The sequence below is a fragment of the Pseudopipra pipra genome, chromosome 9 (assembly GCF_036250125.1).
Source record: "Pseudopipra pipra isolate bDixPip1 chromosome 9, bDixPip1.hap1, whole genome shotgun sequence".
Taxonomy (NCBI): Eukaryota; Metazoa; Chordata; class Aves; order Passeriformes; family Pipridae; genus Pseudopipra; species Pseudopipra pipra.
Genome location: NC_087557.1, coordinates 30,201,409 through 30,273,497, shown reverse-complemented (window position 1 = coordinate 30,273,497; position 72,089 = coordinate 30,201,409).

Below are 72,089 nucleotides of genomic sequence, written 5' to 3'. Positions count from 1 at the left end.
AACCGACTTTGAACTGAAAATGTAATTTGTTATGGCTGTAAAACGAACTGAAATGAGGAAATAGAAACGAGAAACGGAAATCAATGCAGTTACACAACATGTGTGCAGAGAACATAGATGAAAAAATAAGCTAGTGTTTTATACATCCTTTAGTAATGATGTGACTGCTTTCTGATACATGTAGATAAGCATGTTGAAATATAGCTTTTAAAAAAAAAATGCATCAAAACTGCTTGGTCCTGAATGAAGCAGAGGTTGTAGTCCCTCAAGAGAGTTGTTATAAGCACTGGTTACTTGTTCAGGTGACCTCTATCTGTGGTACTTAACTTCAATACCATGAAAAGGAACTCGTGTGTATAGGCATAGGGAATCAATGATCTTTTTGTATGGTGAAACTTTTGCTTCCATTCTAAGTAATAACATTGTCATATCTGGAAATATCACCTGTATGTGGTTTTTTTTCTTTCCCCAAGAGAACTCTCCTGTCATTTCTCAGATAATCTGCACCCATTGAAATGACTGTTCATTGAAAAGAAATCTTTGCATAACCTGAATTGTCAGACAGCTGTGTAAAATTTCATTAATGAGGCAAATACAGTGAGAAGGATCATAGATGGGACAGCTACTAGAGAGGAGAAAAAAATGTGGAGGAAGTGCTGGTACAGTGAGGTCTCTGAAGTAAACTTTCCCTTATACAGGTATAACCTGCAGTGCTACTGAATCACTGCTAATATCTAACAGAAAGGTTCTAAATGTGACAATAGAGCCATAAACAATGCAGAGATTGGCTGGCAGTGCTTGCCTTGTTGGTTTGAAACAGCACTTGAAGTGGGTGCTGGGGAGGTGACTGAGGCTGGGTGCCTGTGCCACCACCCTGCTGTCTCTTGGAAATTGTCATTCACATCACAAACAATCTTTTCTTTAAGCCACTCGCTGCATCCTCTGGGGTGCTTGTTGCTAATGGAGACAGAAATACTGTTCTACTCTGGATTTAATACATTTCACGCACAGATTCATCATGTACCACTTTTTTTTTTTTTGTCTGAATCGGAATTTCAGCATTTTTGTGACTTTTGACACATCATCACTCATAATGGGGCCTTACTTACAGGGAATAATGAACATATTCTTGTGCCAAATTTGAGGATGTCTTGTTCACAAACACTGTTTGTGGTTTTCATACCACAAAATCAAATGACTTCATGCAAAGGGATGATTATGAATAGTCCTGTCATTTCTCTAGCTTCTAAGAGTGCTTCTAATAACCTTCAAACTGCTTCATTATTCCTGTTCTCTCTGTGCCCACTGAAGTCACACAGCATCTAAATATTTTAGAGTAAGATATGTTGAGCATGACAGCATTAAAGAAAAATATATTGGTGACAAAATTTCAGACTTGGGTCTTTATGTGGACCTTAATAAATGGCCTGACTGCAAGAAGTAATAAGCACTACCTCAGGCTTAATTTGCCTTTGTGGTTTCAACAGTAGGTGCTCTGGGTTCCTTATTCTGACCTCAAGTCTGTGTTTATATATGGGCATGAATGTGTCTGTGTGAATACACATGCATACCTACTAGAGGAAATATCTCTATATGCCCACTGAGAAATCTATATTAACCTAGCAGTGGTTTTAAATCAATTCAGGGCCAAACTGCCATCCCAAGTCTCAAATTTCTCATGGCAAGCTCATTTTGCACAACAAAAATTGGGCACCAAAGTGTAGTTTTCTTGGAATAAAGCAGGACATGGGCAAAATTCCCTACAGGCAGAAAAGGGAACACACATGGAAAGCTGAATATAAAACTGACAACACAGATGAGCCCAAGGAATTTATCCTCTCCTTGATGAACAAGGACAGATCCTTAGTGGGTGTAAGTGGGAACAGTTGGATTTGGGAATGGCTGAACTGGGGTTTTATTAGAGCCAAGCAGATTTAGAGCAAGAGCTCACTGTGGGAAGTGCAGCTCCCTGACACAGGCTGAGTGTCTGCTCTGGGGGTTTATAAGGCTGGAGGAGCCTTGTAGGACACGAGGGTCTGCAGCTCTCCACACTGGGGAGCACTTCTGAGCAGCCCTGGGGTGGCAGCAGGGCACTGTTTATGTAGGGTCTCACCAGTGGGAGTGAGATTTGCACTTCCAGCCCCAGGAATTTTCGGAAATATGTTTTGTTTTCCAACAGGCTTCTGAACATCTGGAAATGCTGGCATTGTAGTGCCTCAGCATAAATCATAAATGACTGGAGGTGACTTTTTTACTCCTAAAACTGGTCCTTTTAAGCATTATTGCACCACAACAAAATGAAATGAACTCCTTTCCCTTTGCTGTAGGAGGAGAAGGAGCACTTGGTCTCTGGGGAAATCCCTTCCATTTCTTTTTCCTAACTTCTACCCATCAAATAAAGAGATAAAGAGAATTTCTTGGGCTGGTACAAATAAAGGCCAATTTCTGAATCTGTTCTGGTCAGGTAAAATTGCTTCTGCTGCTGCTGTTACCACTTCCATTCTTAATAACCATTCTGTGACCTTCACTCCCCATCAATCCATCCCTGAATAGTTATTCTATTTGCAGCTTTTCCTCCAGCTCCCTTGTCCCTTGAAAGACAGCTGTGAGGTTTTTCAAGCACTGACACAGTTTCCACTGCTTGGCTGATCTTCCCAGAGGTGTCAGGGGCTGACTCACCCTCCCAGGGAAGCTCAGTGGGCCGTGTTCTCACATCCAAGGAGCTGTGATGTGCTGGGATGTTCCTGGCAGTGCCACCAAAGGCTGCGACTGCACTGGGGCAAAATTCTCTTTTGGTAAAAACCTCTTTGCGTTGTTTATTTTAACAGGCTGTGATAATCTCATATTACCCTGAGAAAAGAGAGATGTGACAGAGTACCTGAGGAGGCAGTCACAGGTTGGAAATGAATAGTGAGTGTTTCCAATGGTATTTTACACTGGTTTAGGAAGACTCAGTCTCTCTGTCGCCCTTTCGGGCACTTGCTGTTCTGTTCTACAAAGAGAATCTAATTGAATAATAAAATCACCTTCAACCACAGAAGGATCCAAACCAGATCTGTGGATCAGAAACCTCCTGAGACTTGGAGCAGTTCCAGCTCTGGATCCTGCACAGAGTGTTGCCATCAGTCTTATCTCTCGTTCACCTCTGTCAAACATTTGCAGAATCGCTTCTCTAAATGTCTTAATCCTTTCACTTCTGCTGATCTGTGAATGGTGCCAAACCTGCTTTTTGATAACAGGCACCTCGTAGTTCCCATATTTGCACATCTTAGCAAATGTGGAAAGTTGGCTTCCTGCTTCTCGCAGGGGACCTTTGCTTACTTCCACAGAAAAACCTAACTCAAAGACAATGGAGAACAATCCCACCCATATACTAAGATGGCTAATTAGTATTTGGTTTATAGTTACATGCTGACAATGATTAAACTAATTACAAGGCGTACTGTGCTAAATTGCTGGCTCTTTGTGTACTTCTAGTGTAGCTGAGAATCAGAGGCCCTGGTTCAAGCTCTGTGTTACAGAGATCCTTGTTGAGGTCGCTTGCAGAGCTGTCAGTGTTCATGCACACACACCTCATGCATGTGTGTGAGAGAGATCTGTGCTCAGAGACAAATAGAGTTCATTCTTTCAGTTAGAGAGAAGGGATGGTGCTGTGCTCTGTTAAAAGGCTGCTGTGCTCCTGTCGAGGCCGTGTGGGTGCAAAGCAAAGGGATTGGTTTGCCCAGAGCACATCCTCTGCAGTCTCAAACTAAGGACTGTACAGACCCAAACAGACTCACTCAGAAAAGTAGGAAACCTTTCTGCCCACCAAGACATAACATCACCCATGCTGTCCAGATAGGAAGAAATATAATAATTTTCATCACAACACTGTAGCTTGTTTAGCACACATTTTATTGTTTGGGTCACCTCCCATGGCTGGACAGGAGAGAAGATGTTGCTCTGGTAATGGAGAGAAGATATTGCTCTGATAATGTCCCTTTAGTGCAGTTTGATGCTAAAGGCCACTAGTCAGGGGCAGTTTTTGTGTACTGGAAATACCAGCAAGGGCCTTTTTTCATCTCCCACCTCTTCTGAGCCCAGCAGAAGTGATGGATGAAAGTACATAGAGTGGAGTTACACAGAAAAATACCAGTCAGGTAGTGTAAGCAAGATCTAGAGGTAAAACTTAAACTAAAATGAGTCTCTCTTAATTTTACTTCTTAACTTAGTTTTTGCAATACAGGTTATTAAAATTGTGGGTTTGTGTTTGTTGAATATCTTAATTGTCTTCTGCTGTGGGCTGCAATAAAAGTTACCTGTTAAGTGTGATATTCTGATATTTAGTCCTTTCTGGTGGTACAATAGTTACATCTATTATATTTAATAATTATTGGGATATATCTAATAGATTCTTGTTATCTCAAATACATTAATATGCAACCATGAAAGCCAGCTAAAACTGAGGAGCCATTGTGGCTCAAGTAATGCTGATAAAAACCACAGAGAACCTTTTTAAAAACTGTCAAACAGGATAAGTTGCATTCATCCACAACTGTTTATGGAAGTAAAGAGGATGTCTTCCAGCTTTCAGGTTTATTCCATATTAAAGACAGGAATTATGTCCCAGGGAAGGGGATTACTGTCAAACTGAAGACAATCAACTGGCATAGGGGGATGACTTAAAGGATGTGCTGTGCAGAGATGAGAAAGACCAAACACCTGCAGTGGGCTCAGTGCTCAGGACAGAGGGACTCGTAAGACTACAGGTGTGGGAAGATGAACTGATGTCCCTGAGGATGAATGCCATTCCCTGCTTGGACACAGGACTATTCAATGCAAAATTTCAGACATCCACCACAGTTTGGACTCAGTAAAAGCAATTTCTTACAACATTTTAATTCTTATTCTAGTCCCACCAGGGTTCAGGAAATCAGGGAGTGGCCATGACAACTGGCAACACTTGAAAATTCACATCTGGCTTACCTCATGAAATATGGTGGCTTTGGTTTAATTTAAACCTTTCTGCCTTTCCCTTGTTCAGTCCACTTCCACTAGAGCAGAATGAAACTTAGATAAAGCTTAAATTAGTTGTCTCTTACCCCCTATATTCAGCATAAGGCCTGGCAATGCTCTGGTAAGGGAGGCCAAGTTCTCCTCTCCATCATGTTGGTTCTGATAACTGAGCCTACGAGCACGTGCCAGCCTTCATCCCCGTGGTGAGCCCTGCTCTTCCCCTCACCAAGGGCAGTGCATTCAGCCTGATTTCTGCTTGTGAGACAAGTGTAAGGTATGGATATGAAAATTACCCATTTTCAGTTGAACTCCAGATTGTACCTTCCCACAGAGTGCTTAGCAGCGTGGGAGGCCAGAATCAACAAATGGTCAGATATTTACAAGCTGATTCAAATCTTCAGACTTAAAACCCCCCACACGAGGACTTTAAAAATGTAATAAAAATATAATTTAATTCGAAGATTAATTATTTTTTCTATTAGTAAGGAGATAACATATCATGTCTTATGGCAAATCTAGAAACTTGAACAAAAGCAACGTCAGTGTGCAGAAATATAGTGCAGAACAGAGTATTTAAATGAGAAACTGAGCTTGTCCTTGAGAAACTACAAAGCAAAAAGGCTTGTAAGAATGATTATGAGGATCAGGATTCTGAGATCATGAATGGATCTAATTCCTCCAGTGAGTTGTGCTTGTTGTTCTGTGTGTTTTGTATCTGGGAAAAGTCCACTGCACATCCCATGCCAGCACCATGCAGAGGATTGAGAAACAACAGCTCCTCACTTGCTGGTGCTGCAGGGGCAGTTTGGCTGCAAGTTGTACCTTCTGGTCCAGTCATTTCAGCTCATCTGAGGTGCTGTAGCCAAACAGAAGGAAGGAAGGGGTCCAAGTAAGTAGGACCAAGTAAGTAAGTAGGATGAATTTTATGAGCAGTCCTGACCACCTGAGTTGGTCCCATTAGGGAACAGGTCATGATTACTGGGCAATGTGCCAGCTTCTCCCAGTGCTGAGTGGCCACTGGCAGCTCTTGCAGGCACTCAAAATTGGCTCAGAGAGGAGTGCAGACTCCAAAATCCGTCCTGAAAGGTGATATGAACAAAATAGTAATTTCTGTCATTGACAAAGAAAGGGCAAAAATAATTGTTGTGCATGAAATGTGTCATCTTCTTTCCTGACTAATAGCATATCCTACAGCTGAAGAGGTGCACCCAGCTTCCCTTCTCCTGAGGGCTCCTAAAGCACTATCCTGATGGAAACAGAGCAGATAGCAGCTTGTGGCAGAGCAATCTAGTGATAGATGCACCAGAAAACTCAGCCCAGAACACTGAGATGGGTAAGACACAAGTGACCAAACTGCACTATCTGACAGCATCACATCTGCAAGGAGGGGGAATCCAAACTGTGAGAACCTCTGGGTCATTGTTTTTCACCAGTGCCTCGCTAATTGTGTTTTAATGATGTTTCCCCAGCAAAATCACCACGAGTAGATCAGTTTTAGAATGGCAGATCCTGAACATCTGTGTTTTGCTGATGGAATCTGACCGTTGAGGGAGCTGCAGTTTCTTTGTAGTTGCTGAGAAAATAATGACAACTCAAGCCAAGAATCAATTAAACTGAAGAGATTGTTCCATATTCTTCTTTTATGGGATGAGAACAGGTGTTTAATAATTTACATAAATTATAAAAATTCTAAAGCATTTACAATAACCAAACACTTCACAAGGGAGATGAATGAAGAGGTAAGTCAGCTGAGGATGTTTTGTACTCTGATCTGTGCCTCTTTGGCACTTCTGTAGTTATAGGTCTGTGAGGGTCTTTTTGTTATATATCCTATTTTCATGGATTCATAAAGCAATCCTGAAAAAATGTCTGATTTGCATTTGGCAGGCAAAGATTTTAAAACAAGACTGGATTTTTTTTATTTAATAAGTTTATGGGAAAAACGTCAGTTTAATTGTCTCTAAGTTATGCAAGTATAAAAATGGAATGTATTGGTTTCAGAAACTATTTTATGCTGCTACAACTCAAAACCACGTTGTTTTTTTTAAGGGAAAGCTTTACAAGCAGTTAGTCTGAATTCTGGACATTTGGGGAAACTTGGAAAAAGAAATGCAGACATGTTTGATTTCTTACCTCTTTATAATGATGTCAGATCTTTGGGTACACTCCCAATTTTTTTCAGCCAGATTTTTTTCAGGATGCAGTGCCTCGCTCTGCCATCACTTGTGTAAGGCAGCTCTCAGTTTCATACATTTTACATGTTTCAGGTGAATGGTTTGAATCTGTTATACAAGTTTCATGAAATTCATCATCTATCTGTCCACAAACCTTCCACATTCTTAAAGATGTCGGCAGGAATGCCAAGGGAATGGTTAAATTTATCAAGAAAAAACCCCACAGATTGCACAATATACATTCTGTATTAAAGCTCAGATTCACCCTAAAAGGAAAGTGGTTGGTAGGTGACCAGAAAATGTGCACTCCTTTATTCCATATCTTTCCTAAGAGCTGTTGAAGACACAGCCTTTGGAGGCACAGTTCTTAACCCCATGATAAGCTCGTAGTATTCATGGAAAATCTGAACTGTGCCGTGGAATCCTCCTAAATTTTACCTCCATTCTTTACTGGACATGGGTGGGAATATAGTTATGAAAGATGAGGAAAAGGCTGAGGTATTTAACACCTTCTTTGTCTCAGTTTTTTCCAGAGAAGAGCAACAAGGCTGGGGAAGGGACTGGAGCACAAGTGCTGTGAGGAGAGGCTGAGGGAGCTGGGGGGGGCTCAGCCTGGAGAGGAGGAGGCTCAGGGGAGACCTCCTCACTCTCTGCAACTCCCTGACAGGAGGGGGGAGCCAGGGGGGGGTTGGTCTCTTTTCCCAGGCAACCATCAGCAAGACAAGAGGGCTGGGTCTAAAGCTGTGCCAGGGGAGGTTTAGGTTGGAGATTAGAAAGAATTTCTTTCCAGAGAGGGTGCTCAGCCATTGGAATGGGCTGCCCAGGGAAGTGGTGGATTCTCCATCCCTGGAGGTGTTTAAGGACAGACTGGATGTGGCATCAGTGCCATGGGCTGGGAACCACAGCGGGGTTGGATCAAGGGTTGGACTTGATGATCTCGGAGGTCCCTTCCAACCCAGCTGATTCTGGGATTCTGTGAAACAAAGTGTGGAGGTTCCAGGTCAGTCTGCACTCTCTCCAGTTTCAGTGGGATCACGTGGGAGCTTTCCCTGGTGCAGGTGCCACATCCATGGAATTCATGTGCCCAGGCAGTTGGCACACATGTCCCCGTGCACAGACCCCTCGCTGCCTGTTCGTGCTGCCAACGACGCCAAGAGAGTAAAAAAGCTGCATAACACATTTTGCAAATTTACAAGTTAATGAAAAACTCCTTTTATACTTTATGTCAGCAATTTTGATCATCCCTGTTGGTTCCTAGACCTTAATGTGAAATAAAACCAAGCACAGATTACAATTACCAAGAGTACCACCATAAAAACTCTCAAGCAATGCTCCAGCTCTGTTCCTTTTCTCCTGCTCTATTGCTCCCTTTATGTCTTCTGTACAAGTGTTCACACAAAAATGATGTGGGGATTAAAACAACCAGCTGCTTATGAACAAACATTTCTGTTTGAAGGTCAGAGGGCAAACCAGGCAAATGGGCATTAAGCTTGATTTGACTGTTTGGTGGCAATTTTTGAAAAATTGTTGTTATCAAACATTTTTTTCAGCAGTTCTGTGTGAACTGTGCTCAACCCACTCTTGCCAAAGACATGCCAATATGGAAGGCAGGATAGTTAGGATGATTGAAGGGCATTTATGCTGATCTAAACAAACCTATTAGAACTTCCAATAATATTAATTAAGGAGAAATGTTTCTGCAAAAATATGGAAATTTTCTGGAGTATAATAGAGTGTATGTAGAGCAAGGGGGCTAAGAAAGGCACAGCTTTTCTGCAGGTCCTAATGGCATTCTAATGGAGATTTCCTTGATTCCCTGACAGGATATAGCTGACTTAGCAAATCCCTAATTGCAGGCCCTGAAGGCAAACTGTACTTTTCAGCTCTCTGTACTGGATATATATGTGCATATATAATTCAGTGATTCCCTCAGGATTTTAAAAAAGGGTAAGAGCAAATGTCACCTGAATACCAAAGGCAATAAAGGAACAGCTACTTGGGTCCAGTGGTGTTCAGTTCTCCCCATGATCCCCACCCTCCATTTTATATTTTTAAGCTGAGCTGAACAGTCATTCCTGCTGCCTTCTGGAATGTATTGCTGTGAAAATGTTGTGCTGTTGCTCAGGACTCTGAAGGCTACTGGAAAATTATTTTATTGTTCCTCTCTAAAACTCTGGAGGCAAGGAACACCACCATTGTCCATCCTTTATCCACTTTTCTGGAGTTTACGCCTCAGCATTAATTTTCCAGGTTCTGCCCTTCCCTGAGTTCTCTTGAGTTTTCCTCTTTTCATGTTTTCTTCTCTGTCCATCACACCCATCTTGTGCCACACACAGTCCCTGACAGTCTGTCTTTGGTGTCAGCAAATCTCTGGTGTCAACAGTAAAATCTTCATGGACCCCAGGAAAATATTTCCCCTCCATCTTTAGGAAAACAGGGACAATGATTTTTAAATGTTCTTTTGTGCCTGAAGGGATTTCAGGGGGAAATAAAGTGTAAGTGTAGATGTGTTATGTCCCAAAGTACATCTAGATTTTAAAAGTTTTAAGTAAATATTTACCAAATATTGCAAATGAGGATTATTGAAGGATCCAGGGAGTGTTGTTCCTGTGGTGAGGAAGTCACACACATTAGTGGAGCCTGTCCCAAACATATATTTGTAAAACCCTCTTACAGCCTTTTACATGCATTGTATATTCCAGGTACAGCACTGGCAATATAGAAAAAAAAAATAAATTCAAATTAACTGTTTAGATTTTTACTTTTGCAGAGGCTTATTTTCATTTCCCCTCGTTTGGGAGACTGGGTGCCTTGGTCACCAGGGCAGAGCTCAGAGGGAGATGCAAAAAAAAAAAAAAAGCCTGTCATTTTTGGACATTCCAGAGCTGAAAGTAAGGGCTGGAAATTAACTTTTTTTTTTTTTTTAGTGGTATAAGGTGTCATTTGAAAATCAGTGGCTTGTGAAACTACAGGCTTTGAGGCCACGTAGGAAAATCCCTGTCTGACTGGGATACTCATGGTTAAAATCCACAGGTGCAGCCAGGGTGGAGGAGAAAATATTAATATTATACTTGGATAGCAAAGAAAGATATGGCTTCCTAAAACCAGGATTTTTTGAAAAGCAGCAGCTGTCCAAAAGTATTCCTGAGACTGGGAAATTAGAACTTGTGAAGAAATGAGCTCTTCTGAAGATGAGCAGGTGACTGTGGGACACATTCCTAATGCTGATGGCTGGAAAATGGAAAAGAGAGTGAGGAGTGGTTCAGTAGCTGGAACTCATCAGTCCTGCCTTGGACAAAGACCTCCAAGATCATCCAGGAGCAAACACTTCATCTTTTAATTTCTCTGAGTCCTCGTTCTTTGTGTCTTCACTGTTGAAATAATTTCCCAGAGACTGTTTTGTTTCTTCACATATAAAAATACAGAGGCACTACAGGAAGGGTTCAGGGACCTGCATGTGCAAGATCCTGTCTGTTCTACCTTTGGACTTTTCACTAAGCCTGTAAAGAAATAGGAATGACTTTTCTGGGCAGTAGGACACCATACTTGCCTATTCAGTAGAAAATTTGGTGAAAAAGCAAGTTTGGAGCCTATTTAATGTATCAGATAATCTGAGGAATAAAAAAGAAAAGAGAGTACTTTAAAATTACTTCTGTGTGTGGATATACACCTAAAGTTCTTGATAAGACTGAAAATACTCTTTGACACAGATCAAACAATGACAATATTTGACAGGCAGACTTTAGCCTACAAACATTCATGTGACTGCCCATATTATGTGCCAGGGGTGTTAAGGAGTGTAATGGTTTTATTTGGGCTTACAAGTTACCTGTATCTTAGGTGTCAGTGGATTTTCCATATATTCCTTATGAGGGTGCCAACCTTAAACACCCCGTGATACCTCTTGCCCAGTTTCATGTGCTCATATACTCTGTACCTATCAGTGGATAACAAGCAATGACACAATATAAATTATATAAAAAATTATAAAAAATTTGCTTTATATAAAAAAATTATATTAAAAAATTAGTAAGAAATATCCTATTGCTCTGAACTCCTACAAAGCCACTTCAGCCAGTCTTCTATATGGTTAATTTTGACTGGGGGAGTGTGTGGATGTTCACAGCATTTCCCTAGGTTTAGATAATTTTAAAGCCTTTTTCATGACAAAGGAAAGAATAAGGAATAAAAAGCAAATGTGTCCTCAAAGGGGCTATATTTGGGTAAACAACTAAAGCTATGACATCTTGGGATCTTCATTAGGTCTTACAACTCTCTGGGCTTTATGATACCATGCTGAGCAATCAATTGTTTTATTGTTTCTCTTTATGAAACATGGTTTGCATGATGGGAGTAAAAATAAGAGTGTAGGATCTGATCCAAGGACTATGTCATCCAGAGTACAGCAGTGACCAAGAGCAGGAGCAGAGAACGGGTTAGAAAATCTGTCACAGGGTGATTTGCCCCCCATGTAGATCTTTTCTTGATTTCTAATAATTATTTTCTATTTTACAGGATTCACTCCCTAATTAGAGTCTCCACGTGTGTGTTGCTATCTGGTGAGTCTATCTGATGTTTCACTGCATGGGTACACTGTGTTACACCCCAGATATTTACCTCAGCTCTGTGTTCCTGGGCTACAGCTGGATTGCTTGGATTTTATTGTTTTCATCTTTTCTTGCCATGCCTTGTTCATGCCTGTGTGAAGTGACATAGAAACTGCACCAACAGGAACCTTCATGCCTTTTAAAATCATTAAACTTCATCTGCCTTCGTGGTATTTCACTGTGAGAGATCTTTGTGGGGAAAAACAGATTTCAATGTAACTTAGAAAGATTCATATAAGTCAGACTCAGTGTTTTTCATCAGAAATAGTGTCTTTCCAAATGCTTATCTTCATTATATGGAAACCCTCCTTTCTAGCAGCATTTACAGCATGTGAGAAGAGGACATGTTTGTTTTAATGGAGTCACATTCTCTACAAGGTCTGTGCTGCTGCTGCCAGACAGTCAGTTCCAAACCTGGGAGATTTGGGAGCTGGAAGCTCCAGGTTGCTATTTCTCAGCAGATATATGAGCAAGTGGAGCAAGCATGTGGGAACAAACAAGATTAGTCATCCAATCTACTCCTCCACATAGAGTATTAGTAAATAGAGTTGTGTGGATAATTGATTTTTTTCACTTTGCTGCCTGAGCTGAACATTAAAAACAAAACGTTTTTTTTTCCAGATTTCTCTTTGAAATGAAACGCAGAGAAAATGGCTTGAATGTAATATCTGGTTTAATTTGCATTTTTCAGTAAAAATTTTATCTTCTCGTAAAACAGTGTTTTGAAACAAAACATAAATTTTTGACTAATTACTATTTTTAACTGAAACTACTAACTGACTTTGACGTAAATTTCTTAAATAGTTTGGGCTGGGATAAATCTTCATTACTCAGTGAGTTTAAAACCATTGATCAAATACTCCCCCCTCTAACATAAAAATCTGCAGCTTTCTAATTGCTTTCTTCCTTCAGCTCCATGCAGTGAAAAAGAGTGTTAATGGAGATGCTCGAGATGGTGGAAACATAAACTTCATCACATTAATGTGCTGTATTTTACTTTTACAATTTGCTGTTGTTGCTGGGCAGATGCAATTTGCCAGAATGAATCAGCTGTTACTATCACTTAAGGACCTGTCCTCTCCTTGACCTCGTGCACACACAGTCAGCTCTTCCCACCTGTAGGAACACACCTTTCATTATGAAATCTGCTGGTTGAACTCTGGGAAAAGGTTAGATTTACATAAAACTACCATCCATTCTTCAAGGAAACTCTCAGCAGGCAGAATTCCCTGTGAACTTTATCCAGTTGTACACCCAATTTTTTGCTGTACACGCCTCTATTTTTTTCCCCTGCAGAAATGTTTTCCATCAAACTTTATCGCTGGTGGGGAGATGATGAGAGTAAATGGTTGTGACTACCCACTGTAGTAGAGATAGAGGTTATGGGTATAAAAATATATTCATCAGCTGATGTACAGTAATACTCTCCAAACCAATGTTACTTACAGCTGGGTGTCAAAACCACTTTATGATGATTTTATATCTCCTACCCTAGATTTCAGATTGATTGTCAAAGTCACCATTATTCCTGTTGTTGTTGCTGTTATTATGATTCTGTGAGGCCCTAAAGGCAACACAGGAACATTTTGAGTCAGATTCTTTACAAATGGAAGTCTCTGTCTCAAGAGCTCACAGTCTGAAGAATCTCAGAATGATTTAGAATAATGTAAGTTTTAAAAAACTCAGTTGGATGCAGAATTAAAAATGCCACAAAAGGGGCACAGTTTCTTTTTCCCAGGAGGTATTATGTTTCTTTGCCAAATAATTTGCATTTAGTTTTGGCCAATTTTTTTCCTCTCAGTTTTAGGAAGAGCAAATAAAATCTGCTGCAATCTCATTTCCCAAAATTAGGACCCTGAGACGTCGGAGAATAAAACTTGGCACGTTCAGAGAAGAAATTCCACCAGGTCATTGTGCTCACAAGTGATCTTGTGCCAACAGTATGATCTGGGTTGCTAACTGGTTCTCTTTTGTATGCAAATTCTTGAAACTGTTTAAAACATGAAGAAACTCAGATATTTTAAAGAGAGTTTAAGGAGACCAGATCTGGGAAGCAATGAGGAGCTTATCTGTTGGGATTCTGGCTGATATGATTTCAACACTTTGACTTTCCTCATTAGCAAGTGGTTAAATCTGATTAAGTCATTATGCTACATAAAAACAAGTTAAAAATCGAGTTAATTTCAGCACATTGATTTGAAAGTTTGGCTTATAGAATAGGACAGGAAATATTTATTAGGAATACTAAGGGCAGCCCTTGAAAAAAAAAATCTCAGGTATACTTTGCAATCTGATTTTCAAACAGCCTTATTTAAATGGATCTGCTGGTTTATGCAAGACAAGATGCTAGATTCCTGTCTTTCATCAATCTTTTTAGAGACCTCTTAAGAAAGAAATAAACAAAGAAACAATTAGATGTTTTCTCATTATAGCATTGTGCTACCATTACAACAGTTATGGTCGACAAGGCACTTCCATTATTGGTTTCTATTTTCAGCTGCCACTAACTTTCTGAAACAATTATTTTTTTCAGCTGAAATTTCTCATGCTTGTTCTTAATATCAGAGGTGGATTGCTTTGTAAACTTTACAAAATTACTTTTGGCTGTTTTTTTTCCCTGAAATATCTAAGCATGAAAAACTGGTGTGTTTTACCAGTTAATGTATCTGTTCTTTATAAGTTCTTCTGGACGGGGGTTTTATGTTTAGTGTATTTTATTGCAGTAAAATCTAGACTGCAGTGATGATACTATATAAATAAAAACCAGCTTGATTTTTCACAAGCTTTCTTGACTGATTTGGTAAGTCAAATTCTTGACTGATTTGGTAAGTCAAGCATATTTCTGTTTTGAACTTCGGGGGCTATGGATTTTAAAAAGTGTGAGTTTGTTTGCAAAATTCTATGTTATATGCAATAAAAATAATGGCTTGGAGTCTCAGCTGAAAAGTGCTTCATGAAGCTCAGCATGGAATAAGAATCTCCCTACACTTAGGGACTTGTTATATTTATTCTCCCTGGGTTAAGGCTGTTTTCATATGTTCAATTCCCTCCCATTTCTGGTGGTACCTGTGGATTCAGAGTGTGAATGAACTCCTTTGCAAGCAGTGCTGTTGGAGCTTCAGTTATGAGGTGGCCTAGAATATGTGTTTGAACTCTCCTGCATTTATAGCAGCTGAAAATGCTGTCTTGTGCATGTCTAGCAAGCCTCCCTCAGAAATCTCACACCTTCCCTTCCATTCATTTCTTTCAGCAGTGGGACAGATTTCGCAGTCAGACACTTTCCATGCCTCCAAACTGCTCCTCCTGAAGCACTTCCCTTTCTGCAGCCCCAGTCTGACCTGTCCTGCATTGCTCAATTCCTTTCTGAAATGTCCATCACCATCACTTTTCCATCTCAGCTTTTCCTTCTCTGACCTTACTCAGTTCTGTGCAACAGGACTTGAGGCTTTCCAAGCCACTTCCTTCTCCATCCTCACTTTGTTTGTCTCTTCTCTTCTGAACTTGTTTTACTAATAGCATCTTCTTCTACTAATAGAGATTTCTTTTCCTTGCAGTTCTTGCACTTTGATCCATTTGCTACCACTAGCAGACTGTCATCTACTTTTTGTGATGCCTAGAAACTGTTTAAGTTTAATGCAAGTATGATCAGTAGAAACACATTTATTCTCCCACCAAGGTTATCTGCTTCTCATTCAGGATGAGATCCATTTATTTTCTAGAGCACTATCATTAGTCTCCTAGTAACTGTTTGCTCTTTGCTCCAAAAGGGAAAGTTAAAAATCTGTATGTAGAAAGGCAGATTGTGTTTCTCCACTGGTACATTGTATGCCTTCCTTACCTTTGTTTTGCTTTTATTCTCTTTTCCTGTGCATCCGCAATCACTTGATGTGTCTGTCTCTGCATGATCCCTTACTAACTTTTTAGATTTATAGCAGATTTCAAGCACAATTAAGAAGATAAATGAGAATCAAAAAATAAATACTTGCAACTTCTGTGAAAGCAAATAAACCAAGAGGGGTAAGGAGTCTGTCGTGCTTTGACTGAGTGGAAAGGTTGCAGTGGAAGATATATGCAGAAAGAAATCTCTTGAAAAGTCTCCTTTGGACCAAAAGCTTAAATGTGAGCCCTCTCTTTGACATCACTGTCAGGCAACCTTGAAAAGATTCAAATATTAGGAAACATTGGGTCCCATACCCACAAATCTTTCAGATTTTGTCAAATGTATCTGAAACATTTCAAAATCAGCCTCTGAAAGTTTAGCAACGGCAGAGATTTTGTGGGTAGAACTGGGGGGGAACATCACTCTGTTTGTAGACAGATGCAGGAATTACAGCTCAGACTGAGGTTGAAAACTTGCAGCTCCAGATGATACTGAGGAGAATTTGGAGCATGGAAGTCCTTAAGAATTTCATCACATGGAGCCATTATACAGTATTGGACTTGAATGCTCTGAATGCAGCAGGACACTAAAAAGAGCCCATCATCAGGTGTGGGTGCACATGGAAGTGTTCCTGAAAGCTTCCCTGGAAGTGTATTCATCATAATATGAGGATCCAGTCACTTTAATGTCTATTATGCTCACTTTTCATGCAAAACACCTGCTCACAGCAGAGCAATAGTGCCACTCTCAAGGCCACTGTTGTACTGAGGGTGAAGATCATGAATATTTGTGAGATGTAGACAATTTTCATGTGCCAGTGTTCCAGTAGGACTGTTATCTCTGTTAGCTCTGAAGCTTAATTCAGTGGTAATGCTTTGCACCATTATGATTCCTTCAGAGGAACTGGAAATAGTTTTAAGTGTCTTAGTTTTAAGACACAGATTTTTAAATTGTGCACCTGCGTGGCTGCAAGCATCATTAAAAACACTCTGAAATCCCCATTTTTCACCATCAGTTAATTAATTTCTGAGTGCATTTAATGCAATATTGTGATGTTTTCAGGCTACATTGGTCAATACCACTCCTGTTGGTATCCTTTACTAGAGAAGCTTGGATCAGAGTGTGAGAGGTTAAAAATGTGAGGAGAGGTACAGCGTGCCTGGGGTGGAAGAGCTATTCAATAAAGGCTATTCTCCTTCACCTTTTTGTGTGGATTTTGGAACTGCATTGCCCTAATCTGAAAAAAAGACACCTTTGCTTTGGAATAATAAGTTCTGAAAAGGGCATTATTGCTATCACACTCTGAATTTGTGCTGTGGTGGGTTTGCATTAACTTCCCTGGTATCCTTGTGTATGCAAGCCCTGTATGAGAACAGGATTGTGGTAGGATGAATCTCTCTTTTTACAGATAACTGGAAAACTGTGATTTGGAGAGATGAATTTAAATTAAAAATATTTGGAAGTATGTTTATAAACTGCATATAAATAGATGTTAAATAATATGCTTTACAATTAACACTTTTAAAATATAAGCAATGATTCACCAATGGTGTTATAATGACTAAAGTCTAATATTACTTCAGATAAGCAAAGAGAGAAAAATAAATCACTTTTTTTTAAGTGCTCTATGACTAACTAGTGTTGGAAACATCAATGTTTGTGTAGCAGGATTTCTGAAATAAATTTCCAGCTGGAATCTGCAATTTAGGTTCTTGTTTCTGCTTTAGGCCTTTTTCTTTCAGTCCCCCTCACCTAAATTGCAGCCCTTCCTTCCAGCACTTAGATTTTAATAGCAAGAGAACTATGACTGCACTGTTTGCAGATGACCTGAAACTGAGATCATGTCTGGTACCTAATAAATCCTCCCTCTCATTGCTAATATTGTGTGGCCACGTGGTGCCTTAGAACATCTTAGTCAAAATACATAAAGAATAAAAAAGCACAGATCTTTCCAGCAAGGTTCACTGCAAGGAAGGCCTTTGGCTGCTGACTCTGAGAGCTGGTTGGCTTTGCAGTTCTTGGGGAACAAGCCCAGAGTAGGGAGGGTGCTCACAGGAAGGAGCAGGAACTGGAAAAATGGGCTGAAGCAGAGCAGATTTCCTATTATTTGCCCTTTCTGAGTGGAGAGACCTTTTCCAAAGGCATGTAAACAGTGTTTCAGAGATGTATGCTGTCATTAAAACCTAATTAAATGTATATAGCAAAATTTAAGGTAGGCATACTCGGAGGAACTTCAGATATTTGTCAGACAGGTGTAAAGACACAACCATGCAAAACTTCTCCTGAAAGCCTTCAGCAGCAGGTTCTGCACAGAATATTGCACTCATGTGCCTGTGGATCTTCAAATACTGACCAAAAAGTCCCCACTATCCATGCTAAGGCAGGAGTGACACACATTGCCCTGATTGCTCGTGTTATAATTGTTTTCAGATGTTTTCACATTACTAGTTTATGTTCCCATTGTGTATTCATCTTTTGAATGTAAATTTCTCTGTTCTATTTTTTTTAGTTAATATGATGTACACTGAACTTCTTGTATGTACCTTCTTTCATTAATGTGCAGTTTTATAGTTCAAAGCACATTAAATATGTGAGGGCAAAAAGCCCTTTTTTTTTGTGTGCACTCTATCAAGTTATTCTACATCTGTGTACTTTTGTATGTATTTGATGGTAAGTTGGGACTCTTTGTTTCTGTTTAGTCTGGAGTAAACAAATTTCCTGCACTGCATTTTGCAAATACCACCAACCTATTTCCATCATTCATGCTTAGGAAATTGGATACATGTGTACCTACATTACTTTCTGCATATACTGCAATCATTAGAGAAATATTTTAGCAGAAAATAGAACAGATTATGAATACTTTTCCATTAAAATCTCAAAGTGGGAATTTAGACATAATTATGTTTTGTGTGTTCATTAACACACGACTGTGTCATTTCAGTACAGACTAAATTTTGAAGTGAGGGTGAATGAGAGCTCTCATAATTTGGGATGGGGATGTGAAAGCAGCAGGTCCATACAAGGACACACTGTTAAGAGAATAGCTGCTTTTCATACACAAGTCAAGAGTGGCAACTATTGCTACACTCTGATTACTCCAAAATTATTGCAGAATCACAGAATCATCAAGGTTGGAGGGGACCTTCAAGATCATCGAGTCCAACCATCAACACAGCACCACCATTAGTTCTGATAAAAACTCCACACATTTCTGTAATTATGGGATATAGACACACAGCTGAATTAATTTTCAGCCCACATTAGAAGCAACAGATGATAAATACATCCTACATTTTGAAGATCATATTCTTGCTAATAGTGGAACAAGTTAGTCTTGAACCACGACGTGCAGTCTTTTATCAAAAGTGTGGGAGGTGGGTAAAGGAACTACAACTGCACAGAGGAAAATCTGTCATCCTCAGTAAGCTGAGATTATGTTTTCTAGCTGCAAGTGTAGCAGAGAAATTACCCTTCTGCTCCCTGCACTAATCAAGCTAGAAGGGATTTCTTCAAGCAGCCAGCAGGAGTGAGTGATCCATCCAGCTTCCTCCCAGCAACCCTGTCCAAAAATCCTGCCTGTACAGCCCAAACTTGGCAAGAGGTGTACAGGACCACATACAGTGGAAAACCACACAAGAGCATCATGACATTTATTGTACTTAAGAGAATACACAACCTCTATCTGAACCTCATTGAAGGGGAACAAATACTCTTTGCAATAATATGAACCAAACATCATGGTATATGGAGATACAATCAAAGCCAATAAAAATTCCCATGAAAAAGTGCATTTGATATTTCAATTCAAGGCCTCTTTGCCATTTCTATTCTGATTTTACAGCGGGAAGGGTAAATGCCAACAACTGTGGGAGTAAATAAAGTCATTTATTAAATGCCCATGCATGTTCACACGGGAATGGGGTGTCTTGTCCAGTAAAGGAGCTCAAACACCACTAGGAATTTATTACAAAAGTAGTTATTGTGCCTCTGTCTACTGAAGTGTCTGAAGGTTTAAAAAATGATATTTGTTTATAACTTTTTAGAGGTCAAAATTTCCTTTATCATTCCTAAAACAGTGTTGAGTGCAAGCTGGCTGTTGGCCTGTGTGCTGCATCACCTTCAGTTCCACAGAATATTGTTGAATTCTTCAGTCAGATAGAGGAAGAGCAGCTGTGACCTTTGAGCCCCCTTTTGATATTAATACTTGTCTTGGAACTAGGTTTGATAGCTTGTGGATAGCACCAGTATTTAAGTTTTACTATACCTGGTGGATTTTTGCTATACTAGACAACTCTGTCTTGCTCCTGTTTCTCTGATTAGGTTTTATTTTTATTCTGCCATCAATAAATGCCTTGTTTTCTGAATTCTCTCTAAGTTTTTGAACAGGTAGGTTGCAGAAATAAAAGTATCAGAAACATTATGAAGGAATATTTTAAAACCCTGTGATTTATAAGCCTGTGTATAAAAGGATATAAGGCATTTTGGTGCTATGTCAAAAAGATAATTCTTCTAACAAAAGTTTTCCTTTTTGTTTTTGTTTTTGGTTTTTTTGGGGGTTTTCTGGTTTTTTGGGGTTTTTTTGTGGGCTTTTTGTTTTGTTTGGGGGTTTTGTTTGTTTGGGTTGGGGTTTTGTTTGGGTTTTGTTTGTTTGTTTTGTTGAGAAGTGCAAGCACCTTGGGAGAAACAGCAGCAAAACAACTGAGCTGAAATCTTGGATAGGTACAGTTCACATTACAGTTGTTTTCAGCCCAGGACGGGTGATGTGTAACTGGCTTAAAATGTTTGTTGCCCCATTGAATAAATTGCAATATTCTGAATGAAAAAAACCAAAATGAACACAAATAAGAATGTTAATGGTAATTTGATTACTAATGAGACCCAGTGCTCCTGCCATCTGACAGTTCTGTGACCATTTGGGTGGTCTTCAGCTTAACCTTGGTTAAATAACCAAGTTACTTAAAAACTCATTATCATCACAGAGCAGGGTCCTTTGATGACAAAGAATCTAGACTAAATAATTAGAGATTTCTATTATGCAAGCTAGTGATTAATGAAAAGTCAGTGTCTGAGCTTATAACTAAGACAAGTCCTTAATTAACCACCAGGTTAGCTGACAAACACCAGAGGGAAGAGGCTGTGTGAGAGGAGAAGCCATGATTTCACTGGGGCTGGTTAACATGTGTCCAGCTGGTTGCCAAAATGTTTGTCAGAAGGCTTCAGGAGTATTTCATTTCAGCCAAAGCCCTAAAGGGACAGAAATCCTTACAAGGATGATTGGAGGAACGCTGGCATTTGACCATAGGAGCTCTTTCTATGCTATTCAGATACTTGCTGAATATCTAATATGCTTAAAGGAAATGAAAATAGTAGATATGTAGAGCTGTAAACTCCTAGCATTTTAGAAATTGATTTATGTATTTGTTGATTTTTCATTTTTGTTTTGCTCTGTCTCGCTTTGCCTGTGTCAGTTTATATAAATCAGGTTTCCCTTATTTTTCAGCAACAACAAAGTCATTAGCAAGGCTTACAGTATAAAGTTGTTTTCTGCTGCTGTTATTATTGGTGATGAGGTATGAAACATTTCCAATGAACCTAAAAAGCCAAGAGCAGGAAACAGCTTAGTTAGGGTTTTTTTTTTCAAGCCAGACTACTGTAATTCTCTCTCAACTGCTGGTCTCCCCATGGGCAAATACAACACCTACTAGTTGTGCAAAACCCTGCCTTTCATTTTCTCACAGAGAGTCACACTAGAAATTATCACTTGTGCATTTATTCTGCTCTGTTTTATTCGAAGTCCATAATTTGCAAACAGATTTTTCCCGGCGTATGCCTGAGCTCCCAAAAATAGACAGCCTGCCCTGAATTGTGAACACTGCATTTTATCCTCAGGTTAGTTGTTCTCACATAGGCATTTTATTTTCTTCCTCAGTTTGATCCCTCTGGGTTATCTCTGTTCAGCTGATGAAAGATGTAAAACACATTGAAAACCACTAGAAGAAAATACCCAATCTTTGGATGGGAAATTCGTTCTCCAGCCTCGGAACCACTCAACAGCAGGCTGCATGTTCCTGCAGTCACTGGAATTGCAGTTGGAGATGCTTTTTAATTGTTTCTAATTACTGTCCTAGGACCTTCCTCCAACACCATGTTGAGCCAGGGGTGCAAACTAAGACCTTTATGTCTGAATTAACTGCAAATATCACACGTCTGTTTATTTTTAACCTTAATCTAGATGAATTTTTATTGAATATTTGCACCGTGCAGCCATGGCAGAGGCTGCTGGTTGCATATTATATCTGAAGAAGTTTCTTTCTTTAGCACCAGCCTGGCTGAGGAAAGGTTCAAGCCCGAGTTTGGGGTGTTGTACCAGCTCAGGGAAGGAAACAGGTTTGGTTGTCTTGCTCAGTGGTGTGGAAATATTATTGAGAATATCATCCAAGTAGAAAAGTGGAGTAGTGAATAATTTGAAAAACTTATTTTCTGTCAAATGTTGATATCTATGACGCTGTCCATGGATCCAAGACATCATCTGTGAGGCTCAGAGAAGAACAGAAATTTTTTTATCGACTTGCATAGTTTAAATTAGCAACCTTTTTCTCCCTTTAATTCAAAGGGTAAAATACTTACATTACTCCCAGAGGGTAAAAAATCTCTGTAAAATTTGCAAAGCTAAAGTAAATTTCAAGCATATGTTTTCTGAACTCATTACACTGTTCTCTGGTAACCGGCCTTGTAGCACAATTCTTTTTCAAACCAGACAACTGGGACTCCATTTATAAATATTTTGTTTGAGAGTGTAAATCTTGAAGATTAAAAAAAAAAAACCAGCAAACCCACCAAAGGAAGTGTCCAGACCAGTATTGTCCCAGCTGAGCTATAAAAAATAGTCCTTCAAATGTTTGACTCTAGAAATATTCATGTTTCTGCAAATCTCCCTTTCCTTCTCTTATATTTTTTCCTTGCCCCCTCCTCTCTTCTGCTTATTAAAAGTCTACAAGCCAGATACTCCTTTTATGTAATGAGCTTCATATGCAAAAGGTAAGAATTTGCCTTTTAGTCTGTATAATTGATAATAAAGGACTCGGAAAAAATTATAGGGGACAAAATTAATATGTTGCCTGCTTTCTGTTTACTATTGGCATTTTGGGCCCTTTTCATTTTCCTGGTATGTCCATTTCATCATTTACGACACAAAGAGATTGTTTTTTAACTCTGAAAAGAAAAAAAAAAAACAACCAATGGGAGGGAGCTCATTTTGGAGTAATTGGTTAAAATCTAGTAATGAAAACAGGGAAATGGTTTTGATTTTCATTATGTTTCAGGTCATTCCCAGGTCACATTTGACACAGATTCAATGTTCATATAAATTTAATAAAATCTGTAAAGGAACTTCAAGTAACAGCTGTGAAAAAAATGTGATCAATAGGAGCCAAAATAAGTGTCACTTTGAAATTTGCCAACTGCTGATGGATAGTTAAATGAATAAAACTATTTAATGTCTCTACCAAGTTTTAAGAGCAGAAAGCCCTGGGAAATCAGTCACTTAAGTGACAGAAACTTTGCGTGCCAGCAGAGCTGTAACAGTTACACTGTTCATTTTATATCAGATTTCTTACTCCGGGTTTAAATCACACTGTGAGTTATTTCATCACACTCCTGGTCTTTTGATAACAGCATCGTGATAAAGTTATGTTAAATAGCTCTTTTACCACAGTAACTGATTCTCTAAAAATACTTCAGATGCAGTCCTTAACCCATGGACTCTAAGGTGGTATTAATCTTCCTGTAACACTATTCAACCTTCATCTTAAAAAAAAAAACCAACCTTCAGCATGTTTTCTACATTGCCAGGGGTCCCTGTGGTGTGCTGTGGTGGTACCCAGGAGCCTCTGGCACAGCTGAATCCCTGGATGGCAGGAAGGAAGCACATGGTCCACCAGCATCACAGGCACAACCATGTCAGCATAAAGGTATTTAATGCCAACCTGACTTGTATGAGCAGAGAAATAACTACACTGTTGTAATCTCTCATGTGCAACTGCATTTACACCCTGTTTTTTTATCTGTGTAAGCTTACCTTTTAAAAAATATTATGTCAGTATATTTAAAATAGCAAGATGAGGTCTCCTCACCAGTTTTAAAGCTCCTCAGCTACAGCTGAGATGTAGTAAAATATTATAAGTCATTCAGAGTCAAGAGAAGTTAGAAGAAATTCCAGTGTCTTCGGTGGATTTGGATTGAAGAATTAAAGCTCTAGTACTGCGGCCTCTGTATAAATCCTCTGCAGATATATTGCTTAAAAGCATGTTAAATTGGTTGTAGGTGAATAGAAAAGCAGAAGCAAAAAGTGATTGAGGATGTTGCTGCTGTAATAAAAATAGCATGCATGGTAGTAAAAACTATTTGTATTTCATTTCCTTGTGTTTTATTGCTTTTGTGGTTATCAGCTATTATAAGATGCTAGATACTACTTAGGAGTTTCTTCCTTGTGATTGGCACTTGTCAAGCCATGAAAAGGCATTCAGCTCCCATTCAGCTCCAGAGGAACTACCTTGAATTCCACTGATGTGAATGCACGTGTGTGCAAACTCCAGTGACCCCAGCAATGCTTTTCTCAAAGAATCAGTAATGATCCCAGAGGTACCCTCAGGGCCCCAACATGTGTTTATAATGTGCATACTTCTAGCTAAAATCAGCATCTGAATTACTGGAATATGCTGCATTATATCCTCAGATAATGTAAATCAGCAGAACTCCACTGAAATCAACTTGGGGAAGCTGATTTACAGCAACAGAAGACTCAGCTTGCTGTAGGTACCCTGTTGCTTTCTGCATCATATTTTGTCTTCTTTAGCTTCAGAAACATGTTTTTCATGGGCTGAATGGACTTGTACCCATGAAAATCAGAAAGCTTACAGACAAATTGACTGACTTCACAAGAGGAGTGAGAGAGGCTGGCAAGGCTCTGGTGTAGAGCCAGCAGGGCAGCCCAGGGCAGGCTTGGAGGACAAAACTCCTGACTGTGATCCAGCAAGCTGGTTTGGACCAGGCCTAGTCTGATCCTGTGAACTGAATGAGCGTGTGGATCACATTCATGCCATCTTGGATTATGTATTCCAGTTGATTTTCCCTCGGAAGAGGAAAAATCCCTTGAAATAATTTCCCCTGTGCATCACGAAACCATTCTGCGAAGTGAACCCAGGCACAGTGGCTGGGGCTGAGGGAGGTGTGTGCTTCCTGAGCTCCTGCACAAGTCAGACTAAAATGTCAGTGCAGGCTCCCTCTAAAACCCCAGTCATTGCTTTTTTTTTTTCATTTTTCTTTATTCTCTCCTTCTCTCTGCTTTATTATCATGATTTAATAAAACACAATTGAACTACATTTGGAATGACAGCTGACTCCATCAGGGACTTGACCCTGTCCTCTTAGAATTGCAACATTCACCATGAAATAAGTGGAAGCTGATATGACTCTGAGAGGAACCCAGGGCTACACAGAGGGATTGTTTGCTGCAGGAGCTCATATCAGTATGTTTGTGGTTTGACAGAATCTGTTCTTGTTACCTTATAGAAATACTGGCTGTCCCTGCTGTACCATTTAAATTGTGTTAACTAATCTGTCTCAGATATGATGAATTTATGGATGGATGGACTAAAATGTGCAAGATCTTTCAATGAAAGTGCACTCAACATGACAGAGGAAGCATTTGATAATTGGACATAATATATAGTCATCTCCTTATAGGCCTCTCTAATTTGGGTTTCAGGTCCTTGCAAAAAAAATGTCAGAGGTTTAGCTGAAGCAGCTTTCTTTTTCTGCAAAGTGGGTACTGCACACAGTGTGTTCTTCAAGAGCTGCTAACATGTCTTAGGAGAGGATCTGAGCAGTGGAATACATTGGTGAGATTAAACTGTACCAGCAGGGGTGACTGGGGACTGTGTGTGGGTGTCTGGGGTACCACTGATGCCAGTCTGGAGAAGAACCATGACATGTGTGTTCTTCTGGGCAAACCACCTGGGCATTTACCCAGCTGCTTCAGTGGGTTTGAGAGTTCATAACAGGCTTGACACAGTTGTGGCCAGTAGTACAAGCACTGCTGGCAACAACATGATTTGCAATGTCTTAATTAGCGTGACCACACATAGTTCAGTCTTTCCAGGATGACCTGTCCCACCTGGCCTGTGTCTGTGTGCTTTGGAGTGGCCACAGTGGAACACAATTTATTCCCTGCCCAAGTCTTACCTCAGCATCTCACCAAAATGTTTGCACTGCTGTTGGCATGGAGACAGCCTTGTCTTGTGGGCTTGTGAGCCCCATCTCCACATCTGAGCCTGTTGGAGCCATCATATCACACTGTTGAAAACTGACTGTAGCACACCCAGAACCTTTGTCTTTTTGATTGCAGAAAAAAACCCACCACACTTTTTTGTGTCATTTTGCAAGTTCAGCTCATTAGTATTAAATGATGTCTCATGACTGGTTTTGCTTTTTAAAACTCATTGTGCTTGTCAACCACTCATTTAATGTTCTGTGGAGACCAACAAGGTAATATCACCTGTGACTCCTGTTGTTCTGTACCCTTCTGAAGTTATTCTATCGTGGAACTTCTTAAAAGTCTCAAAAGTATGTAATATATGAGCTAAGTGACTGCACAATAGCTAGTTCTAAGATAAAACACACTCTGTTTTTATCTGCCTATGGAAAGTGCACTCAAATTTATTAGGAGAAACATCAAAGCAAAGATGGACTGAATTAGATTTTACATATCAATAGATATCAGCTAATAGCATTTTTCTCCAACCTATTTTCCTATTGAATTCAATGTCAATGGGATCAGGAATTGGTTGAATTTCCCTCTTTAATCTATTCATTGCAAATCATACAGATGACAAAGGAATTTGCATGTCCATGAACAGTAGCCCATGTTATAGTGGAGGGCTGGATGATTGTTGCAGATTGGTTGGATGCATTGTCTGTGTGAGATTGTGCCAGACACAAAGTGAAAGCACAACTGAGAACATTGTGAATAGGACTGGCAAATGGCCACTCACAATGTGGCTTCATCTTCCAGGTTCAGTTAGATGGTGGTTTGAAATGTCACAGACATATACTAAATGCAGTTAAATTAAAAGATTTAGCTTTGTGCATTTTATAAAGGCAACCATCTTTTGTGCTCTTTAGTCTTCTCCCAATTACTTTGCAGACTCTGACACCTTCTCACAGGCCCTGACATTGCAAAGCATTCAAGTCTTTTGCTGAACTGAAGCTTTCAGAGGAAATTTGAGGCTGTTGGGATTCTGGTGGTCAGAGAGCAACGAAAATAAGAAAGATTTTTTTTTTTCATTTTGTAACCTGGATACGAAAGCTGCAGTGCAAGAACCTACACCTGTCTGTGGGCATTTGAAGTTCATAAAAGGTGCCATCCAACGACCCATGAAATGAGTGAACACGTGTCCTGCCTGGCAGACTGCATGGGGGTGGTGACTCCACGAGGAACTACTGGGGGATGATAATGCAGTCAGCAGGTTTTATAATACAAGCCTTTGTAAATAATAAATGCTTTAGGTCCTATCAGGTTTAGGTTTATCACCAGTCCCGTTGTCTGCAGTGCAGGCTGTTGAGGGAGTTGGTAAAGCTGTATTTATAGTGGTGCTACATATTGAGTGCTCTTCCCAAGTCTCCTTTTATCATACTTTAAAAATCATCCCCTAGTTTAACAAAGATACTACCAGTGCTTTAATTCTGTTCAATTATGTGGAGCACACTAACTTTTTTTTTTTTCCCTCCTTTTTTTTTTTTCCTTTCGAGGGGGTTAATCTTCAGGGATGAAACAGATTACCAGCTTTTGAGTCAATTTAAGCAGAACCTCCAGAAACAAAGCCAGGACAAATAATTATTGGCAGTTCACAGAAGGTATTCTGTGCCCACAGCTCTGCAGGATGCCATTAAAATCAGTTCACTTGTCTTAATGGGAAACACCTGTAATCTGGAACACAAGAGGAAAAATCAAACTAACCATGCTGGAGACACTGAAAATAAACTGAGAATAAAACCTTCCCTCCTGCCCCTCCCTTCTTCCTTCTTTCATCTGCACCCTCCAGTCCCCAGACTATCACTGGTATCCCTCCCTTCTTGTAAAACAGATATGAGAGCCTGTCTTCAAAAATATATTCCATCACAGATACTGAAGGATATCAAGCAATTTCAGTTGCAATATTAAGGCAGAAGAAAACTTACTACAAATAAAAACATGCTTCCTAAAGGCTCAGTTGGAGGTCTTCTTTTAACGAGCTGCTAAAGTGAATGCAAATCATCTGAAAATGTTTATCATAAATCACTGCTGAAAACCTTAAACATATACTGGTCTCTAAAATTCTAAGATTTTTTGCTTTTCTGCTGCTTTCTTAAAATATGCCGAGGACAATGCATTTCTCTATCTATTTTAACAGGTTACTGACAAATAATTGACGAGAAATATGTCCTTATGTAATTTTCATAATTTTATTTGGAAAATCCGACTGCATAACAATTGTATGTATGTGTAAATGTAGAGTTGTGTCACTGGATTGAAAAGTAATTCACAGTTGGGACTGGTCTGCAGCCTTCCCAGCACTGCAGATCACATGAAGTCACAGTTTGAATTGTAGATGCCAGCAGAAATTCAGGAACAAATTTTAATCGAGGAAGTGCCTGGTGAGAAAAACAAACATGCAGGTTTTTGGGCTGCATTTATTCACGTGTTCATGCACAGTTTTGGTTTTTTCCCCCTCTCTCTATTACTTTTAATTTTATCTTTTCAGCAGAAATATCAGGAAGAAGAAATCGGAGAAAATAAAATTTTTAAACATTGGCAGCCATGACATGGGAAGATGTTGAAAGGAGGCAATTCCTCAACCCCCAATTTTTAGAGGTCTAAAAATACAGCAGACTGTGAGAACAGCCAGCTACATTTGCAATGTTGAACAAGTTTAAAAATGTCACAGCTCATAAAAATATGCCTTTTCTACCTTAAAGACTGGTGGGTGTTGTGTTAGCTTCAGAGTCAAGCTACTGTCGTAACCTGAATACTTTGAATATGCATTCACAGCATAAAAATAGTATGAAAAATGGCTTTCATCTGACTTTTCATGCATCCAGGAAATGAATTTATTCCACTTTTTCTAAATACTAAAAGGAACTGTTTCTGATTTCAGAAATTATTTTAATCGCCCAAACAATAAATCTGAAAGATAGCACAGGAGTGGCATGAACAGGGAAACTAATTCCTAAATGTATAAAGATACCCAAATTCCAAAGAATACAAGTGCCCCTGCAGGTATCCTGTGCAGCTGGAATGCCTTGTAGTCAAGAGGGTTTCCTTTTCAGTGTTACTCACTGTGCCTCATGGTTGGAAGCATTTTCCTTTGATTATAGGGAACACAACAACACAACACAAACAAAGGGAACACTGTTCCAGGTTGCTGTTTGATGGAGTCTGGAGCTTTTTAGGTCAGAAGGCAGGCTGCAGTGTAGCTTTGTCAGTGTTGAAACAGGAGCCAGGCCTAAAAGAGTTAACTGAGATATCTTGGCCTGCTAGGAAACCCCAATTCCTGTGTTGCTGGAAGAACATTTTAGGAGCACTGGTTAATGTCATGTTCTGTTCTGATCACTGGACCAAAGGCCTTAGTATAGAAAGAATAGGAGAAGTACACACATAGCAATAAATTAGGTAAACTAGACCTTTGAATAAGATCTAGAGGGCCCAGAGCCAGGATTTTGCAAGCTTGAAGAATTCAGGTCACCTCACTGAAGAGGTCAAATTGAGGAAGATGTCCATGGTGACCACCAGAGGGGTGAAGGCTTGAGGAGAAGACCCCACAGTAGAAGACTGGGCATGTCTGGAAAGACTCTGCCCAGAGACCAGCCTGCTTATTAATATGTATAATAAATGATGTAACCACGTGTCTGTTCAGCTCAGTAGCACCATTTGGAGTTTTGCTGTGGCACAATTTGTTCTGTTTCAGGCAAGACCTGCTGTTGCTTTGCAGGCCCTTGGGGAGGGCTATGGCAGGTTGAGCTGGGTCTCCTGACTTTGCCTCCACACTCCTGTCCCAGCTTTCTGCTCCCAACATTCACAAGGTCTGAGAAAAAACCCAAATGTCTTGGACTGCTCCAAGGCCACAGAACACCAACACCTGGTCTCTGGGGTCTGCCTGGGGAATCAGATATTTGCTTTCACCTTACTTCTGTAGGGCTGCTTTGTCTCAGACATTAACAGAAGTCTTTGCTAAGCAAGAAGTTTATGTTCCTTTCCTCCTGAAATGTTTCCTCCATGATTAAAAATCCTTTTCCCACTCACATCAGCACATACACAAAGCAGTGGAGGGTTCTTCTGCTTGTAGGTGCCCTCCAGAGGTAGTGCCTTGGAGACAAGAGTCTCATGGATGGAGCCAACAAACTGCTCCAGAGTACCTTAATGTTGGGGGAGGAGAAACAGTTCTGTTCTGTGCACGTGTTCAGGGACTGGATCTAAAGGACAAGCATGTTCATTGTGCCCTTTGGGGCTCCCAAGTATGGTCCAAAGGCCTTGGAGAAAGTGATGGAAAAAGGCTGTAGTTTAGAAGCCAGATGTCCTGATGAAGTCAGTCTGTGTTTGCTAACACAGGGGATTATGACCCAAAATCACACCAGCACGACACAGTGAGATCACTGTGTGTTGATGGGTGTCCTGGTTTTGGCCAGGACAGGGGTAATTTTTTTGCCCTAGCTGTGAGGGGACACAGCCAGGACCAAAATGTTATTCCATGCCACATCAGGGTCATTCCCAGGGGTGGGGGACAGGGACTTCTCTGGCTTCTGAGGAGAAGGGCATTCCTTCTGGTGGAGAAAATGTGGTGGGCAGAATGATCTGGTATTTCCTTATTGTTGGGGGCTTTTCTGCATAAATAATTTCTTTGTCTTATACCTTTGGTTATTAATATTGTTGTTGCAGCAACAATATTAATTTACCGTTAGTTTTCTTGTCTCGTTGCTGTTTCCACTAAATTGTTCTTATCTCAATCTTTGCCTCTTGTGCCTCCTGCTGGAGGGGCAGGGGGAAGGAGCAGCAGGGTGGGTTTAGTGGGAGCACTATATTGCAGAACACCATTCCTAAACCATGACAGTGGGGTAGCCAAGTGAGGGCAACTCTGGGAGCATTTTATAAGGCACATGCAAAAATAGGGTAGAATAATTATCCTGAAGAAGTTGGCAGTGTGGCTGTACCTGGATCAGCCGGGCACAGATTTAAGGCCCTTATTTTCCACGTTTCCTGGGATTTAGGCATGAAATTTCATTTCCAGTTTTATCTCCAGCATGATCTCTCTTGTTCATTTGAGAACCAGAGTGAGCTGTACATTCGGTTTCCGTCAGGTCATTCCTTTGTTACATTCCCTTTATTCTCTGTAACCTCTCTCTTTTCTCCCAGGAAGCACAATAGTGCAGTGCCAAAGCCTGCACAATGCTGAGGATGCTGGAAGGCTGCAGTGGGTGTTTCAGAAACCACCTGCTAACACCAGTGTAGGACAAGCTGTTGCTATAATGTGAGACCCTTCAGCTCTTATTGATGCTTATGGGTTACTCTTGTAAATGGTCAGCACCCTGTCAAAATCCTCTCAGATCTGTAGCACCTATTGTGCCAGGATGACCTTACCCTGCAACTCTATTTTTTGTGGAGGGGAGAGGTGAAGAGAAGGAAAGGAACAGTGTTATCAGCAGGAGGAGGCTGGGCACTGTCTGTCAGATCCTGCTACTTCTGAGCAATTAGAATTGAAAGTGCAAGGAGAAGCTTAGCTGTGACATAAATTGGGATTATCACACCAAATTCAGCAGAGTTGCACAGACAGAAATGCCTCAGTGGAGGAGAGAACAATTACACAAATATTACTTGAATCTAAAGAGCTTTTATAAAATTTCTATGAAAACTCTGGAGAAAATATTTAAGAACATCTAATCCATGTGAAAGGCTATTCTCCATAATATTTGGAATTAATTAGCAATGTATGGTATAGGATAGGTGGATAGGTATAGGATAGGATAATTTCAAGACAGCTGAAATTTATTTTGATCCAAAAAGTCTCCCTGAACCGTGGTCCACCTTTAAATCAATAATAAAGAGACATGCCCTTCACCCTGATTCCTCTCCCCATATGGTGCACGTTCACCACTTCTACAGAGGGCAACACAGAGCAGTAATTTGTGTAAAGGAGCAGCCATGCTTAGCACTTCTGTGCATTTTAATCAGCTGAAACTGCCACCTAGCTTGTGCTTTTGGACAAAAAAATGGAGTTCTTAGCCAGGAAAAGGCAGCAAATCATGCCAGGAGGAGTTATTGCATGTAAAATTATTTTAACTTTTCTAGGAACCAGGGATAACCAGTAACTGTATTATCTGATTCGCACATATTCCACAGGATTTTTGCAAAATACCATAAAAAGGAAAACCAAAATACTGATCTCCTGAAAAGGTATTTACGTGTGATTCAAACCCTTCCATTCCAGATTTGACATTTTGTATTTCCTGATACGACACACTGAAACTGGGAAACTGAGATATTTCTCTCTCAAGAAAATCCTGATCAGAAAATTTCAACAGTTATTAAAGCATCCGTGAGCACTTTTTGCTCAAAAATTAGCTCAAAAATTCAACATATTTATGATAGGTGTTTTATTTGAGAAAGCCTAATCTACTGGCAGAGAAATGTAATTGAGACACCAGGCAAATCAATACTCAAAGCTAAAGAAAACATAAGAAAGCAAATATTTAAAGCAGTAAAATCAGAACAGCCTGAGTTTGACTTGCAAACGGGTAGAATAACATGCTTTTTGCTTTGATTTTCCCCTCCATATTCCGGCCAGGATAGTGTACTGTGGTATTAGACATCTGGGTTAAACTCTAGAGCTTACTGGATTTGATCAAGGCTTTTTCTGTCATTTTAATCTTTTAAAAACACCACCAAACAGATATGGCAAAAGATTACGGAACCTGGTTTATCTGTTAGAGTCTATCCTCTTTTGTTAAGATATCCTTATGCTTCAAAAGTTGAGCAGATACGTCTCAGAACTTAAAAAAATAGATTAATCTCGTGGCATTTCTAATTGTGATCTGTGATGTCCAACTAAAGAAATTATAAACCGCAGAATTATACTTATCCGACCTGATCCAATCACGGGGCCACACTTTAATTTTCAATAGAGATGTTAAACTCTTGCTCCTCTCAGAAGCAGCGTGTGCCAGCTCCAGGCAGAGATTTGAAGGCTGGCACTGATCCAGGAACAAAGAGGAACTTGAAATGAAGCTGCTCCTGAAACACGGGCACAGATTCTCCCGACGAGGTGTCGGCAGCGCTCCTTCTTACGTCTGATAACGGAGGTTTGTTTGTCTCAAATGATGAATTACAGGACACACACACACATGAGATATTTAACTCTTCCACAAGAGGCAGGTACTTGAAGCTGCCAGTGGGTAGAAAGCATTTAACTCGAGGCATCACTGTACTGTTGGTAAACCACAACTCCTTGCCTTGCCACTATAATATAAATTAAGTAAGAGCCCAGCTTATAAACTCACACTGTGACCCATACTTTATGCTCCTTTCATGTCTCTTGGGTCTTGATCACAATGAAACTTTCTCAGTCTGAAGCAATTTAATGCAAACATTCCCGGGGAAGGCTATAAAATGTGAGTTTTGCAGTCAGTCTTTTATGGGCATTTTGGATGAATATTGTACACCCAGTTGAAAAAAAAGAAGGAAAAGGATGACGAATGTAGACATTACGACATATGTGTGGGGTTTAGCTGAGTCTGTATTTGCACATGAATATTAACCCTGGTAATTGAGAAAACCTGTCTCTCCACACATCTTGTTCATTTCCACAAAAAGCATGTGCATAGATTTAAGAGAGAATTAATGTCTTGCCTTGCTTAATTACGAATTTTCTGGCTATGAGGCTCCCCACGCTGGCTTCTCTGGGAGGGCAATGGACTCAGCAGATGCCATGTTACACCTACTAGATGGGGATAATTCCACTTGCTACTGAGCACTGACAATAACACATGGAGATGGAAGTTGTGAGTCGAGTTCAGCAGACAGCAGGGTTTCCAATTCTGAAGCATTTTGCAGTAAAACTAAAAAAGCACCATCAAAGATGTTCACAAGTGGCATCATTGCAAATGTTTACAAAACACGAAAAGAATGGTAAAATATGTGCTTAAAAAATGTGCTTGTTGAGATCTTGAGAGAAAGGCACGAAAACACATGATGTTGAGACATAGACTTGTTTTCCTGCACAGTGCACCAAGATATTGCCTTTTTAATCAGTAATGGTGAATTCAGCGTTGTTAACAACATTTTTACAGGCCACATGATGTCCTGGCTTTTCTGAGCAACTTGTTTCTGTGATCCTGTCTGTATGACTTTGAGAGCGTAAAATAAGTAGCAAAAATGAAAATATGACGTCTTTAATATTTTTTTGGCTTCCCTACTTGGAGAGATCACAGTGTCTTTTGGTTTCCTATCCTCATTCAAACATTATAAAAGGAAAGAATCAATTGAAATGTCATAGGCAAACACCTTCTGAACTGATTGTCTTAAAGTTTTAAAACAGCAGTATATGAAATGACAGCAGTGGTAATAACAGAACACAGATCTGTTCATCCTCTACTGTCCCAGGCACAGTGAAGGGCAGCTGCCCCCTGACAGTTTTCAGTGCTGCAGCAATACCAGACAAAAAGTTTCTGTTTCAAAATCATAGTAAGAACCAACTCAATGAGCAGCAGAAATAAATGAAGCTTATGAGGAAACATAATATTAGTCAGTGGCCAGACACAAGGGTCTCTCCAGCTTCTGGTCACAGACAAATCCTTATTTCAATTCTCTGTTCTGCTTCCTCAATGCAGTAATGATCTTATCACTCCATTTACTCTTCACAGCTGGCCTGCAATTCTTGGTTGGTTTTCTGCTGCAATTTAACCTGCTCAGATGTGGCTGAGACATTTACTGGAACTCAGAGTGTGCCATTTAGAGAATGGCAGTGCAGGAACTCCAGGGCCGGTGTGCTCTGTCTGGTCAGGCATTATTAGCTTTGAGGACTCCTTTCTTTCATTTTGGGGGCACACTAAAGCTGGCAATATTGAAGGAAAAAGGGCTCTGGTAGGAGCAATGCCTGACTGTACTTGCCTTACTCTACTGCCCAGAATCTTCTCTTATCCTAGGAATGAATTTGTTGTTCTCTGCTGTTGGTATTTTGCTAGGCATCATCTAGAGGGATTGGAAATCCTCTTCCCACACAGCCACAGGCCGGTTTGAGATGATTATTTTGTCTTTCCCCCAGAAGAGACCAAAAAAAAAAGCACAAATTAGTTCAGATTTTTAGTTGATACTTGCGTGATACATCAGATGAAGCTGTGAGTGCTCAATGACAACTTTTTTTCTGAAAAGGCTGGAGAAAGGATTTAGAATTACTTAAATTCAACAAAGATGAGAGGCAAGAGTGGTTTTTTCTACTCCTTTTGTCCTCCTTTGAAAGAAAAGAACTAAAAGACCCAGAACTGGGTTTGGAAGAGGGATTACTGACAAAATAGATGGAGGGGAGCAGGGAAGGTGCCTGCTCACTATGATGTTCACTGCCAGATGAGTCCTAAGTGTGATGTGTTTACGACCCAATTAATTATACCACATTTTTCAGCTCTGGTTCCTTATCTCTGTCTGTAATACAGTGTAGCTATACTGAGAAAGCACAGGCTGTTCTGGCCAGATTCAGACTCTCTGAAGAGCATTATTACACACCACAAAGAGTGCAGGTCTCATGAGCTGGAGCAGTTGTGGTGCTGCAGTCAATAAATACATCACCCTAATCCTCCTCTGGGCTTGACAAACCTCTTTATACTGTGCTAGAACATGGATATCTTAATGCTGAACCCTTCATTTTGGCACAAAAACTTAATTGTGTACATTATTACAAAAATGCACAGTGTTTAACTGGGTGAGAGCTGTAAGGGATAGACATAGTCAAGCTTCAGGGGATAATGCACTCATTAACCATCAAAGTTAATGAAAAAAGTCCATTGTAGATGGATAACTCCATATTTTTTCACTATAGTTTTACCTTTATGAAGTCAGTAGGCAGTGCCCATCATAAAATTCTGTGATACAAATTGCTAGGTGATATGACTATGGTAGTACATTGTGTTCCTAACAGTTTAAAATCCACAGGATCTGAACAGCAGATTTGAAAAGCTGGTAATAAAATTCCTGATCCACCTACAATCAACAAACAAAGACCAACTGACTTGGAAGGAGCAGCCCCTTCCCAGGGCTGAATGTCTTTTGTTCAGTACATGTGGCAGTTGAGGCTGGGAGCACCCTGCAGAACAACACCCAAGAGTGACTGTAACATGGCTTCCTCCAGTGCTACCATAAGGTTATTTATTTTAATCCATAAAACCTTTTAAAATTGTTGATGCCATATATTATGAATAAAATAAAATCTATGTATAAGCACTCTTACAACTCAGTAGCTCAGTGGGATGTAAAACCCCATGCACCACAGTTTGCCTGAGTGAATCAACCTGTTTCCTGAATGAAGTTGTAGTAGCATTAAATGTTTTTTTTTTTTTAAAATGTCTGAAGACAGTTAGTTCCAAACTATGTTTAGATTTAAATATAATATTTTCAGTCTAAGAGAAGTGGGTAACTGTAAATGTGTGTCATCTGTCGAAGACACAACATAGACACAAAGTTATTTAGTACCATAGGAGTAGAGATTCCAACAACTTTCAAAAAGTGATAAGAATTTAAATAATCTCCAAAATTTGAATGAAAACTAATTTTATGTATAAACATTATGATTTGATTTGTTAATTTTCCGGTTTATGGATCAGGTAATTTCTAGGGCTGAGCAAAACTGCAAAGACTTTTGAAAAACATTTGCAATTTCATTTGACGAATTCATTCCTGCGAAACGAGCTTTCAACAAAATTCATGCACTGAGGCCTCTGCACCAGAACCAGGTGGACATTTTTCTTCATTTGTTTGCAAATTGGTTGCCTTTCAAGGAGAGACCTAATTTCAATTGCGGCATTTTTACTTTTATATGTTAACATGGCTTACATTAATTTCGGGTATTTCGGTGCTGTGTCCATTCAGCACTTGCTATTCAGCCAGAGGCTTAAAAGGACAGCCAAGGTCTCAAGAACATCTCTGCAGTGCAGACTCCCCTCTCACAGTGGATGGTTTTAGGCTGAGACAAGGTTTTGCTGTACCCAGGGGCCTCTGGTTCAAACACTCTCCTGTTTGCTCAGCTAATGGGGTCAAAACACTTTTATCAGTAATGAAATGATTCTCTCTGGTGTAACTTGCCTCTAAAACAATGCATCACAAATGCTGCAGTCAGAACTGGTGTAACTACACCATTTATTAACACCAGAGCCTTCAGTGTAGGATTCAGGAAATGAATTGAAAAATACAGAGACATTGTTAGCAGGAGGAGGATGTAGGTCAGGCTACAGGGGTGTTCTAGAGAAAGATTAATGAGCAGTTGGATCCTGGTACCTGGGTATATAAAGATCACCAGAGAGCTTTTGTCTGCCTCAATCCCAGAGCCTGCCTAGTCTCTAAACGATTAGTTGGCAAGCACTTTGTTCTGATACAAATTCAATGGACCAGACCCACAGCTGTACCAAAGCCGAGCTGGGCACATTCAAGAAGGATGTGAGGAGACAAAAGCATCATTAATCCACTATTGCTTTCTGCTTGTCTAGTCTGAAGTAGACCAGTGATTCCTCTGTGTTGTGGGCCTTGCAATGACTCCCCAGACTGTTACCTGAATGGAGAAGGCTTATGGAAAAGTTTCAGAGTTTCCTCTTGCCCAGCCAGGCTGCTCAGGTAGGGATGAGAAACAGTCCTGTTCAGGGGACTGTCCTACTGTCTGAACAAGCTTGAAGAGTAACAGCAAAGATCTTCATGCTTATCCCCTGCTAAGCACTGATGCACTGCTCAGGTAAGGGCTGTCCTAGAAACCCCTGGTCCTGGGCTCCCAGTGCAGTAAAAACATCCAAATTCAACAGAAACCCCTTTCTTTGGCACCTGGCCTTTCAGCACAAGTGTGGGGACTGGAGGGATGGCAGTACTAAGGATGAAGTCTGGAACTCTGGGAAGGCAGAGGTGAACCCTTGCAGTGGTACTGGGGCCAATAATAGTCCACATTGCTATACTGAACTTTGTTAACAATCCTGAGAGTTTAATGACTTCATATGATCGTAATCCTAATACAAGTCATATCCACATTTTCTGTGTGTGTCACTTAGGTGTGAACTGGCAGGTATTTTCTGATGAATGCAGTTTCTACAGACCCATATGAAGAGATCAAAATGAAGATGTTATCAGATGCTCTACAATAAAGGCACATGTTGTATGGAAGTTCAAGAGTTCACAGCATGCACAACACTTTAATACACAACTCCATGGGGTGAAGTGGAGACAGATGGGCAGCACTGGCAAGAACCTGCACCAGCACAACCCACAAAGCAGGGACCTCTCAGAAGTGAGTTTTGCTTTCAACAACACCCCCATCAGGAGCTGTCATTAGTGGCTGCTGAGCTTTCATTGATTTCTGAGTGCAGCTATGAAACATTTCTTCTAATTTTTTCCCAAGCTTTGACATGGCTGCAGGGCATGTCCCTGTTATTGTGCCCGGGCCCTTTGCTGTATCCCATGGCTGCAGCCTTCCCTTGGGTGTGAACCATCTGCCTCTTGTTCTCCAGGGAGCAAACCAGAGCAGACTTAGAGACTTGCTCACTTTATCAGTCATTATGCAATTTCCACTGAATTGGAAAGAGGGATTTTGTGAAAAGATGTGCAGCAAGCACAGCTCTGAACACATTTCTTTCAGTGGCTCATGTGATAAAAACATTGTCAATGAACAGTCCCAGATAATAACAGAGTTTATTAATCATTATAACATATTAATCCTATATTTAAATTTCATGGGACATTACACAAAAAGCCACTCTGCATAAAACAGGCTTTACAAAAATACTTGGAGGCATATGCAAGCTTCAGTGGAAAAAAAATTCTTTTCAGATTCTACTGTTCAGTGTAATATTTAATTGAATCAGTCATTCAGAAATACCTTTTTTGAGATTCTTTGATCTACTAGGATAATACTTTGCCATAGTAGTTAATTAACCTTTTAACCAAAATTCAACATGTCATAAAACCCAAAATCAGTATGAAAAAAAATCGCATGTATCATTATGTTCCACATGATTTTTTTTGGAGGGGGAAGGGGATAAAAGAGAGGGCTGGAAGAGTGCATGGAGTCATGGAATTAACTAGGTTGGAAGGGATCTCCAGAGGTCTTGTCCAAAATTCTGCTTGAAGCAGATCAGGTTACTCCAGGCACTGTCCAGTCTACTTTTGAATATCAGCCAGGATGGAGATGCCACAGCCCCTCTGGATTCCCCTTCTGATTGTCCTTCCAGTGAAATGATTTTGTCTTTACATGAGGTTGGAATTTGCCATGTTCCAACAGGTATCTGTTACCCCCTGACCTGCTGTGCACTTTCAGCAGGGCTCTGGCTCTGTCAGAGAGCTCCCTGCCACCAGGCAGCCAAACACAGGGGCCAGACCTGCCTTTAGCTTTCTCTTTGTTGGTGCCAGTACTGATCACCCAAGGATGCCTCTAGTAGCTGTTGTCAGCTGGACTTTTACTCCTTTTCACCCAGCAGCTTAGCCAATTTTCCACTGGTTTCATGTAGTCAGTGCCTCACCAATTTATCTGTAAGGAAACTGTGGGAGACTGTGTTGAAGACTTTGCTGAAGCCAAGGCACACGGCAGGGGCTGCTCTCAGTCTCTGAACTGCCCCCCATGGCAGGAACTTGGGCTGCTCAGGAGCAATTTGGCCTTTCTGAGTCTTCCCTGGCTGTTTCAAAATTGCATTTTTGTCCTTCACTGGTTTGCAAAAAGCATCCAGGAGGACTCCACTCCATGACTTCATCAGGCACTGGAGTTAAGCTGCCTGACCTTGGAGATAGGTGTGGTTTGCTTTTTTCCCAGTCAGCAGGACCCTCCCACGGTCACCAGGACCTTTCAAAGATGCTAAAAACATTCTTGCAATGACATGAGCACACACCCTTAGCCTGCTGCTAAAATACTACCAGATTATGAAGAGTTTTGAGGACTGGGAATTGTAGCAATGAATGAAGAAAACATGCCAGATTTTAGACTGTCCACATGTCAGAGTTAATGCCTGTTCACTGAAAATGAGGACACTTCTGTGTTACTCCTGAATGACTGAAGGCTGTGCACCTGTCACAATAAATGAGTAAGATGAGGACAAGAAATCTCAGGGCTGTATCAGCCCAGACCATTGTCCAGCCAAGGACACTTGCCTTGGATAATTAATGCTAATGCAGACCTACTGCTAATTTATTTGGGAATTGCTCACCCATTTCTCCCTGCCAATGCATCGTGCTGGGTGTCTACACATTGAGTGCTAGTCCAGAAAAAAGAAGATTGCATTTTTCTCCTCAAGGAGCATTTCATGTTTAGTTGATGTTTCCTAATAGAGCAGGGTAAAGAAAGCTGAGAAAACTATTTACACATAGAAGCTATCCTTTGTCTCTTGTTTTTAATCTGTCCGCTGGGCATTTTACAAGCTTTTCATGCCTTGAAATTAGCTTAATATTTTATGAAAAATCTTCAGCCTCTGGAAGGCTCTAGGGAGTGAAACTTCCTACTTAAACAACAGTGACACTCTGAGGACTTGAAACCAATATAAGTTATAGCCCATCCCATACAGGCCAGCAGAACAAACACTGTGTATTGGAGAAAAACTATTGTCTCATAAAAAAGCTCTAGTGCTCTACTTCAGCTTGAGTATAATTCTATTTAAAGATCCCAAAGGTTTCAGTTAGCAAAATTAACTTTTATATCATTTCATGATACATTTTAAAAACCTCAGTGACTTTCTTTGGACAAGCTGGATGATCAGAACTTTCTTCAAAGGATTCAGAATTACAGCAAGAAAAAGTAAAATGAGATTCCTTTCCATTAAAAGCTAAATTTTTACCTTCCTATCTGATTTCCCCAATGTGACAATACAATCAAAGTGAACCATTTGTCTATACAAATTAGTTTTACCTGACTTCAAGTAAATTAGATAAGACATAATGTCTCTAACAGGCTATGTGGAGGCAATTTTACTTGATTCCATCAAATTCTAAGGATTTATCAATACATCTGCATAAACATCATTAAAATTTAATTAAATTTCAATTTTCAGATGGAAGCTGACTTCAGTGAAGTATTTTATTCAAAATTCTTGCTGAAATTAAATATATGGAAAACAAATATATATGGCAACATGCAGCTAGGTACAGAAAACAGCAGCTTTGGCTTGGCCTCTGAAATTATGCTGATTGGACATAATTTTGCTAGTTCATCATTCACAGATTTACAAATATTTATGCTATTAAAGATGTGTATATGTTTATTAGGATTTTACAAAGCCATCTAAGGAAGTCCAACCTAATCCCGTGGACTTTGATAGGAAATCCTGTTTATGGACAATATATGTTTGTCTTTATGTTTAAACTCAAGCTGTGTTTAATTTAATTTTCCATTACAAATGATGAATGCCAAACCTTTGATAGGTATAAAAGGCACACTCGGAAAATAAATCCCATTTAGAACTTTGCATGCATTCCATCCAAAAATCTTCTCTTTGTGAATGCACAAATGTAAAAAAATGGCATAGATGCCAGTTTGGATAAAACCAAATCAAGAGAATATCCGATTACTCAGTTTTGGAAATACAACTGAACAAGATGTGATTTGTTTCCTTAGCAGAGTGCATATATTAGTGTAACAAATATTCCTGACCTGCACTCGTCCAAATCGGAACCACTGCTACCAGCAAAACCAGTGGAAGTCTTTATAGATTAAAAATCACCACAACTAATGAGATTTTATATACTTTTGCAAAACCTGAAGGAAATAAAGTATTTGATTACTGCATGTTATTAAGGCCTTATCAGATCTCTGCCCTGGTTTCCCAGCATGTGTCTTCCAAAGAAGCTCTCAACTTAAGTGCATCTTGAACGAGTTAATAAAGAAAGAAATGAAATAAAGGAGCACATATATTTTCCATTTACCAAATTGTGTTGCAGATTGATATAAGAACAGAAGAATGTCCATATGGAGTCGGACCACACCTCTGTCAAGGCTGGGATTCTCTCTTCAGCACTTGCCAGGACCAGATGCCTGATGAAAGTGCACGAGAGCAGGACGAGCAGACAGGGATATGATATGCTGGGATACTCTGCACAATCCTTCCCAGCCATCTGTGGCTCAGGTAGTTCCTGAACTGCAGAAATGGTGTCTGAATTTAATTGTCCTGAGCAGATTTTCCTGTCAGGAATTCATCAGCAGCCACACAAACTTCTCCATCTGCAGTGTCTTGTAGCAGCAGAGTCACAGCTTAATTGTATATTCTTTGCAGAAGCACCTCTTGTTTGTCCTGAACCTGCCACAAGCTCATTTTATCTATTGTAACTCACTCTTTTTTTTTTCCTGAAGTGAGAAATCATTTACTAATTCACCTCCTTCATGCTCCTCATGATTTCACTGATCTTTACAACCTTTCAGGCTAATGGTTCCAGTCTGTTTAATCATGGCTCTTGCCTGCACAGAGGCTGCTCCACACCTTTGTTCATCCTTCTCACCTTCCTCTGTGCAGAGTTCTACTGTATAATTTCTGAAGGTGGAGGAGGTGGAAGGAGCATAACCTCACATGCTTGAGATGTGGTTGCTGCTATATGTTTTCTTCTTAATTCCTTTCTAATAATCTCTTGTGTTTTACTTGATTTTTTACTACCTTTATAAAGAATTAGTCAGATTTTTAAAAATAGTTACATACATTGTAATAGATATTCTCCTTCCTGAGAGCAATTGTCATTTCAGAAATAGTTACTTCATAAACACAACTAGGGATTCCTCCCCCCCATGCATCAATTTACATTTATTTGCTTTAGTTTCATTTAATTGCTTTTAATCTCCTGACCCTTCATGGTATGAGAAACTTCTGAAGTCTTTTATAGCTGAATTTTATCTTTTCTGTTTTGAATATCTTTAGTGTCATCAGCAAACTGTTTGCCTCTTTTACAGATCATTTATGAACATGCTGAACAACATAAATTTCCACTTGGGAATACCCTTCTCACTCTGTATGAAAACTTAAATTTAACCAGTTATTTATCTAGCTGAGAATGTGCCCTTGGTAGCTTAGTTTCCTTAATAGCCTTTATGAGATGCTGTATCAAATACCCCTGGGATTTGTTCTGCCTTGCTCAGTTTTCTGTGAGCATCTTGTAAAGGATGATAATGTGAGTGGAACACAGAACTGGAGTGCTCAAACTTTGCTGAGTGACTGAAGACATTACCAACCCTGATCCTACTTACAAATGAGAAATTAATTATAAAAATTAGTATGTTTATGTTGGTGAAATACAAGACCTTGCCTTACAAGTTAGTTTTTAGCTTAACACCTCTTAACAGGGTGTTATTGCCAAGCCCACAGACTTGTATTTTGTACATTACAATTGAAAGGGAAATAAGATTCTTCTATTTTTTTTTAGCTATTTCTAATCTTAATTGTGTAGTCGAATTAACCTCTCAATACATGAAATAAAAATGATGAAGCATTTCCTCCATAGATGCACAGATTAAACTCACTGTATGCAGGCAGCATTCAGCTCCAGTGTTGATCTCCCCTATGAGGATTCCCTTGAGCTCACTAAAATATATTGAAATGATAACTCTATAGGTGGATTTATATCGATACAAAAATTGTGAAAATCCAATTATTAATGAAGTATATGATTACAGAGATAACTTGCAAAGAGATTAAAATAGACACATATTTTAAGAGTGTTAGCGCTGTAGGCAAATAACTGCATTCACATCAGCAGTACATTTGAGATAGCCTTAAAGAAACCTTTTATTTACACAGCTGGAGAAAGCCAGACCCTTAATGAGTGCTGATCAAGACACTTTGGAAATATCTATGATTCAAAAATCTCTTATGATAGGGTCATAAACTCCAGGACAGGTTGGCCACACCAAAGCAAACCAACAGTGTCTTCCAGAACCGAGAAAATTCTCTGTGGTGGGGAAAAAAAGGGCTGAGAGGGGTAAGAGGAGACCCCCTTGTGTGTAATGGAGAGAGATCCAGCTACAACTCCAGCTACTACTGCTGCATTGGAGAGGAGAGACATTGCTGCCCTGAACGTGGAAAGGATCTTTCCTTCTTCCCTTCTAGACTTTTATTGGAAGGAGAGGAGATTTGATCCAATGTAAATATTGCTTTACCATAGGAGAGATGGGAGTGTGAATATAATGTATTATAATATTTATTTGTGTAATAATCGTAATATAATTCCCTTTCCCCCATGTTGAGTCTTGTGTTGTGTCTGGAAAACCCCTCTCACACCGGGGTAAATTGTGGGAGGGGGGCTTGGACTCGGGAGTTGGATTTTTGGGAGTCTCAAAGCACCCCCACTCTCGCAGCTCCTTTGATTCAGCCCCGCAACACTCGCTCTCACCTTGGCTGGATGCAGACTCCATTTGTCACGTTTTCAAGTGCCTGTCTGTCAGTGCCTCTCACACCTCCAAAAGTGCAGTCTGCTTGTTTGCACGGAGCTCTCGGCGCGTGATTTGCACCAGATTTACGCTCCCAGCTTCACCTCCCCGCTCGTGTGTCACAGCCCAGATGAAGTCTCTCGGTTCCCTGGCTGGAGCTCGTTGGTGCAGCCGTGCTGTACATCAGCTGAGAGAGTTTCTCCCCTGTCACATGTGTCAGCCAGACTTTTTATTCCTTGCACAAGCTGCTGCTCTGCAGTCTGTGCCTGAGCCCCCAGTTTGCCCAGTCTCCCCTCGGAACAGGGAGATGCCCAAACTCCACCAGCTTTTTTTATTCTTTTCTTGAAGAAGTGCTGGAGAGGTGCCCAGATGGTCTTTTTTATTTATGAATATAAACAGAGTTTATAAGCAGCGAGATAGGAGTGACAAAGCTGATTGTAATGGCAGAAAATCCACTCGAGAAGGTAAACCATGTAACTTGTGACTGATGAGGTGAGAATGTTTTCACCAGCTATAAACTCATGTTTGAAAGCTTTAGCATTGAGGGTTTTATCCTAATATAAATTGAATATAATGGATTTACCCTGCATTTACACCTGGGCAAGTGAGACTGGAATTTGACTCGGTATTTTTACTCATGCATCCAAGACAGGTGGTTTCGAATAATTAATTTAAATGCTGTACCTATTCTTTTGCCATTTCAATCCCAGTTTCCCACTCTGACATGTCACAAGGAAGTCACAGTTCTCCTACACTGAACTAAGTGTTCTTCAGCTGCCCAGCACAGAGCTGGATTTGGGCACTTCCCTCCTGCAGAGCCCTTAAAGCTGGCACCCTCAGGAGTTATTCTCTGACAGAAATTGTGAAGAGAAAATTCTGGATTTAATTCCCTGTAGGAACTATGGAAGCAGTAGGGGTTGAGTAACAGACAACATTCTGAAAGCTCTGAGCCTTTTCTTCACAAACTCTATTACCACCTTGCACCAGAAGACAAGCACGAGATCCTGCCATAAAATATTACTTCTTTTATTTCTTTGACTGTATAATACTAAAAACCTGTGAATATATTTAATATATCAGTTATTTAAAACAACAGCTACTACATTTATACAAGTCAAAAGCAAAAAAGGGGTTGTTGGGTGGCCCAGTAACACCAGTGGATGTGCATAAGGCTGTGGAAGTTTGGCACACTTATATCCACCCTATTTTCTGATCTGCTGAAATTGTTAAAGACACACACGTTGTGATGCCTCAATAAGACATTACTCTTGTTTTCTCGTATTTTTTAGTCTGGTATAAAACTAATACAATACTGAAGGTGTAGGTATGGTTGATATTATTTATTTGAAAAACATTTGGTAAGAAATATAAATTCATGTTAGAATAAGGAATAGGCTGATTGATGCTGCTGGTGGAACAGTCATACATCATTTTTCCTGTGAGACAGTTGGCTTTTGCTGTCCAGTTAACTTAATGCAGCTTAAACCTTTCAACACATTTCTGAATTTAAGAGTCCCACATCCTGGAGTCATGTGAGAAGCATCTTTCATTTACCACAGAAAGTACAGCCCAACCCCTGCAGTATTACCATAAAGCTTGAAAATATAAGATTAAAGTTTCAAAAACCAGAAGAAACCCCAGTTCTTAATGTAAACTTGATTATTCACTATAATATATATCTCAGGATCTTAGAGAGCCCGGGTTTCAGTTTGATTTGATTTGTTGCTACTGAAATCATTTGACATTCAGTGATAAATCAGTGACTATTTTTGATTCAGATAAGGATTTTCAATTTGTTTTAAGAAAATTAAAACCAAAAAAATCCTAATTTTAGAAATGAGAGGCGTGATACACAGGATACTTAATAACATCAATTTTTAATTACACAGGAAGGCTTAGTCTTCCCAAGACAAAGGTGGTTTGGGCTTAAAACTGTGAAAGGAAGAAAAAATGAACTAGAAAACAAAATGAATAAAATTAAGTATTCCATTATATGTTATAACCACTCAATTAAGCAAAGAAATGGTTTTCACTTGCTCTTGTGCTTCTTTGATAGCCCCATACTATTTTCCCCAAATATTTGCTTCAGTTTTATTTGTCATCTCCGCTGATCAACAGAACATCCCTGTGCTCCTTGGACAACCTTTGGTTTTATACATATGGTGAAAAATTGTCACATTTCATTACAGGCAACTAAAGGAATGCTCGGTGGTTTTAATGCTGCTTTGCCCTTGCCCACTCTAGCACACCATCCATGGCCTTTAGGAGGAAAATAATTCTGAGAAACATTGGCTTGTGCTGTCCTGGAGCTGGACTGCCTGGCAGAAAGGACCTCCCAGACCAGCCTTCCTCCTGGAATCTCCACTTATTTGTTTCTTATAGGTCTGCCTCTAGTTCAAATAACTACCCAGCCTTCTAAAATGGAAGTAAATGTCACCCCTAAATGCACTGGAAGTGCTTTAAATCCTCATTTTAGAGAGGTCCTTAAGCCCCCGTTTGAGTCTGAAGTAACTTTTTCCGTAGGTGTGAGCTTTGCCTTGGAAAGACTGTGAATATCCTGAATAAACCAAGTTTCCCAATATAGCAGAAACACTTGGCTCCACACAGAAATAATGACCTGAAGTGTGTGCAATCAGTTCCCCTAAAAGCAAACACGGTGACAGTGACAAGAGGGGCCGAGTTCCCTTTTGCTTCCAATACATCAGGCAGCTGTATATTTTTCCTTTGGTAATCCCAGATATTCATTTTGCTTGGAATTGAAAGTTATAAAGTCCAGTTTAACATAAAAGTTTGAGAAAAAAAAAGTTTGACTGAACTTGCAGGTCTGACCAAAGAGCAACACAATTTCTTTGAATGAGCAAAACTGAACTAATTTTACCATGGCACTTCTTAGTGTTGTTCCTTAGTTGTTTTTTTTTTTTTTAAAGAGGAAATTAACAGTTTTAAGATCAATTTAGTTGTAGTTACTGTGGAGGCTAAAATTTATTAAGTAATATCTAAATAGTTTTTTACATTTGGAAACTATGCTTTATTTCAGTTTTTTTTCCTGTTTTGTACATACATAACCCTCAAAAAACCCTTAAAATGCATTTTTTTAAATCCAAATAAGGAAATAATGTCAATCAATCAATCAATCAATCAATCAATCAGCAAGCCCTGAGGAGATATAATGTCTATTTTGTGTCTATAATTATTGGGTGCATCCAGCACTGTGGAAGAACTATTTAACATGCAAGTTAACTGCAGCCAATGAGTGGGAATTTTTCTACTGATTCCCATGAGCTTTGGACCCAGACCCTAAATTTTTACAACTCAGGAGGAAAACAAAATAGTATGGAGTTGTTTCTACAAATATTGTTTTAACAGAACTTCAAGATTTCTTTTTTAAACTCAGCTTTGGTGAGGAAAGTGAGAAGAAGAAATAGCATCTGCATGGAGTGCAAGTTGGCAAGAATTCCAGTCTGCCACTTCCCAAATTGTTTTAGAAATGTTTGGCACGTCTCTGTCACAAATTACAGCTGATTATAATTTCACAGTATGTGCAAGCAGATGGAGGAGACGAATTGGGGAAGAGTTTCACCCCAGACAAATTAATTATTAGTAAGTATTTTCAGAGCAGAAGTTAAATATTAAAACTGTGGTTTGAAATAAAGAATTATGGGAGGCCCAAGTAATCTGTAACTTGGAATCAAACATTTTATGGACAATTTGACACCTGGTTGGAATAATTTAGTATTTTCACAGATGAAAGTATATCTCATAATAAAAGAGAATGTATTTCAGAAACTTTTAACCAGTGGTCAGTTCTTTTAAGTTATCTATGAAATCAACACAGTCATGGGCAATTAAAGCTAGAAAATATTCTTAACAGGGCTGACTATGGAAAGGCTTCAAACATTTTTTTCCACTTGTGGGAAGATTCCAACATATAACAGAAAACTTCAGAAATCTGCTTTAATGGTCAGTCTTTTATTTTGTACGTAATTCAAAGTTCAGTGAATAAATTCCTACCTGTTACCTATCCACCCTTTTAAAAGCCAGGCTGAAAACATTGGAAGGAGAAGGATGGTGGGATTGAAATGAGGAGAGAACGGAGAAATGAGCCAAATGCTGACAAATTGTGTGACTGAATGGTTGGGTGAGACCTTGTTCCCTCCCCCAGCCAGGAACTTGAGATCCTGCTGCTGAATCAGGTGAAAATGTGCCCTCCAGGACTGTGGGGATGATCTTTTTGTGGCCCTGATTCTCTAAGTGGGCAAGAAAAATGTAACCTCCTGTAGACATACAGTTGGCAAAGTAATTTCTGCACATACCTTATAAAAAGATTTTCTTGGCAAGAAAGATTGTCTTGACTAAAGTACAGTGTTCATTGGATATTCAGCTAATATTTGAAATGGACAATGGTTACCCAGGTTTTTAAGAATCCAAAGAATAGGGTTCCCCTTGTACCAGGAAAGTCTTTGATTCCAACAGAAAATGAGAGGTAAAATGATGGTATTTCTTTGAATGAGCAAAACTGAACTAATTTTACCATTGCACTTCTTGTTGTTGTTCCTTAGGGTTTTTTTTTTTTTAAATAGGAAATTAACAGTTTTAAGATCAATTTAACTGTAGTTACTGTGGAGGCTAAAATTTATTAAGTAATATCTAAACATTTTTGGAAAGAACGTGAAGTGAAAAGGGATGTATGAGAACAATTGTGCTTATCTGAACATAAAATCTCACAGACCATGGTAAAAAAGCAAGTAATGTGCTTCTCATTATATGCATGTATTTATCACTACTCTAGTTCAAGATTTTGCTTATGATGAAATACAGTTTTAAGTATTTTCACTAATTGAATTTCATTTTTTTCAAGTGTTTGAGACAATCTGAACTATTTTACAAAGGGAAAGTGCTTCTTTGCTGTGCTTCCAATTCTCCCTGGAAAACCTTTTAATCAGCTGATGGTGCTTATGTGGTGTAGTATTTGTAGGGAATCAAACACAGTGCATATTCAATGACTCTTTCTGTCCTCTGAACAGAAGTTTTACTGGGTCTTTGAGAATATGTAAAAAACTCACCATGATAAATATTTTAAAAGCTTCCTCAGTCTGATAGGAAGACAGATACATGTATTGAATTAACCACAGTAATGTGTGCTGCCAAGTTTATTTCAAATTAAAATCTTCGCTGTTCTAGATGTTTAAACATGATGAAAATGCTGAGATATCAGCAGGCTCTAGAAAGGAACAATTTTCTAAATCAATTTGTTCTTTCATGCTTTCCAGTGAGCAGAAAACCATCATAATTTCCTAGAATTTAGCCATTTTGATCTTTATCTTACAAAGATACCCACATAAAATAGATGAGTAATCACCCAATCATGCATTTATATGCACTTTGCTACATATGTGTTTAATTTCTTGTAACCTCAAGCTTAGGCTATATTTGATATTTTTGCACAGTTTCCAGTTACTGAGTGTCACAGTGACTGTGATTAATGTGTTACCACGTATAAACTCTGGGATATGGGAAAAGGCTCTTGAAGTTGCTTACACTGGAACCTGTCATACCCTTCTTGATGTTTTATTATACTGTATACTTTTAGACCTGCAAACACATACTAAGTGTGCACATAAAATAAACAACACCATGACCCACCACAATGGATATCTGAGTGGATAATAAAGCAGTTTTTCACACTAACACTGACTTTCCCACACTTAGTTGTTGCAGAAGATATTGGTTAGCCATATATTACTCTCAGCATAATAAAGAGTAATTATCATGCTCTTTATAATTAATAATAAGACCATATTATTAATTATGCTCTTAATAATAATAATATTATAATTAGCATAATAAAATAATAAAAAGATATACAAATCTTTAAGAACAGACAATAACCATTTATTTAGTCTTTCTTACCATTTTGACTGTACATGTCAAACGTATACTTGAGTGTTCATATATACACATCTCTCACAAACAGATGTCTCATTTTAAATGTTTGTGTTTATTCAGTCTTTGATTTCTCAATAATTTTCCAACAAATATAAAGATATTAATATTGAAATATATATGTCACTCTAAATTGAGTTTTTCAGTTAATAGGACTAGTGCGTATCAGCTTTTCATTAGCCCTACATTGTCCTATGCTGAGAACAACTTTAATTAACACCTGATAAAGCAAAATAGCCTCTTATAATGAATGAATTTATTGTACACAAAGGCTACATGTTTAAGGGATCTCCACTGTATGTAAATTAGACAGGAACTACGAGCTAGATCTGGTAAATACTACAGATTTCATACATAGTGGAAATAAAGATGCAAATCACATAAAAATAAATTCAAATCTGTGTTGCAAACCCCCTGGAGAAAACTTTAACAAATCATAACTGTCAAAGGGATGGATGATGAAAGTTTTTGTGATGCAAAAGAATACGAATCACTCTTGTGTTGCGAGCATCGCTCTTTTATTTTCGGCGTTGTAGGCACATCATCAACCTTAATGATAAAAGCCTTCCACAAAAATAATTCTTAAGCCTCAGGAACAAACACCTCTTTGGCACCCTGAGAGCATGTTCCACAAACATCATCAATCTCCCTGTGAGTGTGATTTACAGCCTCTCCCCTTGGCCGGCTCGGGCTGTCCGTGGGCGCGCTCCGGCAGCGTCACATCGGGATTCTCCTCTGCTCCGTCCTCCCAGCACCTGCTGCTCCAGCAGCTTTCCATCAGCTGCTCCATTGCTCACAGCCAGCTTTCCAAGCACACCTGAAAAATAAGAAAGGGAAGTTGGAGTATAATCCCTCCCATGTGGACACATCAGAAATGTACCTCTCAGGTGAGAGGAGAAGGGAATTGGAACTGAATCTCGCCACAACTTGAACTGAATCTCACCACTTCTGTGAAGGATAACAAAAAGTCCTTCTACAGACACATCAATAGCAAAAGGAGGGGCAAGGAAAACCTCCATTCTTTACTGGACATGGGCAGGAATACAGTTATGAAAGATGAGGAAAAGGCTGAGGTATTTAACACCTTCTTTGTCTCAGTTTTTTCCAGAGAAGAGCAACGAGGCTGGGGAAGGGACTGGAGTGCAAGTGCTGTGAGGAGAGGCTGAGGGAGCTGGGGGGGCTCAGCCTGGAGAAGAGAAGGCTCAGGGGAGACCTCCTCACTCTCTGCAACTCCCTGACAGGAGGGGGGAGCCAGGGGGGGTTGGTCTCTTTTCCCAGGCAACTCTCAGCAAGACAAGAGGGCTGGGTCTGCAGCTGTGCCAGGGGAGGTTTAGGTTGGATATTAGAAAGAATTTCTTTCCAGAGAGAGTGATCAGCCATTGGAATGGGCTGCCCAAGGAAGTGGTGGATTCTCTGTCCCTGGAGGTGTTTAAGGACAGACTGGATGTGGCATCAGTGCCATGGGCTGGGAACCACGGCGGGGTTGGATCAAGGGTTGGACTTGATGATCTCAGAGGTCCCTTCCAACCCAGCTGATTCTATGAATATGCAGGTCTCTCCCTGACTGGGTGGCTCCCCAGTTTTATTTAGTTGCCTGTATCTACTGAGGGGCAGTTCATACACTGGGAGAGGCCAAACACAGAGCATCAGTTAGTGAAATTTGTTTCCATCTCTGACATGACTTTGGTGCCAGGTGCTGCGTATGTATTGTGAGACAAGCTGATGAGGGCAGATGTACTCCCCTGAAGATTGCAGTGTTCTTCATCCTCCTTTGTTTTGCTAAACTGAAGGAGAGGGATGTACTATGATTGCTGACTTCTGCAGAAACAGCCCTGATTTGTCCCTTCTCTGTACCTGCTCTGTGGGTAAGTGTATGTGCATTTAAGGCAGTGCAGATGATAGGAAAATCAGAATCACTGTAAGTGTTGATGAGAGGCAGCAGGATAAAATAACAACTTAAGTCAGTGAAATTTAGCATCTGGGAGTACAGCTCCCTCTTCATGACTGAACTGCCTGGAGTTCACTTGTGGACTGCAGGTGTCTGATAAATGAACTCTTTCTGGCAGCTTTCCTTGAGTTTCAGGAACAGAGTCCGTGAACCCAAGCTGAAGACATTTAGTGTTCTTTATCAACTCTTATGCCATGCACTCACTAAAGCAGATGTACATTCATTAATAACAGTTGCCTCAGTTAAGCCCTTTTCACAGACAGAAACTCTATATCCTTATCAGGAAAACATGTAAACGTTATGATTAGTTGTAAACACAGACAGATCTTTAATATGTCTGCATTGAGTGAAACAGTAGATACTTATGAGCCTGGTGTTATTTATAGAGGAAATAAAGTGAAGGAGGAGGACCTGGTAAAATAAATCTAGAAATGCATTCGTAAGATCTTCTGGATATTTTTATAAGGGCTGAAAAACTAAGTGGATTAAATTTCGTGAATAGAATGTTCCAGAGTGCTTCTGTGATGAAGGGCTAGATTATTCAAGGAAATGCTTAAACCATGTCTCTTTATAGATTTTAAGGCACTTCTTTGCTGATAGAAAGTTTTGGGCAGGTCTGAAACGCCTTTGGAAGCCTTGGTTTCTGATTTAGCCATCTGAGCTAGAGACTTAAATACAAACGATGCTCACACACATCTTTAAGGATGTTAGCTGGCACTGACATTTGGGAGGCTGCACTGTCCCAGGAAAAGCAGTGGAATTGCATTTCTAAGGAGAGCAATCTGTGCCAGAGCTGTTGGGCACGAAGTGAGGTTGATGCCATGAGTTCCCCTCCTGCCAGGGCTGGTCCTGCCCGAGTGCTGGGCAAACAGAAACCCTCCCGTGCTCAGGGCTTGGCTGCCTGAACGTCCTGTGCTGCTCAGCACCTCAGCCTGCTCCTCCTTTGTGAATTGTGATCCTTACCTTTACCACTTTTATCGCTATAATGGGGATAATATTTCCTTAACTCCCAGCAGTTCTGCAGAGGGGAATATATATTCACTTTTGCTATCTCGAGCAGCTGTGTGAAGATGAAATGCTCTCAAAATGCTAAGTATGAAAGTGCCAAGCAAGTGAACACTCCAGCCCATGGCTGATGATTTATTTCTAGGGATTCAACCATGGAGCCAGGAACTGATGGCATTTTTAATAAGATTGGCAGAAAGTTTCAGTGTTTCGCTGAACTGAATAATTTCTGAGTGCTTTACAGAGCAAGTTTTGAGTTTGCCCCCAGTTTTAAAATATTAAACCTTAAATGTTAGAACTTGTAAAACTATCACGAAAGACTTATTATTTTGTCACAGAGAAACCCATTTTCATCTTATCTTCTAATTATGTTATGTATTTCAAAACAAAGTTAATGCCACTTAATATGGTACTATCACCTTGCATTTCTGAAAACTTCAAATGACTTTTTGAAGGCAAAAAATCATTCTCTGTGCATTAAAATTGCTATTACAGCTATTAGAGGAAATTTGTTTTTATTCTGCGTTCTGCAGTTAAATTCATATTTATTTTGGAGCAGTTAGTTGTGGACCAAGTCACCAATTAGCTTCTTTTAAAATAAAAAACACAGTTGAAACTTTGCCATCACTATTCCATTTCAACGAATGGAATTTTGTGCAGAATGGAGGCAGTTTATAATTAAAATAAATAAATAAATAAATAAATAAATAAATGTCATATGGAACACTTAAAATAGCCATCGTCCTGAAGAAGTAGAAGCACTATAAAATGCCATTTCACTTTACCCACAGCCCATGGTGTCAGCGGTGGGAAGCAGGGAAGTGAGTGCATGACTATAATTTAAATAAAAGAATTGAACCTATTGAAAACCCTGAGAGCTGTGATGACCTCACAGCTTTTGGAAAGCTCTTGCAGTATCTGTTGTCAAGCCAGTACCTCTCACGGGTTTTCAGTGTAAGGCTGAATCAATTAAATTCTTTCTGTTCAGCTGCTTAATTTCATTATCATGTATATTTTAAAAGCACAGAATAAAATTCTGAAGGCTTTGATATGTAGAGTACGGCAAACATTTGAAACATTTATTAATTTTATGAGGCATAATAAACTATAATGATAGGAAATCTAAAATTTTCAGTATGACAGTGGAGCCAGAGACATTTCTACTTGTGACAGCATCCTTTAAGAGCCAGCTTTAGCAATAATTGAGGTGCTGTGCTTTCCTTTTAATTCCACTATCTGATGATATCTGAGAGCAGTATACTTTTTTCCAGAACCCCATTAAGAGCCACTATAAGATCTGATTTCCTGGGTTGTTAATTTTTTGTTTTGTTGTTGTAGTTTTTTTTTTTAAACCCAATTGTCAGTCAATGTGTTACAGTCAGACTGGCTTTCTTTTGGCTCTCATGGCTATACACTGTGGGGAAAAAAGTAAAAGAACTATGCTTCATCATCCTGTCAGAGAGGTTTCTTAACAAATTACCTTTACCCTCAAAAGAAAACACAAGGAGACTTTTTGTAGCTTTAACAATTCTCATAGTTCATATCTTATTTTCTTGGCTATTCAGGGGAACAAAAACACAGTTGTCTGGATCTCAGAGATAATGAAATCAATATCCATAAAATCTTATGAAATCTAGACGCTAATAAAAGCATGAACCTTTCTGTAATCACTATTTAAACCCTGTGTGTTTTTCCTAACCTCGTATGTTTTTCGAAACTTTGTTTATCAACCATTTATTTCCAAAGAGTAAATAATAGTAAATTACAGTACAAAGTAGTCAACCCTTTCTCTCTTTGTGTGCTTGTTCGTGAGAGACTTGGTAATCACAGATTTATGCCTTAGTCTGGATGGAATTCACTGCAGTAAAGTACCATGAGGCGTTGTTCAGATTTGACTTAAACTTGCTTTTTCTGAGTGTCGTGTGAAGGAAAGGCCTGGCTTTCAACACAGAAATTATTTGATATAAAATCCACTGAAGTCTGTGGGAGAACTGCTGAAATCAGAGGGCTGGGTTGGTTCCTTGGGGTGCAGAGGTTGCTGGTGCTGGGGAATACGAGTGCCTTCCTCCCCAGTCCCTCTCAGGCACTGAATAATCTTTTCATCCAAAGCACACCTGCAAAGAGCCTGTAAATTCCCAAAGAACCTGGGAGCTCCCTCCCATCTTTTCTGTCCCCACAGAGTGGTAAGGCTTTGCTGTGCCTGTGTGGGATACAGGAACTTCATTTTTTTTTTGGTTTACATCTTTTTGGAAACTCAGTGTTTTCAGCAGGCATCTTACATTTCAAATTTATATTGGGGTCCTATAAATCAGCTGAAGAACGAATGTGTGGTCCTTCCATGCCATAAATTAAATTAAGCTGTAATTTGTCTGGGATGTTTTACTAGTAACAGGTGGATGTACTTAAGATAGAATTGAAAAATTTCAAAATACACAAGAAAAACAAACCCCAGTAATTTCAGCTGTGTTCCTAGAGCACACTAAATGCATGCTGTTCAGTGTTGTTTATTTTTTTCCATGTAAGAATAATGTAATTTACTGCAAGGATCCAAACATACTCATTCAAACAAAGCTGAGAGCTCTACCTTTCCTGGCGTATCACCAAACAAATGGCACGAAGCACACGGACATAAAAGACAAATGCATCATTTCTTCTGAATTTAGCCTCTGAGTTACTATTCTAAGCAGACCTGCATCCTATATACAGAAAAAATAGTTTGTCTGAGTCAGTCCTAGCAGGGCAAAGCACTTCTTGCCACTGCTGTGCTGCTCCAGGGTCTCTGAGCCTGCTTTGAACTGGGAAGAGTTTGCAGGGAAAAGCCTGAAGACAAGAGGCTTGAGATGTCACTTCACAAAGGGGCTCTTAACAGCTTTGTAGATGCAACCCATCCACAGAAAGAAGTTGTTGCTAAACTTTGAGAATGGAGAGATCAGTGAATAAATCCATTTTTAATTTTAAAAGCAATTTCGAATGCCTTTACAGTTAAGCCGTCCAATTTCCATTGGTTTAAGTTTAATCATTTTTCATTAATGTAAGCTAATTTGCAAGCTAATCTAATAAAGTAGCATGAAACATGAGCAGCAATGCACTGAAATGAAGGAAGTTCAGCTGCTTGCAGCTCATTAAGGTTCTTGAAGTTGAGAAGACTAATTAGTGACTAAGAATGATTTTGTTTACCTCTACCTTTTGAGAGTTCCTGTTTTATCCCACAGTTTAAGACTCGTGGGCCAAATCATCAGTGGGCATAATGTGGTAGAGCTCTAATAAAGTCAACAGGCCAATTTATACCAGTGGAGAATTCAGCTCTTTGTTGTTTTTCCCCATCCAAAACCAAAAAAAAAAAAAAGTAAGAGCTCCCATTTAAAAGGAATGTTTTAGCACAAACATTAGTGGGCCAGAGTGCCTTATTTCCTGCCTACTAAATTCTATGGAGCACTTCCCATTGATTTCAATGGGAGAAGCTTTAGACTCTAAAATTCTTCCTATAAGAACAGGAGAGTTGACTAATCCCTTGCTCTGTTCTCCTATAAAGCTGAAACATCTCTTAATTTATATCTGAGACAGAACCCAAATTTTATAAAGTGATCTACCAGTCCTAGCTTGCAAATTGTTAAGGAGAGTAACTACATCACAGTCATTGGTAAGCTAATTGTTCTTGCTACTAAAGGTGCATAAAAACATCTGAAGTTGTTTTGCTTTAACTTTCAGTTATTTTACCAACCAGACTGAGCAGTTTGTTATTTGACAGGTTTCTGTTCTACATGTGGATCCTTCAGGTTACCATGAAGTTAATCTGGTTTTTCTATCATGCTGTTCTGATCAAATGTGGAGGTTAATTAGTTTCACTATATTTCTATTGTTTATTCACTTAAAGATGTCCGTGGTCATGTGATCATAAAATCAGACAATAAGCTCATGTTCAGCCAGTTATTGAGCCTGATTTTAAGGCACTTCCAAAATTGTCACTTCTCTGAATGCTGCATTTTCACACGTTCAAATGCACAGTGTTCACTTGTGCCTAGTTTAGTCAGGTCACTCTGCAGCAGAGACACTTTCTTCTCCTTATTTGCAATGATTTTAATTACTTTTTTCTCATTAACAGCACAGGAACAAGAACTATTCCAAAATACTACATGTGTTAGGAGATAGCTAGTTTGGTGTGACATCTAGGCATTAAACCATAAATGTGGCAGCTGTGTGTTTGTGTAAAGTACTGTAAATTCTACAGTCTTAAAATATAATCAACCATCTCATACTGTATTACTTAAGATATTATAAAAATCATCCAAAGCTCAACACAATCAAAAGGAAACATGTGAATGGCATTAATGTAACAATAAGCATTCCTGATTGTCTTCTTTAATAACACAGGAAATGTTTCAACCTTCAGCAAGACAAAACCAAATGCCTTTTCCTCACATGTGCTCCCTTTCTCCCAAGCATCTCTCAGCAGCATCCTGTGTGGGTTTCACCCCCTTTTTCCAGGGGATGGAAGAGCTGGATGAAGCCTGTGCCTTAGGGATGGCTCCAAACTCAGTCCTGACACAGTTTCTCTTTGCTGGTTTGACCTTGCTGGGCGACCCAGGGCCTTGGGGGCTGTGCTGGGGTGGAGATTGCCTCGGTCCCACTGGCTCTGGTTATCTCTCTAGATCAGTGCACACATCCACCAGAATGATTTTGCCCTTAAAGAACCACAAATTCTGCTGTGTGGGCAAACTGAGAGCCTCCTCCAGCCTGGGAATGCTGCTGAGCCCAACGCCGGTCCTGCAGCGGGAATCTTATCCCAAGTGACATCTCAGCAAGCCATGGACAGCAGTTAATCCAGCATTGCTGGCTGTGGGAGAGGCAGGTTGGAAAAGGTGTCTGATCCTGATTTTCCACAGTTGCAGAATGGGCAGGACTGAACACACAGTGACAGGAATTCTAGTTCACGAGTAGGATGTGGAGTCGGGAATTCAAAACTGAGAGCGAGACGAGTGGCATTTTAGGCAAAATGAGACTACTGAATTTTAAGATAATGAGATAATTTTGAGATAATGAGCTAATTAGGACTAAAGTAGGAGCAGAATGGGATTATTTGAATAGTGAAAAAAGTAAAACAAATAGAATATATATGCTGTTATGTATTCCTTTCATCATCATCAAAAAAGACATCTGTGTTTTCTGCTACTCACCCAGATATAAAAGGTGCTGACTTTTGTCACCTTCTTTCTTTCTCTCAGTGAAGTGCAGTATGTGGCCACAGCAAAATCCCACGTGTAGAAATTTCTGTGAAAAAGTGTTTTATGAGCAATGCAACAGCTGTGGCTGCAATTCAAGATTTGCCCTCGTGTCCGTACTTGAGCTGCAAACAGAACAAGGCAGTTCATTTCTGTCAGAATATGGAAAGAAAATAAAAAATTATTTAGCTATGGTGGAGCCAACTTACTTGGGATTGTTCTAACTTCAAAGAAGGCACAAAGAAGGGGTAGTTTGGAAACACTATTGAGTGTGTAACAGGCTGCTGCAGGGATGTGTGGCCCTCCCTTGTTTGGGAAGGCAGTGTCTATACAAGAGCTATTTTAGTGATGAAAGGTTAATCCAGCATTGTGGACCAGGAGTTTAGACAGAAACAAGCAAAGGGAAATTCTACTACTAAATTCAGTGGGCTGGGAAATCCTTGCCATCATAGTTCCCATAGCATAAGTGGAGTCTAGAAACATTCATTCAGCTTTTAAATTGCAAAGCAGGATTACAACCGAGTTAAAATGATTTGCTGGAAAAACCTTTTCTAAAAATTCAAGTCACTGAATATGAATAATTGCAGATGCAGACATTCACACTAGAAAACTACTTCTGTATTACAGGGGTATGAGAGAATTGTTATTTTTGTAAGAGAATAGCAATTATTTAATCACTAGGAACTGTTTAAATGCACTGGATTGTGGATGTGACCATTAGCAGCAGGAACAGGTAATAGATATTTTCTTTTTTTCTTCTAAAAATCGAATTGCTCTCTGCTATATGAAGAGGAAATTCCATATGCTGAGTGATTCTTTGAGGTCACTTATGGTGGTTTCAATCATTTTCTTCATGGAATTGTTCTCTGAATACTTTGAAATTCAGCTGAATGGGAAATGGTTTTCTGCTTCATAAGAATTTACACAGGTTAAAAAAAGTTTAAAAATATTGGAAATTACCAAATGCTTATGAAATTCTATCTAAAAGCAAAGATTTATTTATTGAAAGTATTTTCAAGGAAAAAAACCCCTTAGTTTCTGGAAATGCTAAAGCAGGGTTTTATCAAGATATTTCATCTAAGCTTTTTCTAATGTGGATATTGGACTTGACCACTAGTATTTTTCTTTCAGTAAAGCCCCTTGAAATAAAATTCTATTGAAATGTTTTTCTTAACATTTCAGTAAAATGATTGGGAAATTATGAATGTTTGAAATGTTAATGACTGCATGAGAAGAGCCAAAGCATTGAGGTCACAGACACTTTGGCCTGAGGCTCAATTTACAGAAGACAAGAAGTGAGGTTTGTCAAACTGAAGCATGCAGGCAACACTTTCTGCTTGTGCAGGAGAAGTGTCAGGATCTGGGCCCGTAACTGGGTTCATTTCCATCCCTATATTTGCATGGGAAGAAATTCTTGGAGTTAGGCACACAGACTAAATTGTTCACATGTAAAAAATGTTGCTGCAATAAAAAATTCCCATAATAGCATGTGCTGGGCTAGTGCCTCCTTGAAAATGCAGTCCCCTTGTTCACAGAGGGCACGAAGACTGTTTTAGCCCTCTGATAATCTGAGGGCCTGTGAATGTATTTTACCAGCTAGGAATGAAATAACCCTTGCATAAATAAATCCAGAATCAGTCAGTTTGCTAAAACATACCTAAAAGCTATATTTGTCCACTGTGCCTTTGCTGTCCTTTCAGGATGCTCAGAAAACCTCTACACGGGTCTGCAATCTCTTTGTAACCCTTCTGCCAGCTGGTTAATAGCAGCAAAAGGGCTGGTTTCAATGTGTCTCAGTTCTCTCCTGAAATATAACTTAACTTGAATCATGGGGAAGCTTATCCTCTCTCCCAGCACCTTTGGCAGTCAGGAGTTTGACACTCTCAAGTACTCTAAGGCCACGTGCAAACTGGAAAAAAATCAGCTACATTAGAGGAGTGGGAGTGAGCATAGGCTGGGGAACCAGAGCAACAGGATATACACACATGTTTACATGTTACAGGCAAAGTATCTTCCCTCACCTTCCACTTCTCTTTTTTTCAGCAGTGGTTTTTCCACTGCTCACAGGAGGTCCCATTGATAAGGAGAAGGTGGAATGGTGGCTTAGAGATGCAAGAAGCAATAGAAGTTAGTGACTATTTCTTACCACATCTGTCACCAGTGGCAAGGAAATAACTTTTTTGACTCCTGTAGGACAGCACTACCCTCTGGACCTGCTGTTGTCTTCTCCCCTCCCGTGCGAGGACAACGGGGCCCAGGCCATAGTGGCAGGGCTGTTTTATGGACATGTGCACCTTGAGTGGTTTGCCACACTGTCCCCAGGGGTGCTCATGCCTCTGTTAGTTAAACAGAGCACTCTTCCAAGGGGTTTGATGACTGGCACTCTCTCCAACACATCTCTGGCTCCTGCTGCTCAGCATTTCCCAGGCGTGTTCACGAGGAGGGAACAGCCTGTGTCATACGAGCAGGTTGCTCACTCTCCTCTTCAGAGAAGAAAGCTCAGTTTGGGTCAGCTTTTAGAGAATTAGGCAACATTTCTCACCCAAGATTTTGATATTATTTCTAGGGATTTGCATGTATAGGTTAAAAAATCAGCATAGGAGCAATTAGCAAAGCTGCACGATGGACCCGGTGTCTCTCAGACTTTTGGGGGATTGCAATGCTTGAGTGGAGTCCTTGCTCTGTGGAGGAGAGCCAGCTATCCCAAACTGACTGTCTCCTTCCTGCTCTCTTGGTGTTCACACTTGGAAATAGTGACCTCTCAAATATTGATGGAGGACACAAAGGTGGCCAATGCAAACTGAATTCTCTACAACTTTCCCCTTTAGCTCCTGGCCACAGAGCTCACACACATGCACACTCCTGCACTCAAGCTGTGATAGAAGAGTTAGAGGTTCCAACTGGATAAATAAATGATTGCTCACGAGTAAATCTCTGCCTGCTCCTCTCTGCTCCTTGCAAACCCAGGAATTTATGAGGGGATGCATTTAGCAGCACTGAAAGCATTACTTGATCAGCTTCACTGTCATCAGCAGATGTCACTGCAGACATTAGGAACTAATGAATTGTTTAAGGAGATAAAATGACTAATTTGTCTGGTCAAAAAGACATAAACACAACCTTAGAAAACTGCATTCTATTAAGCCAAGAGAAAAAATTGGGTTCATCGTCCTTTAATTTTCAAATGGGATGAGATTCAAATCTGTTACAGATCTGAGACAAATTACCTGGCAAATTCATGGCATCTTCTGAGATGCTAATCAGAAAAGAATTGTGAAATACTCAGGGTGCCAATGAATCAGGTAAAGAAGCCAGAAAAGAGATTTATGTAATCTTAATATGAGTAAGTTGACCCTCAAAGCACCATTAAATAAGTTATGTTTGTCTTCCTGCTCTGCTCCCAGAGCACTTGCACTAAGGACTTCTGCCCCTTTCTATTTGCTTTTAAGTAGCCAGAAACACAGAGGACAAAGTCCCTGCCTCGTTCTCACAAAAAATAGACAATAGACAGAAATACAAGATTCTTTCTTTTCATATAATGAATCTGGAATCTATTTGCTTCTGATAAGATGAATTGGTCCTAATATTTATCCTAACCTGAACTGAGGGCCCATGTTCCAATTGATCCATATTCATTGTTGCCAAAAAAATCAATCATGGGCTCTACAATTTAATTCACAAAATTAATATACTTGTGGAAGCATCCAATCTATGCATCAATTGACTGGGAGTCAATTCCTTGTTCATATATCCCGTATAAATCATTGTCTGAGTGATGGAACAGCAGAAAAAGTGAGTGAAGCAAGAGAAAAATTAGAAAAGCTTTAAATCAGCCCAGGTTTGAGTCACTTGTGGTGCAACTGGGCCCTCTTTTTCTTTTAAATTCTGCTGTAGTTCAGTTTTGGATGGACCCTGAGTCTTGCCAACACTATTTCTACTACATTAACAGGACAAAGTGCAACCTCCTCAAGTTGTAACAATATTAGTGGTCACTGCTTGCAATCTGGAAAAAACCCCAAACAAACACAACAAAAACCCCCACCAGGATTTACATTTCTTCTGAGTTTAACAACCAACCATGAGAGGACATTCAATTTTTCCTTCTCCAGATAAAATAGTAATTAAGTGCCCGTGTTCTAAAGTGGGAGGTGAACTAACAGAAGGAGGGGGTGTGCCAGATGTGTTCAAATGTTTTAACAAAAATGTTCTCATATCAAAGATTCCTCAGGCATGAAACCGAAGCAATTAGTCCTTATTTTCTATTAAGTCAGTCAGGCTGTACTGTCAAAAAATAACAGTGCAAAGAAAAATTACCTGGCACGCAGCAGCAAAAAAAGGGAACAATCTAAGGGTCAGCTCATCAGATGGTCTGAATCAGCCTTGTACTACCAAAATCACTGGTGGACAGTGGCAGCACGAGTGTGTGTGCCAGGAAAGCACCACTCAGAGGCACAGAAGGGGGATTATTGATTGAGAAAAATGTGAACTGGGGCATTAAAAGGAAGGAAGAAACTTGCTTTACTTTGCAAAACGTTTGCTTCTGCATTTAAGGCTTATCGAGGCACTGGAATGTTTGTGCACAACTCCTTGTTTTGGCTTTTTTCACTGTTAAGAGTTTCAAAAGTTAAATGAAAAGAGAAGTGAAGCTCAAGCTCAGTCTTTGTGAAGAGTTGCACAGCATTTTTGCAAGATTGTATTGAATATTCCCAGCAAATTACTGTTCCTGCTCCAGGTGAATATATAATTCATCCTGCTGATTGCAAGCCCATGGTGACCAAACCTGGAGTTGTGTCACCAGCTACAGACCATATATTGGTTCTGTGTCACTAACAATAAGAAAAAGATCTATACTTCAGGAAGAAACTTGCAGGGTTTTTATTTCAGCAATGGAATTACAGGAACAAAATATGTAATTTCTTCGTATCATGTAGCATGAATTGTGTGTGTGCAAAGGGGCATCACCAGGAATGCAGAACCCTGAAGTTAAGGAGACAGAAAAAGGGACAGATGTCAAGTCTTGCAGTATAGAAAAGAGGAAAAACTCATAGAACAAAAAAAATCTTCCTAAAAATGAAGAAATTCTACTGCAGGAAGATTGGTTCCTCACTGGTGGAGGAGCTGGATTGCTTTGGAAAGTTATGATGAATTAAGTGCCACTGTAGTATGGATTGTTTCTTAAATCATGTTTTTAAAATACTTCACTATTGAGCAATATTATTTATAAATAAAGATCACAATTTATAGTGGGACAACTGTTTCTTAGGGTATAATATTTCTAAAAGTAGACTTTCTCTAAAGAACTCGCAATTTCAAGAAAGGTTATCTGCCTTTGACAGACAAAAAACCTCCCATTTAAATTTACTTAAAATAAACTTACTTGGGGTTATGTTCTGCTTAGCTATTGAGAATGGATTATATGAGAGATTAATAAAGTGTATTGGGTCTTTTTGCCCTCTTGCACTTCCGTTGTGTGCACAGTCAATAGAAACTCTGCAAGGATTTTAGACAATTTTTTTAATTTGAATGAGGGGAAATTACTTTTAAATTTCTCATGACCTGCTGAAAATCTGTTGTCCCTGGATACGAGAAAACACTTTTTAAAACTGAGCTATGTGCTCCTTAATTTCTCATATTTTTTTTCGTACACTCTAATATCGTGCCTTTAAAATATTTTTTAGTGTTGCATTTCAAACAGATTATTGGGAGCCTAATTAATTTATTACTGGGAGACTAATTCATTTAATAAATGCCCTAGAATCACAAGAAGGACTGGAAGGGATCTCAGCAAGTCTCCTTTCACTCTTCCAGGCAATATCAACTGCAAATGAGTCAATATTGACAGGATGATTAATCTTGCTAGTGTTTCCTTCAAAATTTACAATTCTGGGAGCTGTGTGGCATCTCCAACTAATCCAGTCCTTGTACTGAACTATTGTAAGAGAGTTGGACAACATGTAGTTGTATTTCTAAGAGCAGGTGAGTCCTTACACTGTACTACCCTGGAATATATATATATATATACTGCTATATACTGTCCATGAAGATTTTCATGCTGGAATACATTAATTTCCACTGTGAAGAATATTGTTGAGCTTTCCTTTTTTTCCTCAGTCAGAGAGCAGAAGACCTTCAGAAAGCCAGAGAGACCCAATGCTCATTTTCAGGAATTACTGCTCACACTTACTGATCAATTCATTCAATCTGTGTGGTTTCAAAAGGATTAGGATAATATTACTCTGTCTTCTTTTTTTTTTTTTCCTCTGGACAGCACCCACAATGTGAGACTGAATCATTAAGAGATCTCTGTAATGTTTGTGATATTTGTCATGCAAAACAAGTTTTAACACTCAGCATTATTCTCACAGGACTCATTCTCTTAGGCAATAGAAACAGTTATTTAAAAATTCTTTCCTTTGAGTAAAAGTGTTTTTTTGAGTTCCACAAAGTATATTGTAGAAGGGAAAAAAAAAAAAAGACCTGCATCATATATTTGGTTTACCAATGGTCACAGCTGTGCTAATACAACAGAATATTAATCTGTATTTTTTACACTCAGGAAGGATTTTGGAAGAGCAAGTTGCTTCCGAAAAGGGCATATGCAACAAATATTAGCTGTAAATAAATAAAAAGTGAAGGAGCCTTCTAGGAAATTTTTGTGTATGTAAATGCACCCACTTATGTAGGGTAGGAATCCAGCCAGGTTTTATTCATCCAGCTCCTGGGCTGTGCTAACCAAGGGCTGATTGACAGATTCCACGTGCACCTTTCTCTGTGCTCTAACACAGAGAGGCCACAGCAAATACATTTTAAATTGTCAATTCCAAGAGATTTTTATTAAATTAGGAAGTTTCAGGAAGCTGCTTGGCTTTTTTTATTTTATTTTTTTTATTATTTTTTTATTCACAGTGTGCTGTGACACAGGGCCCTTCCTCAGGTTCAGTTGTGATTGCTCTCTTAAATGAACAAATGGAAATGCAATGTATAAAACCTTGTTGTTTTATTTGTCAGTTGATATTTGCAAGTCTTATGCTCAGCTGAAACTCAAGAGAATTTGTTTTCCTTAAGTCACCAACCCAAGGAAATGTGGTGGGTTTTCTGTTACTAAGAAGTTAAGTAAATAATGCCTGTAGAACAGGACCAAATGTTTTCAGAATTAGATTGTAGAGACTCATAACAAATCTCACTCTGTTTTAAATATTGGTTAATCAAACTACTTTTTCTTATAAATTTTGTTAGTTACAAAATAATTTATTCAGAAAAATAAATTTCCTGATTTCTGAGAATAACATCTACACAGGAGATCTGAACTTGTTTTCTAAATTACACTTAAAAATTAGTCACATTGGGTTGGATTTTTTTTTTTTCCCAGAGGAAAATCAATACAATTCTTCCTATGCTTGAAAGGATTATTTAATCAAATACTTGTTCAGTTCCAGCACTGTGCAATATTAGGTACCCAAGAAAAAAAAGATTCTGATTTGGATCACAGATTCCAGTGAAAGTCAATCTATTAACGACACATTGGGATGACATTTATGCTGTGAGGTTATTGTGTAATGACTCTAAGTCCAATGAAGTTAATTTACAGATGTAAGTGCAGAGTTTGACAGGCTAGAATATGACTGTTTCAGACACCATGGCCTTTGGATGTGACATATTCCTTGAGGAGAGTCTGATGAGAAGAACAAGGCTGATAGAGAAACTTGATAGGAGTTAGACTGAATTTATTTCATCATACCTAAGGATCAATTGATATAACTCAAACTGTAATTTGCCTTTTTTTTTTTTAACCCATCTGGTGAAACATTCTTTGCCAAAGCTCATTTCTAATTGTAGGACCTGCACTTGTAGAAGAAAATAAATGTTTTGGAGCAGAGCTGGGATTTTATTAATATCTGGAGTGGGATGGGAAGGGTGGAAAAGCAGAGGGAATGATGGCCCTATCACCACCTTTTCCAGTGGAGCTTGGGCAACAGGCTGACTGTGTGAGACAGGGGAAATTAGGCTGCTCCAAACATAAGATCTTTGCTCTCGTGTTTAACAGACAAGGCAACAAACTTCCTCTGAACTGTCAAAAAAGTGCCCTGTTAATTCTTTACTTTATGGGAAGGGAGATCACTGAAAAAGAGGGAGTAGCTTGGGTAGCTGGAAATAATTCATAGGAGATTGTTTAACACCAGTAGAAAAGAAATCAGATTAAATGAGGTCAGTATCACAGGTTCTTATTTAGAGACTTCTATCTAGCTCTTAATATCTTTAGTTTCTCCTTCCTACTGTTTTCTTGTATATGAACACATTTGATTAAACATTGCAGTATTTTATTTGGTACTTGTGTGGACATCCTTTTGACATTTCATTGTATTTACTGAGGTATACAAGCCCAGTATAACATGTTTAAAATGATACTTCATCAACTATATAAATCATACTTTATCTGCACAGCACTCCTATGTGAAAGCTGAATTGGACTATTCGTCTATTATAAGTCCTGATTTGAGAGGTTTAAATATTTCAACTTTTTCTCTCTAGGCATAGCCAGCACTTATTTTATTTTATTTTACTCTGTCTCCAACTATCTAATTCTCCAGCCAAGGTGCTATAGCTCAGAAGCAACAAGCTATCAACCCACCCTTGTCATTTCAATTTTTCACACATTTTCCTGGGCTGTATGTTCTGTATCTCAGTGAACTCTTATCTCGCTGGTCCACTGCCACAGGTTTGTGCTACATAACAAAGCTCCATCTCCGAAATGTCAAAAATAATGGAAATAGGAAAATGACAAAAGAGAAATTGGCCACAGCCACTTCCGTGGATCCGAATCCCTCAGACTTCTGTTCAGCAGCAAACCTTCAGTGAGGTGGATTTTTCCCTCCCCTGCACTGCAGCTCTGCCAGGCTGCTACAACCCAGCACTGAACACTTCTGGAAGGATTTGCTCTGCAGCGTTTAACATCCTGCTTTGCTGATGCTGCTGAGCTCTTTGGGCTGGAAGTCAGCTTAAAGAAGACCTGCACCTCAGAAAGTCTCCCATCATCCCCAAATCACCATTGACCAATCAGAACTCAAATCAGTCCAGCAGTTTAATTCCCTAGGCAGCCTCATCTCCTTGGATGGTGAGACTGACAGAGAGACAGACAACAGGTTAGCAAAGGCATAGAGAGCTTTTGGAAAGCTTCATAAAGGAGTTTGGCAAAATAAACACCTGAAGAAAAGCACAAAGGTCAGTGTTTACAGAGCCATAGTGCTGTCTGCTCTCTTCTACGGATCTGAATCATGGGTCATCTACAGCCACCACCTGCGACTCCTGGAACGCTTCCATCAGTGCTGCCTCCAAACAATCCTAAACATCCACTGGTCAGATGATGTGACCAACACATCTGTTCTAGAACAGGCAGCAGTCACAAGTATTGAGGCCATGTTGCTGAGAACACAGCTGCGATGGGCAGGGCACATCTCTGGGATGAAGGACCAACCACCCCCTCCCTAAGATCCTGCTTTATGGTGAACTTGCCACCGGCTGCTGCAAGAGAGGAGCCCCAAAGAGGAGATACAAGGACTGCCTGAAACAACATCTCAGCCTTGGCCATATTGATCACCATAACTGCTCTACTCTGGAAGGTCTGGAGACACCCCATCTATAACGCTGCTGATGCCCTTGAGAACACAGCAGGGTCACCCTTGAGGAGAAAAGACAAGGCAGAAAGAATCGTGTCTTGCAGAGTTTCCCACCTAAGGAGTCTTTCTGCTGTGCCTTCTGCAACCAGAGGTGTCTGTCTCGTATTGGCCTTTTTAGCCACCAGCGTGTTTGTGACAAACGTGGGTAGAGCCCTCCCCAAATCTTCGTTCATGAAGCCCGGCCATGATATGAAAAAAACCCCACAATCAGCTGGAGAAAACACTGCACATCCACAAGGGATCACTTTTCTCTCTCAGCTGTTACACAGATTTCTCGAGAGCACGGACAAAGTTACAGGAGCAGGTGACATAAGAACATGTAGCAGTTATAAAAGAGGAACTGCAGGTGGGATTAGGAGATTTATATGGAGCTCGAAAATTTCTCAGGCAGGTCATTGTAGGTGTAATCCTCACTTTCATTACTGCATTTCATCAAAATTTCAATCATCAATTCCTTTTAAAAAGTGATATGTTCCTTCCTCTTGGATATGTGATTCTTCCCCCGGGATGAGCTGATGACTAGCCATTTCATCAGTAATAAACAGAAAATCTTCAGTATCTCTTGACATTAAAACAAATCAGTGTTAACAGGAAGAAAATGTGAGAAGGGAGAACAATGGATGATGTTGTTCTCATTTAGCAGATGGATTGAAACTGGAAAGCTGCAGAAAGAAAGGAAGGACTAAAATATATTGCCCACCCTAAAGGCTGAAAACAGTGAAGAAATAGGCCCATTCCAGCAAAAGGATGGAGTGTAATGATTCTCTTTATAAAAAATAAACCAGCATTTATCTGCAGAGTGATGTGAGACATTTGAGCATTATCTTATCAGAGCAGCAAGGCAGTCATCAGTGTGGCAAAATATCTAATTGTGAGAATTCTTCTGAAATTAAAAAAAAGAAAAATATCTAGAATAAAAAAAAAAATACTGCTAAAGGCATCAGTGCTCCCCCATGCATCTGTGAAGTTCTTGCTGTGCAGTTCTAAACGTGAAATATATATACTTTAGGAAAAAAAACCACAAAACCCAACACGTTAAATTCAGTGTAACATCCTTAGAGCTCTGTGGATGTGCCACTGGCTGTTTTGTGCCTGTCCTACTCCTGTGCCACATGTCATCAGGATCAATTAATAGTTTTTATGTGGCCCACACACTCATGCATTGTGGGCAGCCTGAATTTCCAGCCCCTGTGCCATGTGAATTGTGGCTCCCTCCCAAATCTCTGACCCGTGATGTTGCTATTCCAGTGAATGCTGCCAGAATTATTGGATGGACAGTGTGAAGTGAATGTTCTCAGTCCACAAGTGTATGCCAAATAAGAGCAATTAAATGGAATTTATTTCGTCCTTTGAAGTGGAGCAGAAGCCAATAAAAACTGAAAAATTTAGTTAGTAGATGCAGCACCAGAAGTAGCAATTTTACTGAATCAGAGGGAAAAAAAAAAGATTGAACTGACAGAACTACAGAATAGAAAATCTGGACAGTCAGCATCTCCATATTTTGAGTATGTCAATGCATAAATAATAATCAAAGGATCAACTGACTTTCTGTGGAAGAATAAAATGAATGACACCAAATTAAAGTGCCAGCAATCACACGGACAATGCTCTGCATGGTGAAAAGGATCAAAATGATACCATCCCCAGTGGGTTGGTAGCCGACCTCTGAAGCTGAAAGCTCAAAAACATTTAAGCAGAGATTACCACTGATGTTCTCTGGTTGGAGTATCAGAGAGATTTACTTTCTTTACCAGCCTTATCTGGGATCATCTCCTTCCTGAAGTGGAAAGCAATGAAATGCTAGGTAAACACATAAAGGGTTTGGTTGTTGTTTTTTTTTTTTCCAGTTAAACATTTCCCTTGCCCTTTTTTTTTGAGGGTTTCAATAGATTCAGTGTGATATTGAAAAGCACCAGTCTGGGCCTTGTGTGCATACATAAGGAAAATTTGAATCCTGAGTCATACCTTACTTGAAAATGCTCTTTGGATGCTTCATATATATTCATTTAATCTTCTCTTCCTGTCTGCTTTAGTCCTCTCTCTCTCTCGGGTCTCAGCATCTGATTACAAATCCATTTCCCCCCAAAACACCAAATCCTATTTAGAACATATTCAGGACACAGCTCCTGAGTTTGAAGCAATCTGTCATTTTTATGAGGAGTTTTGACTGATTTTTATGGGAAGCCTAAGGGACAAATGGCATGCAGCATGCCAGAGTGGAGTGATTAGCCTGCCAAACTTGGAATCTCTAGCAAACACCCATTGCTGTTCTAATTAACTTACTACATTCACCATTTGCATAAATAAATTGCTTAATTGATGCTTCCTGAATGACATGACTTTGCACAAATTTTGTGAGACCAAAAATATCCAAGGAGGCCTAGAAAATTTTATTGTTTTTATAAACAACTTCTTCCTTGTATGGAATCCTCATTCATAAAGTATTCACCTGGGTTATTTTATGCTTATTTAAGACCTTTTTTGGTTGAATTATGAGTTTTCTAAATAAGATATAAATGCCACACCTTTCCAAACTAGATTTCACGATGAGCAGGTCAGTGGTTCTTTAAGTATTCAGCCAAGATATGGCAATCACACCTCATTAGTGAGTGGCTTTGGAAGACTTCACAAGAATCTCTTAAAGGGTTTAATGGACACTATAAAGAGATGCATCTGAATTTCTGCATTTTTCATGAGTAACAGAAAGACAAGGGAATTGTCAAGTCTACAAAAACAACATCAGAAGTTAAATTTTAGTGGAACAACCATAAATAGAGTACAACATAATTGGGAGAGGAAACCATAATTTGTGAAAATCACATTGCATTCACCCTGCTAACACTGTAAAAGAAACTGCAGCATCCAAAAAAAAAAAAAAAGATAAAAAGAGGGCAGAGTTTTGGAAACATCTTTGGCACACCCTGTCTTTTTCAATGTTTCTTTTGCTCTGGGAATAGCTTACACTACAAAAGTAACACATCCTGAAGTAATTGCTCACTTACAATTAAGAACAAAGCTGCTGGGGAAAGAATTCTTTAGTCACAGGAGAAATCAAGAAGAGTAAATCCAGTAAAATAAAATATCCCCATGGCTGAAAATAGGTTTCATAAAAGCTAGAGAAATGAGCAGCTCCACGCTCAGCCATCTGCAAACAATTCATGGATGTGGGTGACTTCACCACTCAGTACCTAACCTGGCAGGATCACACCAGAGTGACTTCTCTTCCAAACCCCAGATAAACAGATCATAATATTTCAGAGTGTTTCATCAATTGCAAAAAGATGGCTTAAATTACAATGGCCTTAGCTGAAGGAAATATTACTGGATAGCTCCAAACCCAGGGTATGAAAAAATGAACTCACCTCGTTTATTTGTTCCTCCAGGGTAACACTGATGGGTGAAAAGAGGCTCAGGGTTCAAGTGTTTTGTGCAAGGCCCTTCCCAGGGAACAGAACTCTCTGTCTCCCTCATCTGCTTGGTGAGAAAGCCAAGATATTCATGGCTCTTGAGCAAAGAGAAAAACTTTGAATGATGAACGTTTGTGGAATGTGATGAAGCAATCTCAGCAATCCAGGAAAGCTTTGCCATCCATCCTCCACATCAGTAACTCCTGTCCCCACCTTTTGCTGTCCTCCAGAAGCCTTTGAAGTAAGATTGGAATCAAATCCTGACAGAGCTGATGCTATCTCAAGGCATTCTTCAGGCATGACAAAGACAATATAAATGTGCTGTGCTGAATTTCACACAGAGCACCACCAAATTTGGGAGCAGAACATGGTCTGACACCAGCCCTGCACAAATCCAAGAGGAATAATAAATCTGGGAACTTCACGAGTGTCTACTGCCAGATTCAGGGGTGCAGAAATGATATTACTGGTTGTCTGAACGTGGAATTGGAGTGTTACAAACTGCTGGTCTTCTTTACAGAGAAAAGGTTTTTTTGTTACACTTTAAAATCATATACAGAAAAAAAAAATCAGCCA